This window comes from Watersipora subatra, chromosome 2, assembly GCF_963576615.1.
Source record: "Watersipora subatra chromosome 2, tzWatSuba1.1, whole genome shotgun sequence".
Taxonomy (NCBI): domain Eukaryota; kingdom Metazoa; phylum Bryozoa; class Gymnolaemata; order Cheilostomatida; family Watersiporidae; genus Watersipora; species Watersipora subatra.
Genome location: NC_088709.1, coordinates 6,633,363 through 6,705,451, shown reverse-complemented (window position 1 = coordinate 6,705,451; position 72,089 = coordinate 6,633,363). Strand labels below are relative to the sequence as shown.

Here is a 72,089-nt window from a genome sequence, read left to right as displayed (position 1 = left end):
CTGAAAGAGATATTCCAATCTGATAGCAGTGACAAATTTTATGCATTATTAAATGCATCCAAAGTTTGCCAACCTAAGAAAAACGGCCATGAATCTACCTGTTGTTTGGGCCCGCATACATTTGTGAACAAACATGTTTGACCATGAGCATAAAACAAGTTTAAGCTACGTTTCAATCCAACTCATGCTCACCCGTGGGGTTGCAGTGATAATTTCTACATTTAACATGCAGCCAGAGTTCAAGCGACTTGTTGACATTTTTGATTGACCACAAATGTCTCATTGACTTCAGTAGCTATTGATGTACGATTAATATATTATGATAAAATGATAAATCCCTTATGTACACACTGGTTTCTATTCTTCGTAAAGTTTAAAATTTTACATTAAACACAATCAATTATTTTATTCCTAGCATTAGTGAATAAATATGTGATGAAAATATTCCATGCTAGTAATATTTTCTGTCTGAATCTTCCACAATATTCTTCCTGTGCAGGCCATCGCAGGGTGGATTACCAACAGGCCATTTTTTGGAACCAACTCCCTAATACTATAAAAAGCAGAGAAGGTGGCCAGTTTCAAAAAAAATAAATTACATCTTTTAACAAGTGAATAATACCTAAATACTCATAAAAATTGATCTCGATTACACGATGACGACAAGCCCGACGCCACGACTAGCTATGCCAATGCGCATTAGTCTTCATTACTCTGCCAGCTTTTTCTTTTGCTTAATTACTATTGTTGATGAAATAAATCAAAAATCAAAATAGTCATGTAATAATCCGGCCAACCAAGGACTTCATTTTTCCACATTGATATGCCAACTGGAGAGGTTGCCCTTCCCTACATTACTTGAAGATAGAGATATATCACTGTTTCTGTACTTGCTCATAAAACAGCATTTAAAGTTATTACGTTGAATTTCATTTGAGTAAATAGAGTAAAGTGTGATAGAGCTGTTTTTGTATGAATTATAAAATAAATAAGCAGTTTGTTGTATAGAATTGAATGTGGTAATTGCGGTAGTCGCTATTAATCCTTTTGTAAAAAGTAAATATAGAAAAACTACAAATTTGAGGTAACAGTGACAGTAACGGCCTTGTTATTTATTGTAAGAGTAACGAAAAATAAAATGCCTGTCTGAAGCATCCATATTTGAATCTATATTACAGCAATCTATTACACAGACAATAAAGAGGGAATGAATGACAATAGAAGAGCCGTTGTTGTGTTAACTAAACTTGGGAGTTCTGGAGGTGGACGAGGAGGTATTTGTAGAATTCCATACTCAAGGATTTCAGTTGCAAGCAGAAAGTGAGTAGTCATGACCTTGATTTATCATGAAAACATGAATAATGATAATTAATAAGTAGTATAAGAAGCTGAATAAAGACATGAGTAATTGTCATTCAATATTTGGATGACAAACTGAGCAGGTGGATAGTGTCAGATTCTCTAGCTAGAGATTATATCTAAAGGATATATTTTAGCTTCAAGCCACTTGCTTTCCCCTCTGGAATAGTTTGTTTCCCCTTGTTACCTTTTTATATATTGCATATTTTATATTTCAAATAAGGTTTTAATGTGAGTTTGCTGCATGCTCCATACGAGTAGCTTACTCTAACGTTAGAAGAAAAGGTTCTGACTTCATGTAGCAAACTAACTTTATTAACACTTTATTTAACACTTTTAAAAGTAATAATGATAACACTATGAAGGACAGATCTACATCTTGATGTGCAAACAATCTATGAAGACTGTTTGAAAAACTTCAGCGACAAAAGGTCACCTACTGTAGGAGTGATACATTGGAGGGCTAAGATTTGGTGGAATCATAAACTGTTTGAAGCATTCATATTCCTATTTATGTTATAGCGATCTACTGCACAAACATACAATAGAGTTACCATGAGTGACACTACGAGAACTCCTGCTACGTTTAGTCAACTCAGATGTTCAGGAGATGGACGATGTAGTGTCTATAGAATTCCAGGGTCAAGGATTCTAGTTGCTAGGAGAAAGTGAGTAGCCATGACTTTATTTTATGATGAAAATATGAATAATGATAATTACTAAATAGTATAAGAAGCTGAGTAAAGACATGAGTAATTGTCATTCAATATTGTGATGACAATCACAGCAGGTGGATAGTGTCTATATTTTTAGGTAGCGTCTACATCTAAAAGACATGCACGTATTTTGGCATCAAAAAGCCTTCATTTAACTTTATCTCCAGTGTTCGAAATAGGAAGTACGCAGGGATACGGTGTATCACTAAGCAGAAATTATGGGGTACTCTCTGGAAAGCGTATCCCTTAACATTAGTTTGCTCATATACTATTAAAATGCGATAACATCACTGTGAAGTCAACAAATATGCACATTACTTTTTTCGCAATCTTCCTCAATCTTTTAGCCCGAGTGTCTCTTAAACCGGAAACAGTAAGCACTATCGGAGGGGTGACACCGTGTCCGCACTACCAATCATTGAGCAAGTTCCTCGCATCAACAGATCGACTATGCCACTTTGTGAAAAGCTTGAATTCCTTTAATTTTTCTTCAAGCAACACAATCGACAGGCGTCTTTGTCACTTGTCCAAAAACATCACCAAATAGCTTGAGATTATTCCATGTGCAGGGATTTTTGTGGTCTTTTGCTAATCGAAGTAAACTTTCTTAGAAAACTTATCTAATTCAAGTCCTAAAGCAAATTGTTTCTTCATTATCAATCTTATTCTTATTTGATTAATGATGAAACGTCATGGACCAATTGATAGTTACTTCAAAGGTGAGTAAGAGTATATGGTGATTGATTTCGAGTGAGTGAGCAAGAATTTCCACTGGTGGAAATTCTTGGAGTGAGTGAACAATGATATACCATTGGAATGATTGAGTGAGTGAGCTTACCTACCATTCAGTGTGACATTATCACATTAGGGGGGTTTGGCTGCATAAAGCATGGTGGCTGTGTAGGATGACTCTCTCTCACACACCCTGGAATTTCCTCAATCAGACAACACCCAGGTGTCTACTTGAATCTCTTACACCTGTGTGTCTGTGTGACTTTTGGCTCAACTGTAGTCACTAGCAAGTTACTAATCATCAATTAACATTTGACCATAAAAAAATATTGAGCAGCCACCTCATTTTGCATGTCAAAATCATTACTAGCTGACTAGCAAAGACCACCATCAAGGGAATTTTACAATTTAATCATATATTACAGTAAAAAAGACCAGCAACCCTGATGAATCACAAGCTGGATCAAGCAACTCACAAAATGACTCAGACTCAGTGGTTGTGGCAACACTAAAGACTCTGACTACCCATGAAGATGGTAAGTTGTTTGCTAATATGATAACAACAAAGCCCTCATTGCATAAATAAAGAAGTTTCTGTTTATTCAAACTTGCTATAGGGTGAAACTGTAATATTCTTTTTGCAGTATCAAGTATAACTGATGAGGTTGAGGATAGAGAAGGTGGTTTCAGTGACCCTATAGTTGTTGGTAAGTTGCCCAGTTTAACTTTTGGTGCCAACTGAATTATGAGCTTGTAGGATCGCACATGTAACCGCATAGTGTCCTTAATCATTTCATTCTCCATTATGTGTAGAACTGGTAGAAGGTGATGAACCAGAGAACACCTGTATCAACAATATAGATGGTGAGTTGCAAACATCATATTGTTGATAAGATCTAAAAACATTGTCCGCTCTATTTAAATTAAAAAAAACATATTTGTTAATGGATTTATTCAATTCAAAGAAACCTAGGATAGCTTCTTCGATGTCAAGATAAGTATTTTTGGGCTAACAAATGTGTTGCTAGCATAGCATAACCAATCTGTTTTCTCAGCTTATAACAGTCTGTAGTGTCCGCAATGTCTTCTTTCTTCTAAAACCCCTCTCCATATATATAATTTAATGGTGTGATGGGCATTATTCTGTTGATTAGCACTTATTATAGGTTTCTCCTAAATGGTCTGTGAAAAAACTCTTCCTTAATATCCAACTTCCACTAGGTGATTGAGACGTGTTGGCTAAAACTGTGTGTGACTGAATGTTTCGTTATATTTTGTTGTGTTTCATGGTTTGTTTTTTTTTGTATCTTTTATTAGATTGGCCTGACGTGTGACAAAAGAACCCTAAAACACTTGCTGAGGTAAGGAATAAGCACCCATGGCTAATCTCCCAAAATAATCACATTGGCTGTCTGTGGTGCAGGGATCATTCTGTACTACAAATGGAGAAACCACAGGTGTAGGTCAATCATCAGAGTGGACAAAGTGCATGGTATGATTCGATCCAATAAAGTCTGATGGTAATTATAAAGAATTAAGTGTAGACTTACAATGTTAAGGAATAAGATTAGGAAGCATGTACAATCAAAAGCACATACAGCCTCACAGAAGTTTTCAAGAACCTAATCAAACAGTAGAGTTGCTTGCCAAACAAAGTGTCAAACATCAATCATCTACTGAGAAGGTGTTCAGGTTGACTTACAATATAGCTAAAATGAACAAACCGTATTCTGACTTACCCCAACACATATTGTGCAACCATCAGAATGGCATGGATATGGGACGGATTTTACACTCAGACAAATCATGTGCTGCTATTATCGACAGCATATCCAAAAATATGAAACAAGCGCGTATGGGTCATATCATAGAAACTGACTCAAAGTTTTCAGTTATGGTTGATGAAAGTAGCACCATAAGTCATGAGGAAGGATTAGTCATTCATATTTGTGCAGTCATCAACAACAAACCTTTTATTGTATTTCTTGACTTGGTGCATCTTAAATTTGCTGATGCAAAGTCCATTGAAGACAGCATTCAAAAAACTCTTAGCAACCACGGTCTTGACGAGTCATGTCTAAAGCGTAACTTCATTTGCTTTGCTTCTGATGGTGCCTCAGTTATGACTGGTCAGGATTCTGGGGTTGGTGCTTTACTACTCAAGCAATATCCAGATCTTGTTCTATGGCACTGTGCTAATCACAGGCTCGAGCTAGCTGTTAGTGATGCAGTGGATGAGGTTGGTGGTGGTGTAAATTGTTTCAAAAGTTTCTTGACCAGTCTTTACTATCTGTATAATCAATCTCCGAAGCTTCAACAGGAACTGAAGGACTATGCGGAGCTTCTAGATCAGGGGTGGGCAACGTGCGGCCCGCGGACCACGTGTGGCCCGCGACCTCATTATATGTGGCCCACTTGACCTTTCAGGATATCTGGAAATTTTTGCATATTATTTCACATTGTGCTCAACATACCAGCATAGAGCAAATAAATGTTTCATTTAATTACCGTTAGTGATTCAATTATCTCAGTGAGACGTCTTTATCTTCTATCACTATCGATGAAGCCAGTAGTACTGAAGGCTCACTTGCCACAGATGACGAGGACAGGCTAAATACCGATAAGCCACTGAGGTTAATTTATGCGATACAAACGATACATCATATAGTCAGGATCAAGAGACAGATAGATAACTTTATGGGTTTATGCATTGGCTGCTGAAATTACTTTCGTAATGCTAGTAAATAGAAACATTACACCGCATTCATGTTTCTCATGATTGTTCTTTTGTTCGTGATTGGCTGCAATGAATCATATCGCTGTAATTGGGAAATACCGCACTTTGTGATTACGTCCTGACTAATTCCGATATTAGAATCGGGGCAACTCTAGCAATAATTATAATCATTCTGGTTCATAATACTTACTATGACACACGTACAGCCAGAGGTCAAAAAAAGGAAAGTAGATTTACAGAACAGACAGTTCAATCCAGACCGGGAATGAAAATATTTTGTGGCTGATGTAAGCGATAATGTCATTTGCTTGATATGTAAAGACAAGATAAGTGTGAAGAAGGAATGTAATGTCCGAAGACACTACAACAGCCGCCACAATGACTATGATTGAATGCAAATGCCAGAGGAGAGAAAAACTAAAGCAAAAACTCTTAAAAGCTCTCTTTTTCAACAACAGCAATTCTTTACCAAGCCTAATTTGGAAGCAAAGGCAGCTACCCTGGCTAGCATTTCAGTATGCAACATCATGGCAAAACGTGAAAAGCCATATCTTGATGGTGAAATGGTTAAGGAAGCTATTCTTGCTGCTGTTGAAAATATATGTCCAGACAAAGTTAGCCAGTTTCAATCAATCTGCCTTTCAAGAAGAACTGTAACACGACGCATAGAACAGATCTCAGACGACTTACATGCACAACTAATGAAAGAGCTTACAAAAGCAAGCTATTTTTCACTAGAGCTTGACGAATCGACTGACTCAGCTGACACAGCACAGCTTGCTGTATTTATTCGGGCTTACACTGAAGATGGTTCTATAATAGAAAAACTTGCAAAGCTCTGCTCCATGCATGGCACTACTACCGAAAAGGATATATTTGAAGAAGTTGAAAAATGTATTACAGAACTGCACTTACCATGGAAAAAGTTAGTAAGTGCAACTACTGATGGTGCACCCTCCATGACTGGGCATAGGCATGGGTTCTGTGGCTTACTCAAGGAAAAGATGCAGGAAGAAGGATTGCCCATGCCAATGACTTTCCACTGCATTATACACCTGCAGAATTTATGTGCCAAAACACTGCAGATGGCTGATGTTATGGCTACTATAAAAAAAGCAGTGAATTTCATTAGATCTAAGGAGCTCAAACATCGCCAGTTTCAAAGCTTCCTGGCATCAATTAACAGTGAACATGAAGACATACCCTACTTCACTGAGGTCAGATGGTTAAGCAGTGGTGAAATGCTGAGAAAAGCTTATGCATTACAAACGGAGATGAAGATATTTCTATTGGAAAAGAATTACCCAATAGACCACTTTGGCGATCACGATTTCATAAATGATTTCGCATTTTTTGTTGACATGACTGATAAGCTTAATACACTCAACATGAAGCTTCAAGGGCAAGATATGTTAATTTCTGATCAGTACCATTGTGTTGCAACCTTCCAAACCGATCTTGAACTGATCATGCAGCAGATGGAAAAAGGAGAGACCCCTCACTTTCCAACATTGTCCAAAAGAGTTGGTATTGATCACAGTAGGTACCTGGAAAAGTTGGAAAATTTGAATATAGAATTCCTTGACAGGTTTGGTGAATTCAAAAAGTACGCGGATGAAGTTGTATTGTTTAGCCACCCTCGACTTGCCGAACCTATTGATATGCCAATTCCTTTGCAGAGAGAACTTATTTCATTGAAAACAAATCCGATAACAATGAAATGTTTCATAATAGAATCTGGCTTATCCATTTTACAGAGCTACACACGTCTGCCAAAGACCACCTACCCTAACCTCAAAGAACATGGAATGAAATTTCTGTCAATGTTTGGTAGCACCTACCTCTGTGAGTCCTTATTTAGCCAAATGACATACATCAAAAATAAATACCGGACCAGGCTGACAGACAGTCATCTATGTGATATCCTACGCACATCCGTAACAAACCTCAGGCCAAGATTGAAAGAAATAGCTGCCAAAAGCCAATGCCAGATTTCCCACTGAACATTAACTCATTAAGCATATTATTACTCATTCTTGTATGTTTTTCGTTCACATATTGTATTAAAATATTAAACATTAAGTAATAAAATATAGTATTAAATACAAATATTCTGTCATAGTATTCTGGTATTTATGGTAATTACAGCGCATGTGTGCTTTGGCAACAATAATAATTGGCCTTATCATATCATTGCAAGATGTGGCCCACAACATATTTCTTATGTTGAATGTGGCCCACAGCCGAAAAAGGTTGCCCACCCCTGTTCTAGATGCTGAGCTCAAGAAGATTGGTAGAGTTCTTGATACACGTTTGTGTGCTTCATCGTTAAGAACTGTACGAGCTGTATATGTATCTTTTGAGAGCCTTGTTGCTCATTTTAAATCCCATCTTAATGTACTTAAATTAAAAGGCTTTGCAGATACTATTACTAGCCCCAACTTCATTGTGAATCTTGGAGTTATGCTAGATGCACTAGAGGTGTCTAGGCTTTTTTTACTTTTACAGGCTAGAGATGACACTGGTCACCGCTCATGCTCTGATGGACCAGACCATCAATGTGATGAGTAGTTATGCCTCTGAGCCAGGTAAGTATCATTCTGAGACCTTAAATGCTGTGGAAGAGGAGGAATTCAAAAGAATTGAGTTGTCTGTCAAGAATGTTGTTTTAATCAAATCAGGCCAGTTCTTCCAGTCCCTTGCAGCTTCTTTGACTTCAAGGATGCTGATAGTAAGCTATCGTAAAGGTGAGAAGCCAACACTTACAGAGAAGCATTCACAAGAGTACTTAAATCTGTTGAGACAGTTATCATTGTTGGACCACCTTGATTGGCCAGCTAATTACAGCGAGATGCGCGGGTATGGTGAGGATGACATAGGAAGAATGTGTGACAGATTTAGGATTGATGTAGATGTTCAGAATGAGATGATCAATGCTTTCAGGCTACTCGAGGCTGTCAGAGGTAAGAACTCCAATCCTGCCCTGGACATGCTTAAATCTATTGTTAGCTGTATCCCAGTCAGTACGGCTGAATGTCACCGTGGGTTCAGCCTTATGAGCAATATCCATCATCAAAGAGAAATAGACTGGATATAACTGCTGCATCAAGCCTTATGTTTATTAGCATTGTAGGGCCTCCTATTCATCAGTTTGAGCCTGCAAATTATGTCTTATAACAACCCTTACAATTCAAACACTGTTTATTTCTATGTTTTTTCCTCGGTAAACTTTTATTTATGACGTACTCTGTAATCTAAACAAAGTTTTGGTTGCATCTGCCGCATGCTCCCCACTATTAGCTTGCTCTATTCTTAATGGAGGTGTTGGCTTTATAAAGTACACAGACTATTCTTCCTACGTGTTGACCTGGCCTTACTTTCAGAGTTTCAATAAAATTAACTGATGGACCAGTGAGGTTGACAACTGGAGCAACAAAAGGCTATTCAAGAACTCTTGCCTGGCTCCAAAAAATTTTGAGAAGAATATTCAAAACATTTAACCAAGACCAATTGCAAGGATCCCAGACTCAAACATTCCACTCAAGAGTGGATGAAAGGTTGTTATTAACTACTCCCTAGACACCAAGAGCCCTTTTGGTAGAAAATTTCCCAGTTATAACTGGGGAGTAAAGATTGTCAATTAAAACAATTCGAAAATGAGCATCTGTATAGCCAGAATCTAGTCAAGAAATGGATTATTTTTAGATGACTTCTTATTAAAATAGATTTGATATCCTTATTGATCTGCTAGCCACGGAATACAGAGTAACATATTATAAAAACCAGTCACTGTTTTGTTGAATCATGTTCTTTTACTAGACATAACCACATTAGACTTGTTCCTTGTAGTTAACTTTAGAATAATCTTGTTGTAGAAATGATATACATGTATATGTATTTGTATATTTAAACTAGTAAGATGAAAATCTGATAAGAATTATAGTTTTTCATTAAAACTGTTAAGTGTAAAAAAAGAAACTGAAGATTTCGGTGAAGAGAAAACAGTCTGAAGTTGCCAGACTTTTATCTGATAATAAAATGAAGAACAGGCTGACTACCATAGCAGAAAAAACCAAGAAAAGAAACCCTATAACATCTACTCATCTCTAATTGCGAGGATTCCAGACTCAGAGTACCATCGGAAACAGAGTAATTTAATAATGTAGTAGAACAACTACTTAGTAGGCTACCGCTTACAAGGGTAGGTGAATATAAAGCTTAGGCTATTTTATTTCCGGTTGGATGTAGTTATCAGCTCTTTTCAAAGAAGCAGGACAACTCTGAGCTTGACAAGTTGGCAAGTGACAGGATACAATCTACTCATCAGCCAAGGCGATTTGACCCCTTTAACTACAAAATGATTTAAAGGCCTGGTTGGGCCTTGTTGAGGTGAAACCACATGTTAAAAGCGTATTAATAAGCAGAGTTTGTGGTAGAGAATCATCAAATTTCATGTCATTCGAAACATCAGCTAACCTCCAATTGGCTAAAATGTACATGCATACTTGACCATAGTTCAAAATACAACTACAGCATCCACTAGTCATTTGATGATCTATTTAAAAAATTGCATGTTGTTTATAAAATTCTAGTCCAACTAACTAAATGCTTCAACCTATTACGATCTGTTTTCAAGTAGGACTTTTTTGTTAGCAGCATATAGAGAAAATTTCAGTGGTACAGGACAGTTGGCAGAAAAAAAAGTCAAAAATCCTTATACTTGAACCACATCGCAAAAATGTAAAAGGGAGATTACCATTGTCGCAGAAAATCAAGAAAAGAAACTATAATATCTACTGAATTTCACTTGTAAGGATCTCAGGCTCAAAGATTCCTATCAAAAACAGTAAATTGTTATTACCTATTATCAACTCGACACTCACAGTACGAATCACAGACGAATGGCACAAGACATAAAGACATAAACTATGTCAATATCACTCAGCTACAACTTGTGACTCAGAGACAGGTAGTTAGCAACGGCAAATAAGGACACACCTGTAGAGCGGATAGACAGCGACATATGCGGACCCCGGTGTCCAGCATCATGCGAAGGTTACAAATACATCATTAATCTCGTAAATGAGTTTTCGAGCATGCTGTTTGTTTACTCTCTTCGCAACAAGGATGATGCTGCCACAGCACTCAAATGGTTCGCAGCTCAAATTATTCTCAGACAGTTCTAGGTGAACTGCTCAAAAAAATAAGCTAATCTATGAATGAAATCAGCTTTTTTAAGGAGATGGGCAACTACATGTTTTTTGCGTTCCCGTTGATAAGGTGTAGCTTACCGCTTAGCCTAAACAATTTAAAACCATTAACATCATACATCTACTCCAACGCAGCAGGAACAGGTACCTGCTAGCCATATGCTCAGGCTACAGGCATATACAATGAGTATTGAATAGCCTCAATGATAGCTGATTTATCAAGCTGCATGTGTACTCCGGTGTGTATAGGTGTTGGTTGATGCTTGCAATGAGCCACTCGCATGGTTTGGCAACACAGGTTCGATTGCAAGTCTAACAAAATGGGAGGAAATGGGAAAAAATATGCTGTAGCATGTATTCAAATACGTGTAGCTTGGAATGCAATTAACTAGATTAAAGACTTACAATGTTTTTGTGGTTGCTGTACCAGCAGAGCTTTATGTTATAGCTAAAAAGAAAAAGGATTGCATTTACATAGGTGTGCACCACGTAACAAGGTGGGCCCACCATATTTTCCCAATTTATGAATGAAATAATGAATGAAATGAACTTAAATGAATGAAAAATATTCAAAATTTAAATCACAGCAGTGTGACACCCTAAAATTTGTAGCAAGTACATTCACTACTTGACAGTACCTGTCTTTGGTAATTGTACATGTCATGTACAATTGGTAATTGGTAATGTACATTGTCTTTGGCAATTTGCAAATAACAGCCTCATTTTTATTCAGATGCAAATCAACATTGTCCATGTCATCAGGTAATGTCTGAGCCACAGAGTCAGTCGCAAGCCAAGCTACCTTATAATAATTATACTTGTTTCGTAAACAGCCCCGTGATGCTTGTTCATCTGGTAAGATTGTTGCAATTTTCATGTATAGAACTCTTCCAAGTTGAATGTGATGTAAGAGAGCAGGCCACCAGAAGAGCTGAAAAAATTCACAAATATTTCAAAAAGGCACGGAAACAAAATTAACTGCATAAATCTTAGCACCATACGAACTGAAAGCGCCATACATCTCTAAAGAACTTGCTGAGAATTGAAAGGAAATGAAAGAACGAACTTTTTATTCTGCTTATTTATGCATTGTTTGTTCTTCCTGTTCGCTGTCTTCTATAGAGTCTTCTCGACAAGGACTTTGGGATCTCGGCAACCCCTTTTGGGCTGACTGGTTATCTACAGAAATGGTTACTAAAGTCGCCTTATTTTTCCATGTCACTTTAACTTGAGGTTTGTCTTTCCTTCGCACATTTTTCAGAGAGTTGATGTTAAGACTGACTCTTATGCAAGAATTGTCTTAATTATATTTTAACAGTGAATCATGCCACAATCATGTAAGACAACATTGTCTATCGTAGTGACCAATTAACAGTGTCTTCTACTCTAACTAGATTTTATAATCATTTTCATAATAAGATTATCAGGATTTTAATTCAAAATTATCTCTATTTTTTGGAAGTAATGCGAGCTGGTTGTTGCTGAGTTACTAGAAAATTAAAAAAGATTGAAATACTCATCATATGAGGCAATTATTTATTCGCTGATTAACTGTGATTTTAAGTGCTTGGTTGGGTGACTAACACAAGTGGCTTGTAAAATTTAAAAAAAATGACAGCATAAAACAGAAATAACTGGTGTAGAAGAGAAGGCTGCTTAGAATGTGAGCTAAGTTTCGACTCTTTTTTGATTGGTTGAAAAAGTTAATCTCTGCTAATCTCTCCTTATATCTCATCTCGTAAATATTGTTTTGTGTAGTGGGACGATAGATTGTTATTAGTCAGTAAAACATTGGTCATTAAGCAAATTAAACAAAGCCATTAAACTGGCTTGAGGTAATGGAAAAGTCTTTTCTATAAAAAAACAAGGAGTTGGTAAATGGAGGCTTTCACTTGGCTCTGTATTAATCATCTCACTGTGGCTCCTAATTATTGTGATGTTACAAGGGGGATAACACAACATACATCTACTTGCCTTTATGTAGGTGCTCCAACTACGTAGGTTCAAATGTTTAACGCTTGTTTATGATTCAGTTTGCTCACTGAAAAGTAGGTTTGTCCGCAATATCTGTCTACCAAGAAACACCAATTTCTTTTCAAGGCATGACAACTTCTCTCATAAGAAAATACAACATCAACAAGAGAAGCAACTTATCTTTAAGGAAAGACAACCTAACAAAAATTCTGATTTATATTATAGCCGCAGTCAAAAGCAGATCAGTTGTGTGAATATGAAATCATAATTAGTTGCAACATTCAATTCTCAGCTGAAATAAATTATTACCTTCTTTGCAGATAAAACCTGTTTTTAATGTTCGTACTATTTTGGAAATGTCATGCAAATTTCGTTACCAGGGTGAGTTCTGGAGATATGGGTATGACTACGAAGCACTATGCTCCCTCAAAGAGGGCCAAAGTTAATAGTTGTTTTAAAAATATTTTGTTGTCAGACTCAAAAACGTTGTTAGGAACGCAGCTTCTTGAAACTTAAACTTAAAGAATTTCATTTGATTGCTTTAAAAGCTGCTTTTTCTGACTGAGCAAATTGACTTTTAATGAAATAGATAAATGCATGTTACACAATGTGGTCTCATAAGCATGGTTAAGTTGTTCCTTTGCAAAAATCGGCTTAATTTTAAATATTTTTGAGTAAAATTCTACAATTTGATCATGTAAAACTTCCAAGCTATTCTTTTAGGTCCAGCAAAAAAACTAGCAGCATTTCTTACGATAACCTAAAAAAAATTAATGATCGAGTCAATCAAGCATGAGAGTGAGCATCTAAAGGTTATGCTGAGACACTCAGAACCTTCCAAGGGTAGATAAGTCCAACAACTTTAACTCCTATGATCCATACAAAATAGCCTGCCATTTAACAACTGGGGCAAGAACTCATGGTCTACAACTATTAACCTGGTGGATGCCCATAACACAGTTAACCTGCTATCCGCTGACTTGCCTGTCAGCAGCATGCATGTCGTGTGACTGATTATGATAAAAAAGTAAGATAGGACTTCAAAATCGGCTGACCAGATGCTATGTCTAATAACTATGAGTCAGTGTTATTAGGACTCCAGCCTAATAACACCGACTCTAAAAGATTGAGGCACTAAAATATTGACAGAAAACTTTTAGAGAGACTGATAATTAGAAGAAATCAGTTCAGTTCTATTTACAGCTGTGTTCATATTTTGCCTTGCAACATTTGTTGTTCCAAACTATCTCAATTCCATTCAATTGATATTGGAAATTCCAGTAAATTAGTTTTTTTCATGCTAGCTGATTTGATTTTGAGGTTGATTTCAAAGATGGATATTAGCACAGCCATCTAAAGCAGCCATCTTGGATCTCTCTTTGCAAATGACAAGCATCGAAATTGATGAATCGTATATTTCAAGTCATCGTCACCTGCGGCAATAAAATATGAGAATATGGTTTCATCTGCGATTGCAACGCTGAATACAATGAAAAACCCGATGCAAAAGTCTCATCTCTCATGTCCATTAGTACACGGGCTGTTGCTGAAGAGAATGTTGCTATGGACATATCATGTGCATATAACAAAGGACTGGTGCAATATTAGCAATTCTACCAGACCAGACTTGTGGAGAAGATAGCAAAGATTGGTAGCCCAATACCGCAACTAAAACTTAAGGAAATGTCAAGTACAAAGAAGGGTGCAAGCAATGCTACAAAACCGAAACTAAAGAACCAATCAGCACTAGCAGATCGAAATCTATACAGCAGACTATTGATTGAAAGCCAAGTAAGGTCAGTAGACTTGAAACTTGTGATTTGTTACTCCCTTACCCTGATGTCCATGGTGATAGCTACAGCAGATGGTTGCATGCAGAAATGTATAAAAGCTCCCATCTTACATGACTTGGAAAAGGGAACAGATTCTCCAAGCAAATGTTCAATGGTAGATGTTGAGAAAAAGGCTGTAATTGTGGACAGTATGGTGATAATCCAATCTCTCAGTATTAGTAGCCTACTAAAAATATTTGGGGAACTAGTTAATCTAGTATTTAAGAAACTCATGAGCATGGCAAATAGTCACGGTGCCTCGCGCATACATTGCAATTTTGATCAGTACCTTACTAGTAATACCAACAATGATGAAAGAAGCAGACGAAGCAGTGCTGGGCACCAAAGAATAAGGATAAGACAATCAACACAACAACTTCCTCGGCAATGAAAGAAATATCTAAGCTACGGTGAAAACAAAACTGAGCTTTTTGACTTCATATACGATGGCATGAGGACAAAATAATTGGACTCACTGAAAATGTTCATAGCTAATGCAACAGAGTGCACGCTTCTTGCTACCAAGAACTCAGCTGCTAGTGTAATCTAATAATTAAAGTCTCGACATGAAGAGGCTGATACTCGTATGCTTTATCATGACATACAAGCTACTACTTCGGGCATAAAATATGTAGTCCTTGAAACTCCTAACACGAATGTCTTGATTATAGGCCTGGGTGCCATAGCGAGAGCACATATACCGCCGGATACAAAGCTGGTGATGGCCTCGGAAAGAGGGAATAACCACAGCCTATTAGACATGACAGCGATGAGTGTAAGCCTCAGCGAACCTGTTTTATCATGTTTACCTTTGATCCACTCATTCATCGATTGCGATTCTGTCAGCTTTTTCCGTGGCAAGGTAAGAAGAAAGCGCTGAATCTATTATCTAAGAATTCTACATATCAAAATACCTTCATCAATATTCACCTATCTATGGATCCTTCAGCTGCAACAATGTAAATGGTAGAAAGATTTGTATGTGAACTTCATGGATTTAATCGCACCTCAGTGAATGAAGCAAGGTATGAGCTATAAGCTATATGGGCCTCACTCTCGATGTTACCGCCCACTGATGATGCATTCCTTCTTCAAACAAAAAGAGCCATGTTTCAAGCAGCTATATGGTCTGATGTCACCACATGTGGAGATCATCCCGGTCTAGATGATCATGGCCGGAAAATTGAAAGTGATGGCAGTATCAGTATAGTCTGGAATGGTAAAGAAATAGCTCCAGCTGATGTTCTCAAGGTATGTAAACAGTAGTTCTCAAAAGCAGCCAAATTTAACAAATTTCTTCTCCTCTCCTGATCCTTTCTGCCGGGACATGTGTCAAGAATAGATCATAAGCACGCCAATGACTTCAATAATCACAGCTTAGAACAGTTATTTTATAGCGATTTCTCAAAAGGCATGTTTCATGTTCACTGGCACCATATACATTATAATGAGGAAAGTTCTTAAATGAATATGAATGTGTTGAAAGGAACAATTTATTATTGGTGTAGTTCAGTTGCAGGTTTTGACTTTGTTACAAATCTTAACCCCAAACCCCCCAACACAGTAAAAGGGAGGCTGAAACATTATAGATTGGTTAAATTTGCTCCAAGTTGTAAGGCCTTATTTAGTGTTATTTTAGACAGTGTTCTACCAATTCAAGACTTCATGTGTTAGGATATGCTCTTCCCAGAAGCAAGGATTATCTTGCACTGACTTTTGCGCCTGCTCTATGGATAGCAGTTTAAACCGGAATGTCGAAGATGACACTGAAGGTTAGTGTGCTTGTCTGGCAGATTATAAATTATGCATCATAATAGTAGTAGAGAATAGCATAGCCAGGTGTGTGTGCATGTGTCTGGTGTGACCCATCAGGCAAAAGGACATCTAGTTCCTATACTGTATGTTGTAATAAAGCAATAATGCTAACCTCAGTGTATCCATAATATGCTTAACCAAGCATTGAAAAAAATTTCGCCAATGCCCCAAACACTAGCTTTTTCTGTGTTGTGACACCCATAGCTCATCACTGTTGATATTTAGGTTTACGATTCTCAAAACATGAATTGTCAGCAAAATGAAATTGTTATCAGGAAAGATCGTGCTATTATGCATATTATTTTATTTGCAGATGAAACGGGTTGATGATGAAGCATCAACCGAGTGAGAGTGTATGTTTCCATTGGAGTTATCTCAGGAGATGTAAAACAACTGTAATTATTCAATAAAAAAACATCAAATGTTTTAACCCAAGTTCATTTGTTACAACATTGTTTTCTGAACAGTTTTCTCCCCTGAACATTTTCCCTGAACTGGTCTTGGTTCTTTTCAACATGCAAGCTCAATGGCAAAAGATGGTAACACAATTCCATAAAGGTAACACAACTCCGATTAAATTTTCACATGCTGTCGACAGCAGCAGAATGGTTGTGCAGGATGCAAGGCTTAATTTTATCACCACTAGGGCTCAAACTACTGATTCAATTTAAAAAATTGCACAAGTTGACAAAGAGAATAGAAATTATTTTTATGACAGATAGGGTTATCCTGCTCTCTGACTGTCGGTAGAAAACCTGTGCTAGGTGACATGGAAAAAGAACTTGTTAGTCATGTACTAGATATGCAGAAGACATTGTTTGGAATCACAACAAGAGACCTAAGAAAGCTGGCATATCAAGTAAATAGCTAAAACTATGATTTTAGGATCCTGCCAACTTTTTAAATCAATCTTGTTCTGCAATGCCTAAAAATACTGAAGATTATAAGAATCTTCATCAAATGATTTTACCTTTTTCTTACTTATTACAGCTTGCAGAGAGGAAGGGCATCCCACATAAATTCAACAAGGAGTCACAAATGGCTGGGAAATAATGGTTTACAGCATTTATTAGACGCCATCCATAGCTTGCTGTTCAACTTCCTGAAGGCACATCAATGAACAGAGCAAAGGCAATTAACAATGATGCTATTTCAAAATTCTATGACTATTTGGAGTCCTCTCTAGGATTGATACTGCTCGCATTTACAATGTTGATGGGACCAGAGTATCTGCTGTAACCAAACCTGTGAAGATCTTAGCCGCGCGAAGAAAAGGATAGGAGCAATAACAAGTGGGGAAAGAGGGAAAAACACAACAGTAATATGTTGCATGAGTGCAACGGCACATTTGTACCACCAATGTTCATATTTAAGAGAATAAGAATGGCTCCCCATCTTATGGCTTGAGCATCAGTAGGATCTGTCAGAGAATGTTCACAAAGTGGCTGGGTGAATAAAAAATTGTTTCTCAAGTGGTTGCAACACTTTCAAAGGTTCACCAATTGCTCTTTAGAAAATCTTGTATTTCTTATCGCTGACAATTATAGCAGCTATCTTTCGCTAAAGATTTGGCAGTTCTTACGTGACCATGGCATAAACTTTGTAACGATTCCCCCACATACGGGGAATCATTAAGAGCAGCACTCTGAGGCAGATAGGCGGGATCTTTTTTCTGACCTCAAATCGACCTTCCATTTCATTGGTCTACAGCATTTTCAGGAATCACGCTGACAAATTTTTATGATTGGCCCATTTGTGGCGGGTGAAATTAAAGACAACAATTATTCACGTGATGACTGATATACAAGGTAATTACTATTGGTGGAGTTGTAATTAGTTATGCTGCCTATACGATGCCATTATTATGTGGGGTGGGAAAATGAAGAGAAAGTTCGGTTCACCTGAAGAGACATTAAATTTTTTTTTTAGGCAACGTTGAATATGAACTGAAATCAAAGTTTATACACCAGAGGTTCTCAACAGTGCTATCCAGGCCATTATTTGTAGATGGTGAGTCAACTCTATTTTAGTAATGGAATAGATGAACTACAGTAAAGGAACTTGTAGTTCATTCATGGCCCACTCATTCATTCATGATCCTTATATGATGATGATTCAGTTCATTTTTCTTTGAATATTACTGCCAAAAATATATAATGAGGTGAAATGTAAGGATGTAGATGATGGGGAGATGACTGATTAATGAGATCTTGGAGGAACGAGAAGACTTTTTTCCTCCAAGATGAGATAGATAGATCAGTATGAGTCTGTCCTATCTCATACGTCAATCCAATCAAGGAGATAACTCCTTGATCCAATCAATAAATTCATCCATGACCCACATAATGAAAAATGATCTAAAAGTCTAGCCTGCGCCCAGGCTACTAAAAGTCAGCAGGACAATGGAAAGAATAGCCAAGCTGTTTGATCAGTAGCCAATTTGTAGTAAGAATGTATGGTTTGCCAGGGTTTGCACAAGTTAGGGGAATAATATGTCATTATCGGTATCAATGCAAACCATGGAAATTAAAATGTGAATTGCCCACTTATCCACACTCTCTCAATTTAGAGCCCTTCAGCTTCAACAAGAGGATTCAATTCGAGAACCATTTGCCGTATATTGTGGTAGGAAGCTGTCATATGTACTTTCAGAATGGCAGGGACTTCCATGTTAAATCTAAGAGGAAACATAAAGAACGGTCTGAGGTAGGCAGGCATGAGCTACTTATGTCTTGTTCTGTTGAATCAACTCATTTGAACCAATTTCTTTTTGGGGCAATCAATGATTTATGAATCAATAATATATACATTGTGATTTAAAAGAAATGAAAAAATTCCTAGAGGAGAGCTTGGAAAGTAAATAAGATTTGTTAAGGATATTATAGATGAAATGAGTTTGAATTTATCAAAATATGAATAAATAGGGAGTCTGGTAATGAGATGATAGGATTTTCAGCTGCTAAGACAACAGCATGATTCCTTCAGATGCATTGTGTATCCCCCATTATATATTTACAGGCTGCCACCAATAAAGACCACAGCGCTGCTGTCAGACACAGGATGCTCATTCAAAACACCTATAAGTTAGATTGTCCAGCTTGCGTTGATATTAAAAAAACCATTATATATCCTGACTTCAAAGTAAGCATTCAGAAGGTCTTCTCAAGTTATTTCTCCTATTCCATATTGTTGTTTGTCCTTTTTGGCTGTTATCAACTATCATATCACTCGAGTCATATTTTTAGAGATGTGTTGCCTCACTGTCCAACATTGATTTTTTAGCTGAAGAAAGACAAAACATTGCAGACCTCACAGCTGTTAACGAAGAGTGGAGACACAGTCCGATTCCACAAAGAGTTTCATATGATTCCATTGGCAACTGAACATAAGAATCACAACACTGGTCAGGTAGGATAAGTGCTGTTATACCTTTCCTTTGAGTTTACTTTACCATGAATCCATTTCCTTCATCTAAAAAATCAAAACTATATCACTATAAATTATTCTTTGGCGGAGTTGTTTGTTCACATTGTTGGTGAGTCAACTACCTTTCTCTTATAGTAGTAACATGGTTCAGGTACCTGGTCCTGGTACCTATGTCAAGACGACCTTCAAGTTAACTGATTTTGGTCACAAGACATGAGTACATGGCATAGATTGTTCAATTTCTTTAATAACATTATTAGCATTATTAGCATAATTGAACAGTGTTCTATGTGTAAGGTAACCTGTGTCGATTGATGGCTGTGATAACACTCAATTATTCTATTGTTGCAGACGGGTTCACGCCACTAGAAATGCTCCCCGAGTATTTGCAAAGCTGAAGCAACTCATCAAAGAGAGCCCACACACTGATCCATCAAAAATGGTAGGATTGCTGAAACAATATGTTCACGATGTGCTATTCATGGGCCAAAGCCCACCTGAACAAAATTATGCAAGGTTCTTTCCAGACCACAAAACTATTTACAATCACATACAACACACAAGCTGAAATGCTGTAAGTATAAAAATCTATGGGTTTACTTTGAATATTGTGTGCTGATATGTGTAGTACATGTAGACGGTGAACTGCATTTGAACCTAGGTATAAATCAATACACCGACATGATGTTTCTTGCTGGGCCAAGTCATACAAAATACTGACTATACGCACATGTATGTCATGAACATGAAATGCTCTCAACAGTTACATACTATCATGATTAACAGTGAAAAAAATCTAAAACCTTGTTATTTCTTCCAAGCCGTGGCTCGTGCATTACTGCGTGGTCACTGGGTGCAAGCACTGAAAATGTTAGCCTTGCAGATATCCAAATGAAAGCAAGTTTTGTCCCCAGTTATGCACCCCCCCCCCCCCCTTCGGACTTGGACAGACAGATTAGAGGGGGAATGGAAATCCGAAGCATTTGTTGTTCGTTCCTTATTTAATTCAAAATCGTAGACTACTAGATCACAAAATCACCCTATTCCTGTCAATCAATAAACAAATATGTGGTATTATATTACAGATACTCTGCTAATGACCAAGAGAACCTTGCTATTTTCTGATGAAGCAGAAGGAGACTGATAAATCCTTCCTGCGGAAGATTGTCAACGAAGAGGATAGAAACTTTTTATTTGTACACAAACAACGGACCAAAGACGTCTCATAAAGCTTAATGGCAATGAGATCTACCTTTTCGATGCCACCCACAAAATGACAAAATATGCACTGCCATCGTTTTTTGTAGTGATCCCTGTGAATACAGGCTATCAAGTAGTAACAACATTTATAGTAAGTACAGAAACAGAAACTGCCATAACCGAAGCGCTTGAGGTACTAAAGTCATAGAATTGTAATTGGCATCCCAGATATTGGATATCGGACTGTTGCCTTGTGGAGATAAACTCCCTGGGGAAATTGTCTAAGGGTAAGTGCAATATATCATTATTCTAACACATGAAGGATTATCACATTATATATTGTCAAGTTATGGTTCACAACAAACATAAAATGAGATACTCGTGCAATGCAATGACATTTATAACTGTTCCAAAATATTATATTTTGGAAAATCGGTGTAGAGCTGGTCTCTCTCATCAGATGGAGTTAACTCCTCGGTTAAATTTCCTTGCTTATTTTGCTGCATGTAGTGTGAGGATGTTTCATTTTGTTAGTCATTTGCAGATAGCTCTGTACTTCTGTGTGACTTCCACAGACTTCAAGCTTGGCATACGTTTCTGGTTAAGACTGAGAATGGTGTATCCGTTGAACATCAATCAACATTAAAAGATGTCTATCTAAGCAGACTAGCTGATAGCAGGTCTGAAGATGAGTTCAGGGTAAAATAGGCGCAACTAAAGGCTAGCATTGAATGGCTGAGTAATAAGAAATCCCAAGACTACATGCTCCAACAATGGCTCTGTGATAATATGTACAAAGTAAGTCATCACTGGATGAATGTATGTAGACTACACAGCTTTCATCCGTATTTGCCAAAGAGGTTTTTCTCTTCTTTTCTTCAAACTGAACATAATTGCAAGCGAAATAATCCTATTATTGTGGTTGCACAAGCAAAGTTTCCGGATAGCTGCCTCACCACTACCAGTAACTTGAAGTACATCACATGACATGTGACGACACCAATGAATACAAAATGAGTACGCAGTTCTTAATACTCACTTTTTATTTTAGAGATGGGTGAGTGGCTTCAGATCAGCCAAGCTTCTAAGAGCTGCAAGAACGAATAATGGTATAGAAAGTATCAACAATGCTGTGAAAAGATTTACAGCAGGGCCTCGATGGCCAACACTCTCAAAGCTTATCCTATGTTTATTGGCCTGGCATAAAGATAGATACACTAGGTAAAGGTTATTATAATTGGTGTTCAGTGTTTAATAATGCTTCACCCCTTGTGCTCTCCTTACATTGATGAGATTTCACAATGATGTGCAACCAGGAAAATCTTGAAATGAGGCTACACAAATGAAATGACTCCTTTTATTATAAAATGGTTAGTTTTTTTAGTATTATAGCGAGTCATCTAACATAAATTTGTATTTAACTAATATGTTTTACCTTTCCATAGATATCTAAAAAAGAATACCAAACTGGCTAGTAGCTCCAAGAAATATAATAGTGATATCCCTGCTTCACTTCATAGCAGACCACATGCATTCATAAGACATGTGTGTGAAAGACTAGGAGATGCAAAGACACTTGGTGAGTATGAATATACCATAACACTCGGCAAGAACCCAAGCTGCTCATGTGAGGATTTATTGAGGCATAGCCACCCCTGCAAACATTTGCTTGCCAAATGGTTCCATAAGAGCTCATAATTCCGCCAACTAATTCTGATCCATGGTGGACTATTGATCCTGCTGCTAATGCTCCAACCGCCCATCAATCCGAGTCCAATGACATCTTTGATAATGATATCCCGATCGAACTCAAGGCCACAGGTTCATCACAAGAAACTTCAGTAGAAGACCACCCGAAACAGAATCCAGTAACCAGACCAGCAATAGAAGATTTATCTTATGAAATAAGAGATTTTGCTCCAGCTAAAAGACATGACATATAAATAAGGACGAAACATGCGCATCAGTCCTTCTTTCTCAGTTAAAGGAAAGCAGGGACCTGCTCCATTCAAAACTGCCAAAGCGTGACATGCTGGTATTACTCCCACATCAAAAATCTAAAAAAAAGAAACCTAACTACAAGACCGAATCCAGCACTGAAAGTCAGAAAAGCAAAGTTCCATCACTAGACAGGAAGAGTGGGGAATAAAACTAACTCAGTGGTGAAAGATCTAAAAGGATGTCTGAAAACTACAGTAAAGGAAGAGGGACAGAGACTGCCCATCACATCACAGAATGGTCTACCTAACGCCTAGAGTTGATAAACCCTCCTTCAACAAGATCACAGGTCAACATAAATATAAGCAGGCAAGACTACCAGCTAACTGAAATTGACTTGGGTTTAGCTCTTATTCAAGAGCAGTGGAAGGATGTGAAAACACCGAGTTGTTTGAATATTCAGCGGCCAAAGAAGTTTGATCAAGTGGTCTACACTAACCATGGCTCATATGCACAGATTATCCATATGAAAGAGACTCAACATTGGATAGCAGTAACAAATGTTGGAGCCCCATTCAGATCTGTCAAGGTATTTGACATTTTATGGTTGAAGCTAACTCATGAGGTCAAGGGGGCCATAGCAAGTAAGTTTAATTGATTATATTGAAAACCGAGTTTGCCATTGATACTATATGTATTTTTATGAGTGTCCTGCTTTATCTGCTGCCCACTCTGCACTGATATTTTGCTGCACCTATATTTTACTTTTGATTCTGTTTAGTTAATCAGCTACTATTTTTGTTGGCCCAGGTCAGAAAAACTAAGCTATCCTCAATATTTCTACATACTGTATAATATCATTCTATGTTGAGATGTTTAAATTTGTATAATTATCCATTTGTTGTTTACAAAGACTTGAAGATGACGTCTGGTAATTCAGTTGAGTTGAAGATTGAGGGTGTACAGTCACATAGAGGGTCAGATGATTGTGGAGTGTTTGCTTGGGCGTTCCGTATTGAGGCTCTAACAGGAAGTAACCCACGTAATGTCAGATTTAATCAAGACCAGATGAGATGTCATTTGTATAAGTGTTTAGTCAACAAGCAGTGGGAGGCTTTTCCGAGGAAGAAGACTAAACAGCCAAAGGTCAAAAGCAAAACACAAACAAACTTTCAAGGTAAATTAGGAACTCAATACAAGGATAAACATCCAAACAACAAGGCCAGCAAAGACAGAATCTACCATGTTTGGATGTCTCTGTTATCTCAAATTGACAGTTCCGAAACCCAAAAAATGGTTGCCCCCTCATTCCCCATTTTCAATGCATTTTTGCACATAATATCTTTTTATTTTAGGTATACTGCCATTGTCGTATGCCGTATAAAAGGCTCAACTCGGATGAATTCATGGTGGAATGTGGGAAGTGTTTGAGATGGTATCACCGCAAATGTGAGAGAATTTCTCCAAATGTAATCTGCCCATTGACTGGCAATGTGGAATTCTTTCATTGTAGCCAGTGCAAAAAACAGGGAATAGCTTTTAACATCTCTTTATGATGGTTCTCTTTATGGTTTGTTGTGAAATTCTCCAGTTTTTAGTATATTTTAGTAGCATTATTTTTCATTTTGCTACCATTATTGTTTGTGAACATGGGAAAATTCTATTATATTTTAAGAAATATGTACCGTTTCCCCTTATGATGGTGTTATTTAAGGAAGTTTTTCCATGCTATTATACCTTTGATCACACACAACTGAAATCCGCTAGATGCGCCTGAGATAAGATGTGGCTGGAAATCAAATGCAGACAACACAGCACCAATAATATTATTTATGTCGGAATATGTCTATATGATGGTATGAACTTTTCCAGTTTATATTTGCAATTTTGGGTAGCTTAGATACAAAGGTAGTGTTTCATAATAAAGGGAAATTCGTTCAAGACAATATAATGTAATTGTTGATCCATATAATTCTGTATGTTCATTCATCAAACCATTGTCAAAGCAATTATATGATTCGTCTGTAATTCAATTGAACCAACAAGTATCTCAATCTGTAGGATCAATGATATATCATTGGTAAGATCATTGATATACATATATACCTTGGATCTTGAAATAAAGAGGATGGACAAACACTTTTCTGTTGTTATATCATGGTAATATCATGATAGGAGTTCATGATTGTGTATCATGATTGGGAGTTGCGTTGGGCGCAACGTCACGACAGGCGACAAAATTTGTGCTCTCTCTGTTGCTTTTTTGTAAATTTGAAATCATTCTGAAAAGCAATGGGTAATAAATCAAAAAAGAGGAAAAAACCGTCTTCTGAAACTAATAAAGAAGGGCAGATAGACGAACTGGACAGTCAGACTTCTGGAGAAGAAACAAGTGGAGTAATGAAATCCAATCAGCTACCATACATCTTGTCCAGGGTCAAATCTTTTCACAAGAAAATAGATCACGCCGAAAGGACTAAAACTACCTACGACATTCTGGGTATGCCTGAAAACCCACAGATAGTAATAAATTGTACTGCTGCCGATTATGAGGTTTTCAAACGTAGTTTCGTGGTTCACCTATCATCTAACTATAAAGTGGAATCAATCAAGGAGAATATAGACCATTCTGGTCTAGTCGTGCAATCGAGTGTTTCAGCCTTGTATACTGTAAATTTTTACAACACTACGAGTAGAATACTTGTGAACAAGCTTACATATCTTGACATCTTCTTTTCACACTATGAACAGATATTTACCACCTTCACAGAAGATCAAGAGAAGGCTCTTAATGCACAAATAAAAGCAAAGTGCATTGATGAGCTTTCAACGCTGTCTTCATCATTCTCCATCATATATTCAATCAGTACCTTTGTGTCTGTCTACAGTTAATCATGAAGCCTCAACAAGTGCTTCATACACTACCTCCGAAAAAGCTACGGAAACATGTAAAAACTGCTCAAAATTGAGTACTACAGTAGAATTCTTAACCACCAGTGTTGCGAATTTGGAAACAAAAATTGACAAGTTACTATCAACATCTATTTCTACAGAAAATTTTAAGGATGAATTCGTCAGGTATTCATCATGGTCATCCAATCAGTTTGATAACAAATTTTTAGCTATGCAAAAATCATTATCTGATGAGCTCAAGGAACAACAGAGTTCTTATGCTGAGACAACAAAGCGAAATATTTATTTTCAAGATCGACCACTAAGGAAACATTTAGCTAATGCTACAATGTGTTCTAACCCAGAAAGTAAATCATGCAACAAACAAAATATGCCTTCAACTTCAAATCTTACCCTAATGGATGTTGATCAGTGTATTCCAGCAACAGCTGTCAAGCAACCAGCTCAATCTAAACAACAGAAGACTGTTTTTGTTGGAAACAACAACATTGTGGTTTCAATTCGACCAAACTCTTTTCTCCATAAATCATTTAATCAAAACACGGTACAGAAAGGTATAAACAGTCAGTCCGGGCCAACTAACATTGAACTCGTTACAACTTCAAATCAAACAATCCTATAATTATGATTCAGTTCCGATCCCGGGACATCGCTAAAGGAGTTACAGATTGCTGGAAATCTGATCTGTTTGATGGATCATCCTGCAGACTGTACATTGATCAAGATTCTTTCAAAGAGAATGTAGTTATTGTTAAAGGTGTCCTCGGTGTTATGGTTAAAGTGTTATGGTTAAAGGTGTTAAAGGCTGCAATTGCAGCCAGGATTAGTTGTTTCTAATCCTTGTTGTTAAATTAGTTGGCCAGGATTAGTTGTTAGAAACTAATCCTGACTGCAATTGCAGAAATAAGAACACCTGCCCATTACCAGACAATTTCCTAGCAAAATCAGAGATATACCAGGCAAGCCTAACAACCACCGATAACAAAAAACCTTTAGCCACAATATATGTAGGGCTAACCGAAAACAGCTTCAAAACTAGATATAACCTTCACAAATCGACATTCAAGGACATATCTAAACGCCACTCTACCGAGCTAAGCAGCTACATATGGGACCTCAAAGAAAGCAGCACTGACTACCACATAACCTGGAAGATTTTATCACACGCCAAACCTTACTCTAAAAACAGCGGAAATTGCAAATTATGAACTTTGGAAAAATATTTCATCATTTACAGACCTGAGAAGGCAACTTTAAACAAACGTAGTGAACTAATATCTACGTGTAGACTTTTTAAGAAACATCTTTTACGAAATAGCATTACATAATAGACCCTATACATCTAGTTAAAATAGTTAAAATCCATAGTTAAACCCCATCCATCTAGCTTTTAATACCTGAGCTTTTATTTCAGTTTACCAGCTAATGCAGAATTTTGTGTATAGTCCTCACTAAGCATTTTATCTGATGAGTGTTACACACATTTGTGTAATATGAAACTTAATAATTTTTATGCTTAGTCAAATTTTAATAAATTTCTTACCAAATTTTTATATATATGTTTATTTATATAGGCATGAGTTTATAGTTTTATAAGTTTACAATGAGGCTATGCAATTATATAGAACCTAGATAGAGGCTTATATACTATACGCAATGAACCAATGAACTTTGTTATGAGCTATGCCATTGACTAGCATGGAAAACGTCACACGTGCCCATACACCCGCGTTAATAATTTAAAACTCAATGGAAGCTAATTAGATGTAAGTATCAGCCAATGCCATAGCGACCAATCACGGAGCAGTGTCTCATCACGTGGTACCTGCCTCGGAGTGCTGCTCTTAATGAATTCCTCACATACAACACATAGAGTCCAACCACTAGATGGTAGTTTCTTTAAACCACTAAAAACTATCTACGCAGAGTGTACCTTTGTGGCTCTTGAAAAATCCTGAAAAGGTTGTTACGCCTGCCGATATAGCTGGGATTTTCAACAAAGCTTATTCATCTACATGAATGTACATGAAAATAGAGCATGAATTCGTCTACATGTCGAATGGACCTATCACTTTCTGGGTTTCTAGCTACAGGCATATCGCCATTTGCAAGAAGCGTGTTTAGCGATGAAGACTTCAGTATTTTTAATGATGCTTTAGGAGCTGAAAATTCAAAAGTACAGAGACCGCATCGTGACAATATAACAAAGGCCATGGAAACATGTCATTCAACAAGTCAGACAAACAAGAACAGAGAAGCTTCTAATGTCTAATCTCTTGCAGCTGATAGCTCGAACACTGACTATGAAATTCCTACTTCAAGCTCAGCTTCTGCTCATGATTATAAAATATCTGTGGTTATTTTTAGAAGTACATGTGTCAGATCATTAGTTGGCGAGATTTTTCAAAACCAATTATGAACTCTAGTAAAACCAAAGACAAATCACGCTCTGAAAGTAGTACGGTCTTAAACACAACACCAGTGAAAGTCACCTTGTTAGAAAAGGCTGCAAAAAAAGGCAGCTAAAAAATCTTCTAGCGAGCCTGCTTCAACCTCAAAAGGTTATGATGGTCCCGCTGTACCCAGGGAGTCAGCGAAAGGCATAGAAAAAAGAAAAAGCAATCTTCATTTTACTCTGATGACGAGTACATTTGTATTGAGTGCTTTGAACACTTCGGTAACAGCACATTAAAAGAGCCATGAGTTCAAAGCAGTGACTGTAAACACTAGGCTCATGAAGCCTGCACTTCTGGTTACCACTTGTATACATGCCATAACTGCAAATCAGATTAATTCATAGACTGAAGGCTGTTTGGCAAGCAATGTGTTTTACTGTCACTGTTCTTTTACACATTGTGTTCGCTTTAAAAAGATAGCAAAAATAATGTGGTGGTAGGGTCAAATACATACATAGACATTTTGTTTCTTTAAAAACATGTTGTAACTGTTACTCCAATAAATATTTAGATATGTATTATTTATTATTATATTATTTATATTTTTATTACTGCTTTCTTTCACATATATTTTAAACTTTTGTCAGTAGCAATAATGGTAGTGGTGGGGTACAATACAAGTTTTTATCAGTTTAAATAATTGTCCCATATCAACCATAAGCCCATCAAAATCACGAATGTTATGGGAGACAAAAAAAGAATTATGGCCAAACTAATTTCCACAGACGGCTAAAATTTAATAGCATGGCAAGATAGTCAAGCCATTGAACACAAAGGTGAGATTTCAGTTGAATTATTTGCCAGGTTTTTTGGAAACTTAAATGTCCCATATCACCTAATTTTCCCCTACAGATTTCTGATATAATGATGATCATACACAATTTCTCTGCCAAAGTTTTTAAATTAGATATTTCACCTTGGTTCAAGTTTCTACTTCTTTGCATGTTTTTTTTCCTCCTTTTGGCATTTCTTTCAATGTGCTAGTCACAAGATGTGAAACCTATGGGAAAAACATTAGGAGACGAGAGAGGGTCCTTAAAAGCAACTCCATAATTGTGTTGTAATTGAATGAAAACTCTTTTCACATTTTTATTTGTGTAAAATCTGCTAAAGAGTTTTTTTGGACACATGACAAAGCACAGCTAGTCAAAGTATTTCAGAATAGCGCTTACAATCTTATTTTCAGTCAAACAGTCTTTTATAGACTTCTAGCATCATTCCTAGTTTTGTTAACCCTGTGGTGCCTGATGCGCCATATTTGGCACATCAACTTTGAACCGAGGCTAAGCCCATCAGCATGTGAATTGAGCCTTGCTTCTTTGTTGCATGGCTAGGTGGGTCTTCTTTGTTATGGCAATACACTTTATAATAATCGGTTACCATACTAAGGCTCTTTGTTTAGTCCTTGAAGTTGGCCATTCTTTCAAAAGAATTGTACCTGTGAACACCTTGATATTCTTCTCTTCCATTCACCAGTTTCAAGGTATGTGTTACAACAATTGTGGTTTATTACATTAAATTATGCGTTAGTTTTTTCAGTCTATCATAAATTTATCTCAGAAATAATATATTTAATTTGTTTAACAATTAGGGAAATATCGATGTGCCAAAAGTAGCACATTGGGAATTACAAGTCACTCATTGTTCTAATGTGAGGTGACTTGGTGAATGATTAAAACAGCCATTCATTACTAGAGTATTAGTGATGATTGAAAAGTAGATACCATAGTCCTTGAAAAGCTGTTGCGCAACCATTTACAAGACAGTGTAATGTTAATTTCACACTTTTTATCTGATATTTAGATAATAATGAAAGACAAACAAAAGCATTTCACTGTTCAGAATGTGCTGGTATTATTTGATAGGGATGAAAGTGACTGTGGAGTTTGAAAAAGTGATGATTAAGATTATTTACCTGTACAAGAACATCCTAACGTACCTGTAAGTGTCTGTTTGGAATGATGCTAATGAGATGTGCGTACATGTATCCCAAACCCACATGTAGGCTGTATGTACACATAAAGAATGGCTTTCAATTGTACTGCAGATCAAAAGTTGGTTTCAATGATATTGCGAATCGGATTTGTAGTGTAAAAAATACTTTTTCCATATTTGCTAATGCAAACGATGCTGTCATCAACAAATTGTAGGATGACAACTCGAGTGATGAGGAAGAAAACGATCTCCCATTGACTGAATCGGCAGTACGGGTAACCAGGGCACCGTGGGCCCAGGGATACGGCAGACCACCTCCCATTTCACTGAGAAAAATTATTTTTAGAATTTTCTTCTCTTAATTATTGAATAGGATATGTCATCTTTCAGCCATATTGTTTTAAAAACTGTGCATGTGATATTCAGCTACTGGTAAGGAAATAATTGATTTCAAGACCTAAAAGTAAATCTTAACACATTTGATGTTCATGTTACTTGACAGAAAACTTGTACATATTTTTTGTTGCTATTGCAACAAATAATACAACTAACCTTGTTCTTTGGTATGGTGGAACTTAGTCTTCACTGATATAAGTTTTTAAAAAATTTTATAAATAACTTTTGCTTCTTATACCGTGGCATCGCGGACCATGGTCCACGGTGGCCAGTAAAAACTAATGTTGCTTTTGAGTTAGTATTTTTAAGTTTTAATAGTATTTTAATATAAAGAGTGGAGTCTCAAAACCAGTTAAATCCATTTTTGAAAAAAATGAGTTAGGCCCACTAGGCTCTTTGCTTGGTCAATATCTATCATCTGTGAAAACATCAACTTCCAATTCAATTCACAGATAAAGTCATCCACATTAGAAAATCGAATTTCATATATATTCATATAGCAGACATATTTCGTTTATGGCCTATATCTTTGTTCCGCTAAAATGAATTTAACTGGTTTTGAAACTCCACTCTTCATATGTACTTAGGACTGTAACTGTTAATCATGTTTGTTAACTGAAGTTCTTTTAACGGTGTTACTTAATTGTAAAGAAAATCATGGTTTGTAACCCCATCTCAAAAGCTCCCCCTAGAACTGATGCGACGTTAATGCGAACTGCAGTCAAAAGTGTGATAGAAGATGGCATATCTGCTAGGCAAGTGTCGCGACACCTAAAGATTCCCCGAACCCCTCTGAAGCATTATCTAGAGGTTGTTAGAAACCATGGCATTGAGAACGCTTGCTTTCAGAAAACGAAAGCTACAAGGTTGGTGTTTTTTGCAGAGCAAAAGACGATGCTACAAAACTATTATTGACTGCCTCCGAACATCCTCTTGGGCTTACACCAAAAGAAGCGCGCAACCTGGCTTTGGAATTTGCAAAGAAAAATCAACAAAGTTATCTCAAAACATGGGACACAACTGAATGTGCCGGTGAAGATTTGCTCTCTGGTTTCAACAAATGCCACACTCGTCTTTCTTGCAGAAAACCTGAAGCAACCAGCTTGAGTCACAGAACAAGCTTTAAAAGAAAAAATGTCAATGATTTCTATGACAACCTGCAAAATGTCTCAACTAGACACAACTTCCCAGCGAAAGATATTTGGAACATTGACAAGACCAGTTTAACCACTGATCATAAGTCGCCCAAAGTCTTAGCTGATAAAAAAGCTCGCCAGGTTGGACAAGTCACTTCAGCGGAGAGAGGTGTGTTATGCACTATGGTTGGTTGCGTCAACGCTTCGGGAGCAGCCATTCCACCGATGCTGATTTTCCTCAGGGTGAATTTCAAACTGCACATGCTGACAGGTGCTCCTCCTGGTACTTTAGGGGTAGCAAATCCATCTGGATGAATATCCGCTGACCTGTTCGTCACGTGGTTAAAATATTTTATTGAACACAGTTGCCCAACTGTCGACAAACCCGTGTTATTGCTCATGGACAACCATGATAGTCCCCTCAGCATTGCTGCCATAGATCTCGCTAAAGAAAGCAGAGTTGTTTTCCTGACCTTTCCTCCCCATTGCAGTCACAAACTGCAATCACTCGACATATCTGTCCACAGCCTTCTCAAGAGGTATTTTAACGATGCTACAAATTCTTGGCATCTGGAACATGCAGGCAACACCGTGTCCATATATCATATCGTAGGTTTACTTGGGAAAGCTTTTCCTATGGCAATGACCATGTCAAACATCATGTCTGGCTTTCGAAAACCTGTAATTGCCCCATTTGACCGGCATGCTTTTGGCGATGATGAATTTTTAGGGTCCTACATAACAGATCGCCCTAATCCTGAAGAAACACCTCCTGTGCCAATAGCTCCTATTGAAAATGCTTCTGGCGTTCGTACAGTGATATTGAAATTACACGTCACACCATCACACCCAAGCAAGTTCACCCCTATCCTAAAGCGGGACCACGTAAAACTGTGGGTGCAAAAAGAAAAAGTCAACAGTCATGCTAACAGACACGCCTGTTAAGCTTCAATTAGAAAAGGAGGCTGAAGAGAGGGAGAATCGAAATAAAAAACCTGGTGAACGCAAGGTTAGTTTTTTATTGACTGTTGCATAACACACTCCGATCACATCGATGTAAAATATTGTATTCTAGTACAAATTTATTAATAATAGCAGCTATTTTTATACAGGCTACGGCACCTATCGAGTCCAGCAACGAAAAGGAGGCAGAGCTAGCAGTTGCATTGTTGCAGTTGCATGGATAACGAGGCACCAACCAGCGAACCTGAAGACCTACCCACCTCAGCTAATAGGCCTATAGTTATTGGGGACCTTAAAGTCTCCAATCATGTTCTAGTAGTAGTTAGAGGAAAGAGAACTGTGAAGCACTTCGTGGCAGTGATACTTGACATGTGTAACACTGATGACACCATCGATGTATCATTCTTCATACAGCGCGAATCCAACTTTACACTCCCGGAGAAAGAAGACATTGCAACAGTTGACATCAATGACGTTGTGATGTTGCTTCCAAACCCTTCTGTTATTGGTGACACCCAAAGAACGTGCAAGCAATTTTGCTTTGATATTGACTTATCCCCTCTGCTTTAATAAGCAATTTTCTTCGCCAGACTGTGTCAGAACTATTTTTTAGATTTTGCACACTCCATTGCCGAAACTTTTAGAAATATGTTTTTACATGGTTTTAAATAATACATATTGTAAGCTTTACCAAATTATTTCAATAAATGGTCTAAAGCGCTTTCGTGGCAAAGTTTTATGTGTATGTCCATGGTACCCCGGGGTGCGGTCCACAGTACCCCGGGTCCTAGGTACCGTGAACCACTTGTAGAGGGTGCAGGGGAAGTATCCCATGGCTTGTGTTACCATTTAACAGTGTTTTCAGTGAATTCATAGCATAGCCTACAAATCAAGGTATAATATAGCCAAGTTTGAGGGCTGTGTCTGAAAAACTGTTGCATTGAGATGAAATCTTGTGATTTCGGGCCAGCGGTGTCGCGGTTACCCCTACCAGAAGCCAGCAAACAAGGCGAAAGTGTTCAACAAAGCCGACCCACTTACAGGTGGAGGAAAAAGATTTTGCTGTGCCTATGCATGTCTAACACAGCACCACCTATAGACATTGTCAATCCCCTACTTTACTTCCAAAAATTCATTAGTATTAGCATGATAGCAGACATTGCTGAACAAACAAACTTGTACAGTGTGCAAAAAAATGGGAAGTCAATCGATACAAGTAGCAAAGAGATCGAGCAAGTGGTTGGGATGTTTCTGCACAGGGCCTGGTGCGAATGAGCAGCATTCGTCAATACTGAGAAAGTGAGTCGTCGTATGGGCCAGTCAGTGACATAATGAGTCGAAATCGGTTTGAAGCTTTACTCTTTTCACAACACTTCGTTGATAACATGGCCATGTCAGAAGAAGTAAGGCAGAAGGATAAACTTTGAAAGATTTGGCCGATTCTTGACAACTTGCAACAAAGATGTCTAGCTGTTTCACCAAGTCAACATTGCTCGACTGACGAGATGATGGTCGCATATAATGTGAAAAGGAGCCCGATACGACAGTAAATCAAAGGGAAGCCACATCCTTGGGGATTTAAGATACGGGGCAAAGCACTAATTGACGGCTTACTCCATGATTTCCATGTGTATCAAGGAGGCGACGGACAACCGACTGAGCTTAGACTAGGAACTGATGTAGTTCTCAAGGTCACTTCAACACTAGCACTCGGAAAGAATCAAAAAGTTTTTGCAGATAACCTCTCACTAGTCTTTCCCTGATTGCAATACAGAAAGAAAGAGGAATATTGTATACAGGTACAGTGAGACCGACTGGGCTGAAATAATGCCCTCTAAGTGATGAGAAAGCTTTGAAGAAGAAAGGCAGAGGACCCTTTGACTAGAGTTGAAGACATTCATAATGTGGCAAAAGTCAGATGGTACGACAACCGTGCAGTCACTCTTCTATCTACTGAGGCTGCTATCGAAGCTATTGGAGAAGCCTGGCGCTGGAATGAAAAGCAAAAGCAGCAAGTGACAACTCTTATGCCAGTTTTTATTTGCAACTATAACAGTTACATAAGAGGGATTGACTTGCTGGACTCATACTTGGCCAAGTATCGATTTCTAATGCGATCCAGAAGATGGTACACCTACCTATTTTGGCAATGTATCATGATTGGTGTAGTCAACGCTTGGCTGCTGTATCATCGTGACTGCCAATCATTGGAACTGCCTGCAAAGGAGGTGCTACGTAGACGGAAGTTTCAGGCGATTTTTGCTAGCACTCTGACGCAAGTCAACGCCGTCAAAAGAGGTACAAAGTTGGCATTTGTTCAAGCCAGGCAGTCAGCTCCAAAGCGTCCAAGAGTTAGGCCTTGCAATGATGTGCGAAGAGACAGTTTTGGGCACTGGCCAGAGTTGATTGGCGGAAGAGGGAGGTGCAAGCATTGCACAGACGACAAGAGCACTGTACAGTGGCCAGAAGTGCAATGTTCGGCTGTCTAAACAAAGACAGAAACTGCTTCTAGGCCTATCATTTTTAGTTAGCGTTTATCTATATTTTTTATTACATGTGCTACTTATCATTAGATTATTACTTTGCGATTATTGTCATGTATGTCCTCATTCACAGTACAACTGGTTTTTAATTTGGTTATTGTGTATTCGGCTATTGAGAACAATTATTATTATTGTTGTAAATGCTATTATTACATGTATATTATCTTATTGTATTAATATAATTTTAATTTAATTTTAATTAATTTGTATTGAAAATGTTTATAACATATTATCTGTGTTTATCTTGCATATCTGATTAGTTGTACATATTACCCAATGTGCCAATTTTGGCACATTGAAAAAATGCAAAAAAAATAACTCTTTTGTTATAATGACATGTAAAATGGTTAAAGGGGGTCTAAATAGCCTTGAAGGCTAACAGAAAAATATTTTATGGCATTATTTCTAGGTCTGGGTACCACAGGGTATACATGACAAAGCACAGCTAGTCAAAGTATTTCATAATGGTGCTTACAATCGGATAAGGTCAAGGTTGTGCAATATGGCGGCTCTTTCTAGATCTCGGTAATGGAAACAAAATAAATTGTGTTTATACTGAGGTAGAACTTTTTTCTTGTCCTAGTAACTTACGAAAATATTTCAATTAAAAGCTTATAGATCTGGGTCTTATACCATTCATGGTCAAAATTTAATCAGAAGGAACCAAATCAAGTGTGCCACAGGCGACCTTCCAGCTGAGTCAGTGTAGTAGTAGTATAGATGAAATTGGAATACTAGTTCGGCTGGACATCACAACACAGATAAGTTATTAGAATAATATTATTACTATTACTCTATCATGGCTGCAAAAAAAGACCAAGTATTACGCTGTAACTAAAGGGCGATGTCCGGGCATACATGATAACTGGCACAATGCTAAAGAAACCACAAACGGCTTTAGTGGCAACATTTATCAAGGTTTTCAATCAAAGAAGAAAGCTGAGTCTGTCATGAAAACTGGGGGTATTACTAAACCAACATACTATTTGGCGACTCCGAAGATATCTGACTCTCATTCACAAGAGGATCTAACTGAAAACATTGAATCGTTCAACGAAACAGTTCTTAGTGCAAGCTGTAACCTCAGCAGTACGCCCACAGTTACATCACAGCACAGAGACACTCTGCAGCGAGTACCAACGCACAAATGTCATGGGTGTAGTAAGTTAAAAGATACAGTAAATCAGCTCACAACTTGCTTACTAGCCATTAAACAATGCCAAGAGTCTAATGTCTGCACCCCAACAACTGATGTCTCAGTAGCAATTAAGTTGCTTTCTGATAGACTCACTAGATTAGAATAAAGAATCAATTCTGGCAGTCAAACTACCTCCACCTTCAACAAAGATAGCCGCCTGCTGAGTATAGCAGGCCTCAGCCTATTAACAATCCTCCTACAATCAACCAAATCAAGCACAATCAAATTTGAACCAAAAATGTGCATAGTGGTAGATGGGATACCTAAAGAAACCTTTCTAAAACTAAACCAAGACATCATTCGTTGTGACCTGTCTGCCGAGTTTGGACCAATGATTAGTGATATGATAAATAGATACAAACCTCAGAGCTTGAAACCAAAATACATGGTACAGCTAGCTAAAGAAGAACTGGTAGAAAAAATTATTAAAAACTGGAAGGCAGCACTCTTTGGTGGTTCTTTTGTTCGTAGAACAATTAAGCCTAACACCAATGTGGCCATACTTAAGGGAGTGCCTCTAGATGTCACGGAAGAACAACTTAGATTTACTACCAACGGAATCTGCGACTTGTTCAGGATGAAGACTTGTGAGGGCACCATTCTTCGTACTGTTAAAGGTTGACTTGCAACAAAATTCAAATTACAGTTATTTGATATCAAAAGATTCACCATGTCTTACTCTGTTGTGTTGTAGGTGCTTAATATGTGGGAATGTGATTACAAGCTCTTAAAAGCTCAAAAACGAACAGTTAATCGCAGCCACACGAGACCGCCGTAGTTTGGATTCTCTTTTCAAAACGGCTCAAATGTGACGTAGCTGTGGTAGATGGTTTCTGTTTATACTTTCATGCAACCTTATTTGTCGAAATATTTTCACAAATATACTTTACGCATTCAATAAAACTGAGAATTGAATAAATATGAGAAACTTCAACATGGTGTGATAGTAAATTGATTACTGTGTTTATGGAAATCTACACGAACTTGGAATTGCTTTGACATAAACTCTCTAACACATTAAAATTAACACAAACATGAGCATGGTTAGTCACATTAAAGATGCAAAAAATCTCACAATTCACAAATGTGGAGATTGATTTGGTACAGCATGGCTTCCCCGACTCTACATGACAAAGACCTAAACTTTTACCAGACTCAGAATATTATGCATAGGCAAAATTATTTTAATCAAATGAAGCAGCTGCATTCTATGAATATTGGCCATCCTATTCACGCTGAACACTACCACAGAGCAGAGCTTTACTTGAAGGATTCAAACATTTTCAACAGATCACAACAACCTGTCTGTCAATGCAATCATTTGTCAAACAAGACTTCTGACAACCAGGTTACCACAACTTTGTGAAACAACAACCTATTGTCTACCAGAGAATGTAGAATGTCACTTACATTAGTATAAACTTACATGGTATTGCATCTTACACAAACATCTGTATAGCGTTGAGCCATACATTGGATACAAAAGAATATTAGAGATGAGCACTTTAACCAATATGCTGCCATACTGATGCTCTTTCACATGGCGAGTACTGCATCCAATACTTTCCATGTGTGAGCTTCAAATGTCATATTCATTAGATGGTGTTGAAATCTTAGCCTTTACAACTTAGGTACTTCAAAATCATGACAAAAGTGCTCACGGGATAGAGGTGAACATAGATGTAGGTGTAAACAGAAGTCTACTGACAAAGTTAAAATCTAATTGCAAGTTATATTCCTATTACGGCTTGCATCAATTTAAATATTTCATGCAGGCTATATGCGAGCACATTTACCCGACTTTTTTTACTATTATCCTCTATTATTTGCCTTGCTTGTCATCATGGAAAATTATTTAATAGCGCACCAAAGAAAGATTCCACACAAGAAATGTTCATGTGACACATGAAGATCAGGGCTTCTACTTGGGTGACCAGTGTCTTTTAAATGCTCTTCGAGGCGGATCATAAGGCCATACTTATCTATGAAATTATAGATAATAGGAGTCCATTCAAGTTAACACATACGTTTTTATATTACTCGCTTCACTACTATGAGACAATGTAGAAAAATGGAAACGGTATAATCCCATAACTGATGTACAATAGTGATACGACTATTTTCAGCATCATTAAAGAAAATAGCCAAACAGAGTATAAGTTGTAATACCACAGGGTCAGAGCTTTCCTTCAAATTTATGTATTTTATATACACTGTTTAAGATGTCCTTACTCAAAACATGGGAGAAATTGGCAATATTACTGCTATAATTGTTGAGGACATGTAGTCATCTTAGATTATCGCCCATTATCGCTATCCACCTTGCCCTATAGTTTGCATGGTCAAAGAACCTCAGAGTACCAGTTGGCTGGGTAGTACTGAATAGAACTATTATCTGAATCATGGTTTCTTTTTTTTCAGTTAGGGGAGGGTGAGGCTGGTTGAAACAGGGGGCTGGTTGAAACACTCATAATAAGTACACTTGTACCTTGCCCTTTTAATCTGTCCTTTTACACAAAAGAGCTTTCTAGGTCAATCTGTCAGCCATATTTGTTTCAGCTAGTAAAAGAAACACAAAAGATTTGATGAGTGAATTCTATAATTTTTTGATGATTTTTCTTACAAACTAAGTTTCTTACTATCATGAATTATTGAAATTTTCTACCATAATTATCAACAGCTGCAAGCAGCCTTTGGATGTCAAGTGTAGGCATACATGTCCTGCAAATTACTCCTGAGACTCACTGTGCTATTATTTTATCTCATGCAAAAAAGGTGAAGTCAATCAATTAAGCCAATACGGGGCTGGTTGAAACAAACTTATTGTGGGGGTTGGTGGGAACAGCCTTTTGCCGTTTCAACCAACCCCACATTGCAGAATCATTTGTAACAACAAAATTGAGCATAAAATTGAGCTTTTGGATAAAAATTGTGTCCTAATATTGTTTAATGTCTATTATTTCTACAATGTTATTGCAGTCATGGTACGAAAATTTCAAAGAAAGACTGAAAGAGGCGTTTCTGAAGATGTGGTACAGGCGGCCGTGAAGCTTGTAAAAGAAGGTCTCTCGATCAGAAAAGCTGCAGCCCAAACCAAGATGAGTCATGTGACCCTCTCAAGAGCACTCAAAGGCGCCAAGACGGGTTACCAAAAGAACAGAATGGTGTTCTCGGAAGACCAAAAACTAGAGCTGAGTGAATATACCCTAACCTGTACCAGAATGAATCATGGTATGACTACATTCGATCAAAGAAACCTCGCACACAGATTTGCAAAAGCGAACAACATAGCCTATCCAAAGGTAAAAAATGATTATTATTATTTGTAATGCTAATATTGATATCTATTGGATGTGATAGAACATAACCTTTGAAAAAGTAGAGTAGGGTCCCAACAATAGGCCTATTAATTTTATTATCTTCTCTCAACATCTGGAGAAAAGTTTAATGAAACAATAGCCGATAAAGAATTTTTTTATGTTACTCAACAGCGTTATAAATATTTACATGTTTCGTAGCAATGGGATACACACAAGGCTGCAGGCCGGGACTGGATCCAAGCATTCCTAAAACACCAGAAAAACTTATCAATCCGCAAACCAGAAGCGACTAGCCTTAGCCGGGCCACTAGCTTCAATCGGCACACCGCAGGAGAGTTTTTCAAAACACTAAAAGGTGCTATTTCATGTGCGTACGAAGCTGCCACATAAAAAATGGACTGAGTTTATGATCAGTGTTTGAAGCATGTATGTCAAGTCTAAAAGGAACGTGGAGCAGATTAAACTATCATTTGAGAAGCTGGGAAGAATAGACTAAGATACTTAGTATAGGTATATCAACGAGATAAACTTGCCCCAGGTTTTGTTTGACAGATTCGGATACATTGTTGTAGGCCTACTATCTTTGTCTTTGATTTTACTGAGAGAATTTGGAAATAACCGGTCTCACATTTGAGTTTATTTTTGCCTATGCAGGGTTGATGCAAAAACACAAATTCCCTGTGGCTCACATCTACAACATGGATGAGACGGGCATCACTACTGTACAAGTACCACCGAAGATAATCGCGGAGAAAGGTGTGAAGCAGGTGTGCCAAACAACCTCTGCGAAGCGAGGTATTCTGACCACTTGCATCTGTTGTATCAGTGGAAGCGGTAACAGTATTCCTCCGACATATGTGTCGCCACGGAAGACCAACCGAAACATTGAGACATACGCGCGTGGTACAATACCAGGTTCCCTCGGCTTGTTTCACGACTCAGGATGGATGACCGATGCCAACTTTGATCGATGGATGGGCCACTTCATTAGTCACACAAAACCCTCTCAGAAAGATCCAGTGCTACTCCTGATGGACAATCATAGCAGCCATCTGTCCATCCTCGCTATAAATATGGCAAAGGATAGCGATGTAATCCTCCTGACGTTTCCGCCCCATACAACCCACAAACTACAGCCATTAGATGTTGCTGTATATGGCCCATTCCAAACTTACTACAATCACGCCCTAAACAACTGGCAACTGTCTAACCCCAGAAAAACTATATCCATCTATCAGGTTGAAGAGCTCTCCGCAACAGCGATCACACGGGCCGTTAATCCCGAAAACATTCGCGCAGGGTTTAACAAAACAGGACTGTGCCCACTGAACGATGATGAATTTTCTGACAATGATTTCTTACCATCGTACGTGACAGACCGACCAATCGCTGCGACATTGGATCAAGCTCCCAACTCTTGTGATGCCCAATCTTGCACCCTGCCAGCTACCGCTGCTCCACTTTGCTCTGTCGATGCCACCAATGCTGCAGTTGCCACTGCTCATGCCGCTGCTGCAACTGCTCAAGCTGCGGCTGCCACTGCACAGGCAGCAGCTGCCACTACTCAAGCTGCACAAAATATACCACTACCTCTTCAATCTATCACTCCTCAGTCAAAGGCTATTCAACTGGTAACAAGCACTAATTCAAGCCTGTCTACATCAAGGGTGCAGATCTTTCCCAAGTCAAAACAAACTACTCCGCCATCTGCCTTACGCCCTTATCCAAAGGCAGATGCATGAAAGCAAACCAGCAAGGGAAGGAAAAAAGGACAGAGCTTAGTGTTGACAGATACCCCAGTTAAGAATCATATTGAAGAGGAGAAAAACAAATCTGCAGTGAAGAAGAAGCTAAAAAAAAACGAAAGATCCAGGTAGATTCAGATGACAGCGATGCTGAGAAACAAGAAATGGCAGTACCAGTGGAATCAGATGAGAGTGCCGGGGAGGACGAAATACACAAACATGAGCAGATTGTAAAGGGCGGATATGTCATTGTGAAGTACATTAAAAAGACCAGATCCAACTTTTTCGTCGCAAGGGTTGATGATATAGGCGAGAGTGGCAGTATTATGGTGACATACTAAAAAAGAAGTGAAGAAGGCTTCATTCTTCCAGAGGAGGAGTCCGACATTGTCAAGCAGGACGATATTTCCAGATGTCTTCCCGGCCCCATAATGGCGGGTGAAACCGCCAGATCAGCGCTCAAGCTAAGGTTCCCAACAGATCTTAGTGAGGTTTCTTGGTGAACCAGGAGTTTTCTGCGCCTTGATGGACTGTGAATTGAAAACTGCTATTCTGTTTCAAAAACAATGGTTTTTGTAATGACTTTTGTTTATTTTAATACATGTTTCATCTTACTTAGAACTTACTGGTAGTTTAGTAAAATAAGATTATTTAGATGTGTTTATAAAAATGTAATCATTTAGTTACTATTAGATGGACTCATTATCTTTCAAAAAGCTGATTTACTAGTTTTTCAAGACACCAATTTCTCTCTGAAAGTGTTATGACCCTTAATACCCATCCACACATGTCGTTTCAACCTACCCCTAACCATGTTTCAACCTACCCCGTACCTGGGGCAGGTTGACACAAATTTATTTCTTGTGGAATTTTGGTGCAGTCTAGAAAATAACTACGACACACTCTTGGTACAATATAGAGCTGATCATAACACATTCAGCTTCATGCCTGGCAAATATCAAGCAGCTACATACAACACACCAAGAGTAATGCAGAAAAAAATCATTTTTTGTTTCAACCAGTCCCACCCTCCCCTAGCGTATAGTCTTGGTATCTGTTAGGTGTTGCATATGCTCTTAGTGGTATTTGTAGCACATAGTCTTAGTAGCATTGTATTATTGTATTGTTGCATTGAGTTGTATTGTAGCATGGTATTATTGTATTGTTTTGACAATTACGTTGACTGTATGTTTCGTAACATATCTTTCAGTATTGTGTTTTTTGTGAGGACAAAAAGTTATTTATTCTGTAAGAGTTTATATACTTGGTTTGCAATCATCAATAAATATTCATAATAATATTAAGCAGTGCTATCTTATTTTCAGTCAAACAGTCTTTTATAGAATTCCAGCATCAGCCCTAGTTTTGTTAATAACGTTCTATATAATTTTGTAATGTCTATGCATATTGACTCTTATATTACATTTGTTTAAAAAAATCAATGGCAAAGAAGAATAGTGAGTAGTGAAGTGACGCTATCAAACTATGCCCACGAGGAAAAATGACCACCTGCTAGGTTCACTGATTAGTTATTGTTGAAAACAGCGGTTTCAATAGTGTAAGGTCTTGTAAGCCTTACAAAAATCAATGTGGCCTAGCGCATGTCTCAATACTCTAGCGAGCCTTATTAGCTTAACTATGAGATGGAACAGCTGTGCGCCGAGCGATGTGCGTCTACGTTATCCGTTTATTAATTGGCTAGCTTACTGCAACTAGCGAGTCACGAAAGATATCATCTCGATGATGATTGGTTCCTAATGACAACAAACATATTCAAGATGGTGGTGGGTGAAAGAGAAAAAGGATACGGCTTGTCAGCAAAGAAAAGAAACCCAACATGTGGAAGGAAGATTTCATCAAAATCATTAATTCAATTGTAAGCACTGTTATATTTTGTTATTTTTCAGAAATAAACAATGACATATCTTTCTTTATTTGATAATGTTGTGTTACTTACTATGTGTTCATTCACTACTTTTCTAAGATCATCGTGTATTTACAGATTCAGAAAGTAATGTAGGTAGTAATCAAGATGATGTGGTTGAGATAAGACTTTTTTTCTGACTAAAGTATAATTTTAATACATGTGTTGATATATAATATATGGTTATTGATTGTTGTAGAAGTACGCATGCTGTAGTTGATAACATTCACCAGCTTCTTGGATGTATTCCTGCGCTTCCACGAAACCTGAAGGCCAGAATTCTGTACCTGATGAGCAAACGAAGTAATTTGCTCAATGATGACACGCTCAATGTGGTAATTACAAATTTTAAAATTTTATAAATCATTTTTAAGTAAAAATGGTATTTAGTGCCAGTGGCTTGTAAACTAAATTTATACTGGAATGTTGTTCAATGTCATAAGCACTTGAGTGTCCATGTCCAGACAACAGATTTTTAATTTTTTTATATTAATTACAAATCTTTTTGATTTAAAAATATTTTAGGCAAACTTATAAGTTAATGAAGCGTAATTTGTTTAATTTTGCCATCTACTGACAGTAATCAGTGCCATGAGCATAAGTTACTTTGATCATAAAAACAAATTCATTCTATTATAGTTACTGTAACTCGATACTCAGTAATACAGTATACTGAGCATAACCGACTACTTTGTCATTTGAGCTTTGGTTAAGCATAAAAAGGATGTGTTATAGATTTCTAGGAACCTGTACTTTTGATTAGCTAGGTCTGTTTACAACGCAGTATATGTAATGTCTTTATTAAATTAAATCAGTTATATATAATTAATTATTTCTTGTTCATGCATATTATTTTGTAAGTGATAGTTATGTTAGGGCTATGTCAATCCCTTAAAATAGGCAAATCTATACCAAAAAGCTCTGACAAACATTGGGAAGTCCCTCAATATTGTTGACAAACTGTCATTGCAATTCTGCAAACCTACTATTTATTGATTGATTTTTGTGATTTTACAGCATATTACACTGTTGTTTTGAAGGTTAGAAACTAGAAATTTTTACGGAATATTTTAAACAGCGGATCAAAATTAGGTAACATTGCATTGATGGTCCAATAAGCTTCAACCTATGTTTAGTTTAATTTATAGGAGCTAATGAAAGTGTGTGTAAACAGAAACAGCAAATAATATGTATGGTATGGTATGTTACTATAGCAAGAGCTGTGTAAATGTTTTCTCTGATTAAACTGAAATAAAACAAATGAGTTGTATACAAATCCAATAAACCAACAGTTTTAGGTGACACTTTTGTAACAAGTCATAAGCATGTAAAAGACTAATAGGAACATAAAGTTAGTATGGCATCTATCACATCTAATGCCGCGTTTAGCAGTTTCATGGATTGTATCCTCATGGTTTCATTCATTTCATGATATTTTTATTTGGCTTACATATGTATACATTGCATAAGTTAGACAGCTCCGTTAAGACACAGCCAATGCACGTAATAAGATAATGAATGAGTCATAATGATGCATCCCACTGAGCCATTTTCATACACTTAGCCTTTCATGATAATATTTCAACTATTCTAAGATGCACCGGCTATACATAGTGTTTTGTTTCTATTTATAGTAGAGACAGTACAAGAGATAAGCGCTAATACGGGCAAACCAAATTAGAATAGCGGAGTTGTCATTTCATACAAGCTGTTTCTTTTCCACAGGTTTGCTCCGATGCTGTACACGAGCTAGATTTTACAAACACAGCTATGATATCTGACAGAGGACTCATGGAGTTGCCCAATCTTTCTAATCTTTATAAAATAGACTTGAATGATACAAGGACTGGCACGAGAGACAGCGTGACGTCGTTAGCCCTGCGTCACATCGCATCATGCTGTCCTAACCTAAGGATAGCTTACTTCAGGAGATGTATTAATATCTCTGATGAAGGTACAGTAAACAAAATTAATGGTTTGTCATGGAAAATGCTGCATGACATGAGTGGTAGTGCTGAGGAAGATGAAAGTACAAGTGATGATAGGTAGATTATGTCTCGAATTTATCTATTTGTGAAAGTAACTTTTCTGTATTTGCACGATAGTTCTTTATAAGCAATCCTTTCGAAATCTGCTAAACAGGATAGTCTGATGCACATCTTATTGAAACAATATAACAAGTGATGTAGCTTGATTTGTTCAATGTTTAGTTTCCACGGTTAAATGGTTATGTTATGCATTATATGGTGTATTTCTATTCATATTGGTTTAAAAGCATTGTCACTTTTAACACAGATTGTCAAAGGTTCTCAGTCCCAGTTATTGCTTCTTAGTTGGTGTACTAGAAACTGTCCATTGATGCTACTCGGCACTGCCTGCAATTCGTACTGAACCCTATATCTATTTGACCACTTGTAAAAGTCTTTTACATACAAATGGTGGTTGTCTTTCCTTGGAACCAAATGAATGCTTCCTTACCCATATACATGTACTTTGATAAAATTGCAAAAGAATTTACAAGTAATGCTGACAGGGATTAATAAATTTTTCTTTCACATGCTCAATTATGTTATTAATTATTTTAGTTCATCATTATTAACTCATTTCCAACAAGTAATGACAGCATTTTCCTATGAATCATATTTTTCAGATCAATGAAAGGGTCATTCAACTAAGTATGAAGTTATTTCTTGCCACCACGAGTATACAACTCCAACTATGGCTATTAGCTTGTGTGAATCTGTTTTACAGAAAGAGTCAGAATGTTTTCTAAAAGTATTTACTTTGTAGATTTGTTTTAATTCAAATATAGTAATAAAAGTAGGTAGGGTTATTGAATTATTAAAAATAAACAAGTTAATATATAAGCCAAAAATTCACCATTGTTGTAGTCTCATTTTTTGTTTTGGGCAGGTGTTGAAGCATTGGCTAAGGAGTGCAACAGACTCATAGAACTCAATCTTAGCGGATGCACTAATATTACAGACACATCAACCCGTGCTATATCAAAATTTTGCTCTCACCTGCAGAGCCTAAACCTAGCTTATACCAGCATCACTGATGAGAGTGCATATAACTTAGCCCAAGGAGTTTGTTCTGAAAATTTAAAGGTAAGCATGTACAAATGCCTAAAACAATATGGTTATAAAGAATAAGGAGAAGTCATAGTTTTTTTCTTGTAAGATTGCTCAAATAAGCCATTCAAAAAAGACCGCTTGAAATGTAAGTGTAATTATGTTTAACTGTCGAGCACTTCCAAAGCTGTACAGGCTCTTTATTTTCATTCACTAGTGACACTTTGTGACACATAAGAGCGAGTGATTTTCTACCAACCTGGCATAAACTTTTTAGGTTTTTAACAACTTGTAAGAAAACAAACCAATTATATAACAAGCAAGAAAAGTATACAAAAGCATATGCGATGCACAAATACCATTACGTATTTTAGCATGGGCAGCCGCGTTTATGAATTCCAGATCTGAGATCTTTAGCCAACCAATGATATTTCAAAGCTAATGTTTGTCACATTTTCTTTTCATCAACATTAAAAGAAAACTGTTGAAATTTTTTGTAAGTTGGTCATATATTGGATGCTTACAAGCATTAATTAATATCTCATTAACACTATTTTACGCTTTACCTTGTAATACCCAGAATGCTTTAGTAGTTTGTTAAATATGTGATGCAGGAAGTACACATTTCTCACTGCGCTTATGTGACAGATGATGGGGTAGAGGCTTTGCTCCATGGCACTAAAAATGTGTCCTATCTTGAGATTCAGGGTTGCCCTCTTCTCACACGTAAGTCTATCTTTAAAAACATTGATCTCAAAAATATTAAAGCAAGCTCAGCATGACATCTACTTGACCGACGCAAGTGCAACATGACATCTACTCGACCATGAAAGGTGATACTTCCAAGGTTGTAATTTCTTGGATGGCAACTAATTTCCTGTTCTAAGTGTTGTTGTTAATATCTAATATAGATGACAGCAACAAGGTTGTTGCTTTCATGCCTGTCTTCTGTAAAAATCAATAACACGAATACAAAAATTGTAGATCGCATATCAATACTAGATATGACTGCTTTAACCACAAATTATATATTTACAAGTTGCAATTTCAGCTCACAGATGAGCACCTAAATCCTGTTCTGTGGTTCAATGCTTCGTCAGTGTATCCTGATGTTGTTTCTATCTCAAAGAAATGTGCTTTCAGCTGATCATGTTGGGTGTTTTAATAAATTTATCTTTTGTATCTGTATAATGTATAATTTATCTTTGTAAACTTTGTTTGCTCCGACCTAATGCACCATCTTGTCGCCTTGAAATGGCCTACTAGTCTAAATCGCTTGTCAACGCCTGTGCGAGAGTTCAGGCTACTAAGCCGAATGTCATGAGTTCAAATCTAATGCGAAGTGATCTTTTATCCCAGCCTTTTAACTTTTAACTATGGCTTAATCCTTTAACTATGACTTCGGACAAACAGACATGTCCCTTATTATAGTAAAGCTTTAGAGTTTATACAAGATATATACGTAGATTTATGTACATCAGTCAGTCGAAGGGACTATCCATTGTTATTTGTTAGGTTGGAACATATCGCTAAGTTAAAGCTCTTATTATTTACTTTCAGATGACAGCATTGACGCTCTTGGTCGTCAAAGGGAAAGCTTCAACTTCAAACAATTCAATTTCACGATTCCCTTTTAATGCACCCACAGAAACCATCCTAGACGCACTATAAGGTGGTATTAATGGAACTATCAAAGAATATAAATTCAAGGAACGTAGTGATTTTAATAGATTAGGAGAGAATCTACCTACTAGATTCTTATTTGTATGCGACAGTGGCAGCACTTCTGCTTATTATTGGTAAAAAGTATAAGTTAATGTTATGCCCTTTATTAATTTTATTCTTGCAAGCGACGATTGCCCTGGTCTTTAGACTGCTTAGCTGATTTATATTATAAAATTGTTTGGCTTTTTATGTTGTCATATTTTAATGCAAACCCTTCATATAAGGTTTAAGCTTACCGCTTCCGTCCAAGCTTAACATCCAGATATACTCTTAGCTCTATACTCTTAGCTCACAAATCATATGTTATATATTTCTAGATATATATTGAAGGCTGAAATATTGAATAAATTGCATTATTTTAAACTGAATTTTAAAGCCATAATGACTATTGCAAGGGTTTGATGAGAAGATGAGCTAGTGAGGGTGACCGAAAAAGCTGGATAAACTGGTGAGGTTTAGGACCAACAAGAGAGCACAACTTTTTATGCCTAGCGCTTTTCGAGTTGGGCTAAAAAACTAAATTGCTAAGACTATCTCTATCAGTTCATCTATCAATGAAAATGTGAAACTGGAAAAATGTCTTTAAAAAGCAAACTAAATTATATTTGTTTTTAAAAAAGAATATCACATTCAACAAAAAGATGTTTTATAGTCCTCAATTTGCAGACGCTAGCTGAATACCTTCATTTCTCTACCAAATGTACTCCTTTAAACCCTTCACCACGCTGCCGTTAGTGAATGGCAGCATGATCAATCAGCATCATAAATAATAATTACAATATTTTAGTAATGTGCACTGGTGCATAACAGCATAAGCGTGTAAAATAATAAATATAACATATATTACTCAAAACAGTGAAAAATAGAGAGCAAGAAATGAAAACATAGTTGCAAGACACTATAAAGCGTTGTGCTGCTATACTTATACACACGGGTCTTTCAAGTAATGCATAAATGACAGAATAATGTCCAGTATTCTAAGCTGCTTGCAGCTGGAGGAGTTGGTTTACTACATTATTCAAACTTTCTGGTTGTTCTCTATTTCCGGAACTGCTGGTATACTTGTCAAGGTTGAGGCCCATAGCGAAGGCCAACATCTTTACCTGCAGTGCAAACAAACAGCAGCTAGAGTGACCAAGCTAGACATGTAATAAAAGGAGGGGCAGGTATGTATCAAAATGGCATCAGCAAATTAGTATCAAGTTGGCCAAGGGAAATGTTCAGGGCTGACATCATCAAGAAACCAGTTAGTGCAACAACTCATGCAGGCCCCGCCATGTATGTATGCATGTATGCATACATGAATGTATGTATGCATGTACGCATGCATGTACATATGTATGCATGTATGCATGCACGTATGTGTGTAAGCATGTATGTAAGTATGTATAACCATATTCGCTATGTAGATGCAGTATACAATTATAAAAAATGTGCTTCATAAGTCCCTCCTACCTCCGCATTGTTTGACATGAAGTTCCACAAAGTCTTCAAGGCAAGCTCGACTGCAACACAAAAACAATTAGTTACAATGAAAGAACTGTTAGTTGACAATGCAAGAACTGCGGGCCTTTAATGTGCATCTAAAACGATAACTTCAAAACAAAATGACAAGACAATCTTGTTGGTGATCTCCTAAAGTAACTATTTGGTGGCAGAGTACTCCAAAATCCTGTTGTATCACAACTTTTTTATACAACATGGCATGCCTGCATTTAGAGAATGCTGGATACACAGTATGACATCCATTTATAGATGTAAGATATGAAAAACTGCTACTTGTTGTCAAATGTTCCGAAGAATCTAAAATTAGGCAATGAAACTAATAAAAAGTCAGCTTGCAAATTATCATCATTCGTAGAGTTGCTCGGCAGCTTTGGATGTAAACAAGATGTAATGTTTTGACCAGCAGCGACATTGGTAAGGAATGTACTGAGCGCTATAAAACGTCCTGCATGAAAAATATGAATCAGATGCTGCTTTGCTTTTTAGTATAACAACTAGCTGTGCCACCCGGCGTTGCCCGTGTACTAGAAGATTCTTTGGACAGAAAATTGATTTGTATTCAACATACAACAACATTTGCCATTCTAACTTTCAAAGTTCATATCATGAGAGAAGTGTTTTGTGTAGTTGAAATAAATTAAGAGAAAAATAAAAACAACTGTAAAGGTTTTAAAACTTTGTCAAACAACTGTAACTTTCAAGCTGTTAGCCTGGCACATTGCCAATGGAAAATTCCACTAAGCTAGTTGATAAGGCTAGGCTTCCAATGACGGTAAGCCATGACTTTGAGTCTGTATTGTTGTCCAGCTATGCTGTTCTAATAATAGCTATAGCCGGATTTCCAACAGACGGAATTCCAACACACGGACTTTGAGAAATATATATATAAGATAGAAGATAGATACAATAGATATCTCGAAAGCAGATACTATTGGAAGCATGCGTCCCTGTGCATAAGGTCTTGCATGAGATCCTACATAGTATATAGCAAGTTGCAATGGAGAACAAATGTGAGATGTGCTAAGAAGTATTTTAATAAATATGTTAACACATATTAACATGTTGAGTTAACAAATATGCTTTATCGGTGGCAATAGCTAAATGACAACATACCAGTCTTCCAGTCTGCCTCTGAGTTAGTATTGAGATACTCAACGATAGCACACGTAAACTGAATGTCAAGGTCATCCGCCAGTTTCTATAAGCATTGCATATACAACTGTTGTGACCAAAAGCTTGGCATCAAATAAAACTAGTTAATCACTAATTTTCACCTTCCATGTACATGTACGTAATCCCCATGTCTAGCCTTACTTCCATGTACATGTACGTAATCCCCATGTCTAGCCTTACTTCCATGTACATGTACGTAATCCCCATGTCTAGCCTTACTTCCATGTACATGTACGTAATCCCCATGTCTAGCCTTACTTCCATGTACATGTACGTAATCCCCATGTCTAGCCTTACTTCCATGTACATGTACGTAATCCTCATGTCTAGCCTTACTTCCATGTACATGTACGTAATCCCCATGTCTAGCCTTACTTCCATGTACATGTACGTAATCCCCATGTCTAGCCTTACTTCCATGTACATGTACGTAATCCCCATGTCTAGCCTTACTTCCATGTACATGTACGTAATCCCCATGTCTAGCCTTACTTCCATGTACATGTACGTAATCCCCATGTCTAGCCTTACTTCCATGTACATGTACGTAATCCCCATGTCTAGCCTTACTTCCATGTACATGTACGTAATCCCCATGTCTAGCCTTACTTCCATGTACATGTACGTAATCCCCATGTCTAGCCTTACTGGATCACTTGTATGAGCTTTGAAAGGGCATAAAACGAAAAGGACACCAGATTATCATTGCCATATCTTGAGCACTTACGACTATACTGGCTTTATGGTAATGCCACGTTCATTAGTTGTATATCTAGACAACCAGGTCAATCAGCAGAACAACGCGGTTATAGAGACAACAAATTTTATTATCACTAAAACACAGTTGATCAACAAATTGATAAAACTATAATGGTACATAACATAAGAAATGCAACAAAATTAATCGTTGAAACTCCAAAATGCTTGGCCTGGAAAAATTATCACATAATATAATCATTAATACAGTTTTTACTTCATGTAGAAAACAACTGCAGTATGTAACGGAAAATCACAAAGTGAAATCCACAACACATGATTTACATCGCATTTGGTAGCTAACAACTAAACAGAGATAAAATATTGAAGAACAGAAAATCAGCACAGACCACTTGTAGACCCCGCCTTACTCTAGCCATACATTTCACGCATTGCTATGGTATAGAATTCTATTCAATTAGTCACTAGACGAAACCCTCGCGAGTCCTTTGGTGATCATGTCCTTTATCTTGGCACGGTAACCTTGGCTCATCAGTCCGTATGTCACAACATTCATGATGCTGTACAAACTCATGGGAATGTGGCAGAACGTTCTCACAAAATCTCTCACGGTTTCATTAGCGATGTTCTTCGAGAGATTCCAGCTGAAAAGAGGCGCTATGACGAGACAGGTGTAGTAGATGACCGCCAATGTGATGACAGTCCTCGTAGCCGTTTTTAAATCTTTATCCTCTCTATTCAAAGTCTTCTTGCTCATCTTCCAGAGCTCAAAGATGAGCAAACCCATAAAAACTGAATCGATGAGAAGGTTGATGGTGAAATACAGCTGACAGCAAATTCGAGGAATCAGATCTTCACCGCAATTGGTGATGCCATACACCTCATCCATACAGATGCTGTCCGGCAGCAACAAGTCTCTTACGAGCACGAGCAGGATAGTAGTCGCACAGGGAATCGACAGCCACACCCAAAAGAATCTGTTGAAGAGACCCTCCGCATACTCGAAAGGTCGTGCTAGAGCCATCCATCGATCAATGAATGCAACGGTGAGGATAACAAATCGGTTGTAGTTAATCGTGTCGGAAAAGAGAATGAGGGCAACAGCAGCAACATGATTTGTTCGAACGGAAGTTCGAACTGAGCAACTCGTTTTTAGCATTACTCGAACCGCATTGCAGATCTCAGATACAGTAAGCATAATCATGATGTTGAAGTAGGTCTTGAACTTGCTCTTCTCGAAGCACGATAACACAAAAATGTGAAAAAGGTTCAACGGAATGGCGATGATATTTATAGCGTATATCATATAGAACAGCGGGTCATCACGAATGCACACTTGATTGCTATCAGCACAGAATGGCTTTATACCTCTAGCCGAACCACTGAGATTGCCAAAACCTGTGACAGCCTCGGCGAGAGACGAATTCATCTGCGTAGAGAACATGCCTACTCGGAGAGTGAATGCGCAGTGTGGTGTAACGAACTGAATCTGCAGACGATACTGAAGTGTTAAAAACATATTATAGCTTATATACTAACGGCTTGTAATTAAGAAATGTGTCAGATGTCCAAAGAACCTCTTCAAGAGATAATCAACTCGAAAGACAGGTCAATCAATGCCATACCATGTGATAGCTGTAATCGAGGCAAGAAAATAGATTGTCATGTTCAATTCTGAAATGTCAATTCCAACTCACAAATGTCCATCACAGATATGATTGGAGCTGCTGCTCTAAATTACCATTAGTTTTACAAGACTGCCAGAGCGTAAAAATGGCTTAGCAAAGACCATCAATAATGTCACCCTAATAACTGTTTGAATACAGCAGCAAAGATGTAAGCTAAAGCAAGCTTTGACAATAAAAATATCTGAACTGATAGTTAAAATGTATCAACTCTTTAAAGTCGAGTTAAGGCAAGTCACAAACCGTTCCCAGCGGCTCTCTGACACTGCGCTGTGCATTTCCTTGTTACATGGCAACCACTAACAGTAGCTGCCATGGTTACATGGCAACTACTAACAGTAGCTACCATGGTTACATGGCAACCACTAACAATAGCTGCCATGGTTACATGGCAACCACTAACAGTAGCTGCCATGGTTACATGGCAACCACTAACAGTAGCTACCATGGTTACATGGCAACCACTAACAGTAGCTACCATGGTTACATGGCAACCACTAACAGTAGCTACCATGGTTACATGGCAACCACTAACAGTAGCTACCATGGTTACATGGCAACCACTAACAGTAGCTACCATGTAAGTAGCAAAGTAATCTTTTTAGCTGTGTTCTCCCAAAAATTACTCTGCAAGATGCAACCTATTCGAAATCTTATATTGGCAAACTAAGTGGTTTTATTATTTTCCCAAAATCGGCAATAAAAAAGGAAGGCTAAATTGCCAAAGCCAAGTAACAAGTTCAATCTTTTTTATTGCTATGAAATGAGTCACACAATCAATGTGATTTTTTTATGTGAAATCTTCAGGAGTTTCTGATTGTGCTATAACCAATCAAAAGTGTTTTAGCAGAGTTTTTGATCAACTGATCTTATTGGCAAGTTACCCGTATCCCACTATCATTTGTTCCAAGATTTTTTGGTTTCCAACATTTCTCGGTATGTATTGAGCCTAGAAGCGACTTTTTTGAAATAGCTTACAAATAGCCCCAAATCGATGATTTTATACTGTATAAACTTTTCAAGAACCTCCCGACTCTAAGCTTCAACGAATAAAAATGAGCATTGATCATACAGCTTCTACATGTGCTCTGTAGTGCAAAATAATAAACCTGCTAAGATGACAAGGTTTCAGTGCTCACTATGATGTTCATGGCTAACATAAGAGGTCACAAAACTGGTGTAACATTTTTTTATAGTTAATAATCTCTTGTATTTTAGAGACAATTTAGAAATTATTTCTCAAAACCATTTTTCCCATTATTATGTAATGGTAGGATTTAGTGTAGCTTGCTATTTTATATATCGTTAGAAAGGAGATTTTGTGCTGAATAAGACGCTATCTTTAGTTTAATGAAATACCAATTGCTTCTCAAGTTATAAAAAACTCTCTAGACGATCATGTTGACTTTTGAAATTTTTGTAAAAATGAATTCCGACTTTAAAGAGTCATCAGAAAGTTACCCAATGTCTGTATAAGATCTTAAAGAATGCAACAAACCAAAATGGCCTATCCAAAAAAATTGTAGTCAACCTTGCCCATCCTCCATAAATTGGCTTACAAAAGCATTGCCTAGGAAGAAAATGAAGAAGTTTTATCAGTGTTTTCAGATAATTTTTGCGCACATGGAAGATCCTTGCCAATGATCTATATCATGTCCATTAGACAATTAAAACTTCTAAAATAAAATGAATAGGTTCAGATCATAACTGAAGGTGTGTGTCCATCATGTATTACATTAAGGCACTACGTCACTCTGGCCTGACTTGGCAATGCACAAAGATATGAGCACATAGAAGCTGGTACGTGAGCGTTGAGTTGTACGAAACTGATAAGTTTTCTAAAATCGCTAACATCTTCCTATTACTGGTTTCCTACTACTTGCCACTAAGACGAACAACTCGAGTCACTAAGCAGCAAACCTCTTGAAACTCACATGATGGACAGCAACATTGAGCATGGCTGAAAGGAAACTGTCTATTTCCTCAGCCTGGTTGCAGGTGTTCAATGATTGAGGAAGCTTCTCTAGAATGTTCCGCCTAGTAAGGAGACAGTGTCTGTAGCCTTCTGCTGTACTGCATAAGTTGCAGAGCTAAAAGAAGTTACAGGATTGTCTAATCAATTCGAGTAAGCTCTAAGGACCTGTTCAGATTCCCTATATGAAACCTGAAGGTGTGAAACGTGTGACAAATTGTCAGACAATATCTATAATGGAATGGGTACGAGAGAAACATTAATTTAGTTCTAGTGTAACTATACGCTTGGAGTTATCTTCCACGTGCCATTTTCAACGATGTATGATTGAATAGCAATTACATTATCAAAAAATTCTCAAACAAATTCAACAAAAGTTCTTAGCAAACGCCGAACGCATTTGTTGTAAGGCAAGCGTTCAGTTCTCACAGCCTGAAAACATCATAATATTGATATAAAACTCTGGACATGGCTTTTAATCGTACATCACCATGCATGTACTTTTCTACTGCCAATGGACTACTCTACTCTACTCGGTAATACTGCACCATCATGTACAACGAGCAAGGCTGAAACTACCATATTTCTCCAAAGTTGTGAGAGGTGTGTGATTAGAATTCGAACTCTTTATTCCTAACCAAGTGCACACACCCTAGGAGTAGGTAATCCTGAAGAACCATGAGAATCTTGATTTTGTCTGAATTAATTTTCCAAAGTAAAATTGCAGAAATAACAGGTGTCTGGCTAGCATGAACCAGGCCAAAATTACATTCGGTAAAACCTCTATTTGAAAGCCATGGCACTCTGTTTTTCAAACGTTCCCTTAGACTAGCACTTTATTAGAGGGTGATATTGAAATAAAGGGAGGCGTCGTATTTTTCAATCACCTTTACCGAATGCTGAGAACATAAATTTAAGCCTTTCATGGGCAAATCGAATGTCGCCTTCATTTTGCATTTTCCTTTAGGTGGTGTGACATTAACCCTTTTGGAGGCAAGAAATTCACTAAATTACCTCCAACCTTTAAATAACATACATGAAGAAGCTGATACATGTCTCTACCAGTTGATATCTATTGCTTACAATTAACCTACGACAATCTTATAGCCTGTGTTGCAATTTGTTGGAGCTTTGAAGTGTTTTATTTTAAATTTGAAGGCATATTTTCATTTTACCGGTATAACTTTGCACTAAAGCTCATTGCACTCGTCAGTATGTTTGTTACAGTTAGCAGCCAAAACTAGCCTCTTATGGGCGATAGAGCAGGAGTTACGAGCGTTGATCCATTGTAAGCTGAGTTCAGTTTACCGCAATCATGCTATCAAATAATATGTCATAAATCTGCAAATTTATAAGTTTTACAACAATAATAATTTATCAAATGCTATAACTATATATTGAAGAACGAGTCACCTAAACAAACCATAGTTATAATACACGCAGCAACAAAAATTAACACTTTAAAAGAAGAATTCACATTTTAAAAATAATAATATTAGCATCGTTTGCTTGACTAGTTGCGTTCTGATTGTTGCTTCTTTTAGGAACCATTTCATGTTCTTCTGACTGTTCAATACCTTCCAGAATGTCTTCTGACCCCAAATCTTCTTCTGTACTGCTGAACTCGTCGATATTAGCGTCCAAACAATTGTTTTAGCTGAGCAAACTGTTGCGCAATGCAGTTCACACAAATATTGATAATTTTTTAGCTGCATGAGCACTAAGCACAGCTTTTAGAGCAAAAATTGTCATTAATATACCATCATAAATGTAAACTGTTTTCTCACATACGTCGAAATATCAAGACTCTGTTAAACTAGGAACTACTATTAGCCTAATACATGGTGTTTACAAATAATAATGTTGCTCCACCCAAAGGAGAGTGCAAAATACAGGCGACATTCATTTCGCCTGTAAAAAGTTTCAATTTATTTTCTCAAAATTCTGACGAGCTACTTAAAAAATACAATTTCAGCCTCTATTTGAACGCCACCTCTATTTGACTGCCACTATAGGGGAAGGGTTGAAAAATAGAGCGCCATGGCGTTCATATAGCGCTTTGACGATAGCCTGATACAGTTAGAAATTATTTTTATGGCAGTGCATTCAAACTTTTAATGAAAAACAAAAAACTATGGAGTTGGAAAAACACACTTCGATACAAACAAAAACAACGAAATAATTCATTGTTATTGATGAAACCGAGTCATCATTAGTACGATTTTGTGGACATTTTTCTACTTACCACTCACTATTATGGTTTCATAAAAGTCAAAGAATGTCAAAGTGGCACTCAAATAGATGTGGCATTCAATTTAAGGGTGGTGCTCTATTTTTCAACTGTTCTATAGTGTCGGTCAAATAGAGGTGGAATTCAAAAAAAGGTGGCGTTCAAATAGAGGTTTTACGGTAGCTATACATAAAATTGGTGCTGAAGACAAATAGATATAGCTTCGCCATACTTGTCCTTGCACTTGGTGGCACAGACATACAGATATAGCTTAGCTATACTTGTATTTGGTGTTGAAGACAAGTAGATACAGCTTACCTATACTTGTATTTGGTGGTATTTGACCACAAGAAATAAGCAACATTCACTCACTGTTTGAACACTGGCCATGTTATCCAAGGACAACTGTTCCAAAAGGGTTGTACTGTCACATCTCTTTATTATAGCTACAGCATCAGTTTTAGTTAATAACTTCTGGAACATTCTCAAAATATGAGACTGTCTCTCAGGGAAACCATTTGATGACGACAGAAGTGAACCTGCAATCAGTGATATTTTAACACCCGAAAGCATCAAAATCTTTAGCTAACAAGGCAGACTGCAGAATAGAGCCTTCATACAGCTAGAATCATCCTGCCAACAACTGTCACATGATTTTTTGGTACTTTGCACAAACACTTAAAAAACAAAACACAGTGATCTGAGAAGAAATTATCGTAAAACCTCTAATTGAATGCCATGGCGCTCTATTTTTAAACCCTTTCTCTATAGTGGCGGTCATATAGAGGTGACCTTCCTATAGAGGCTGGCGTAGAAAAAACGATAAGCCTTGGAGTTGGACAACGGGAGAATTAATTGTTATTGATGTAAACAATTCATTACAAATACGATTTTGGGGATACTTTTTAACTGATTATGTACTTGCTATTATGGGTTTGCGAAGATCAAAGAATGTCAAAGTGGTGGTCAAATGGAGGCGGCGTTCAAGTAAAGGGTGGCGATTTATTTTTTAACCCTTCACCCATAGTGGCGGTCAAATAGAGGTGGTGTTCAAATAGAGATGGTGTTCAAATAGAAGTGGTGTTTAAAGAGAGGTGGCATTCAATTAGAGGTTTTACGGTAACTTACCCAAGAGTTTAACGTGTGCAGGACTAACACTCCAAGATGGACTTTCAGTATCGAGGTATTCCATAAGTTCAACTAACAGGGAGACTTCCTGGGAGGTCCTAGATACTTCATCGCAGATGTCAGCCACTACTGGAACCTACAAGTATCCAGTAGTCCATCAAAACTTTGAGTACAACGAGCTGTTGCATTCAAAACTTTCCAAGTGATGTTAATTAATAAAGTGATGTCTATTAATAAAGTGATGTTTATTAATGAATATCACTTGTGAAGGTACATCTATTGTAACAACCGCTCCAATGCGGAGGAACTCCTAGTGTGGTGGAGGCACGTCTATTGTGGAGGCCCTCCTACTGTGAAGGTACGTCTATTGTAAAAACAGCTCTAATGTGGAGGAACTCCTATTGTGGAAGCACTACTATTGTGGAGACACTCCTATTGTGGAAGCACATCTATAATTGTGGAGGCACATCTATAATTGTGGAGGCACATCTATAATTGTGGAGGCACATCTATAATTGTGGAGGCACATCTATAATTGTGGAGGCACTCCTATTGTGGAGGCACATCTATTGTGGAGGCGCTCCTATTGTTGAGGCACTCCTATTGTTGAGGCACTCCTATTGTTGAGGCACTCCTATTGTTGAGGCACATCTATTGTGAAGGCAGTCCTATTGTTGAGGCACATACATTCTGAAGGCACTCCTATTGTGGAGGCACTCCTATAATGTAGAGGCACTCCTATTGTGGAGGTACTCTTATTGTGGAGGCACTCCTATTGTTGAGGCACTCCTATTGTTGAGGCACTCCTATTGTTGAGGCACATCTATTGTGAAGGCAGTCCTATTGTCGAGGCAATCCTATCGTAGAGGTTCTCTTATTGTAGAGATACTCCTATTGTGGAGGCACATTTATTGTGGAGGCACTCTTATCGTGGAGGCGGCTCTAATGTGGAGGCACATCTATTGTGGAGGCACATCTATTGTGGAGGCACATCTATTGTGGAGGCACTACTATTGTGGAGGCACATCTATTGTTGAGGCACTACTATTGTGGAGGCACTACTATTGTGGAGGCACTACTATTGTGGAGGCACTACTATTGTGGAGACACTACTATTGTGGAGGCACTACTATTGTGGAGGCACTACTATTGTGGAGACACTACTATTGTGGAGGCACTACTATTGTGGAGGCATTCCTATTGTCGAGGCAACCCTATTGTGGAGGTTCTCTTATTGTAGAGATACTCCTATTGTGGAGGCACTACTATTGTGGAGGCACATCTATTGTGGAGGCACTACTATTGTGGAGGCACATCTATTGTGGAGGCACTACTATTGTGGAGGCACTCCTATTGTGGAGGCAGCTTTAATAAGAACCTATAGTAGTCATCTAATACAACTCCCGGTAAAATAACACCAGAATTTTACATACCTACTGTACATACTAAAAATTTATTCATAAAATAGTATAATAACTTTAGTAACTATAGTTACCTATTTAGTGATTATGATCTGCAATAAAATCTAACACTACTATATGCAGTACACCGTATGGAGTTTTTCCCTTCGAGACAGACATAGTGACTAATTACCGGTGTGAGAGAGACTTGATAGCAATGCGTACAGTACACTAGATTTTTGTGACACTACGTAACATAAACTTTAAATTTAACTTAAATAAATTTAGCTAAAAAACACACATACTTGAAGCTAAGCTTGAATCTATTACTAAACTTACCATAAAAGGTTGACTTGCAACAAAAGATTCACCATGTCTTACTCTGTTGTGTTGTAGGTAGAAAATATGTGGGAATGTGATTAAAAGCTCTTAAAAGCTAAAAAACAAACAGTTAATCGCAGCCACATGAAACCGCCGTAGTTTGGATTCTCTTTCCAAAATGGCTCAAATGTGACGTAGTTGTGGGAGATGGTTTCTGTTTACACTTTCATGCAACTTTATTCGTCCAAATATCTTCGCAAATATACTTCACGCGTTCAATAAAACCATGTCTATTGTTCTTACGCGTCTGTTTTATCGCCATTGTAATACTGCCACTTTCAGCACTGATATCTTATAACTTACGTAAAAAATTCATTTAATTTCTTAACCTTACCTCAAAGGAGTACATATCATTGTCTGATAATCATGACGAGCCTGTTGGTCACTTGTGATAATCGAAAAGTGGTGCAAAAATTATTTGCGATGTATTGGGTCACATGATCAGATTACGACTTGACGATTACATCAAGACAAAACAAAACTGTAAAGTAGCGAGCATCTATATTTGATGCGGGGTCTTTGGTAAAACCCGAAGTGTTTGTCATAAACTAGTGCTACAAGAAGTTTATATTGAGCTTTTTATTGGCCTTTCAATTCACGTGAGAATATCACGTGACAAGACAATAACCAAACTGTCATGACTACGTCATCGAAATCAAGAGATTCCAATCTACGGCGGCTTTTCGTTTTTGAGCTTTTAAAAGTTTGTAATCACATTTCCACATATTTTCCACCTACAACACAGCAGAGTAAAACATGGTGAATCTTTTGATACCAAATAACTGTCATGTGAATGCTGTTGCAAGTCAACCTTTAAATTTTGCCGTCATTTTAATTCTTTATTACCTGTCTGTTTCCGGCTTGGCCCTTCTTCCTTCCCTTTTACTATAACTTTTAGCCGACCTAATCAAAACTTTTTTCAAACTAACTTGAAACAAAGACTGAGCGATGCTGTTCAAATTTGAATATTGAAGAGAATATTGTTGATGCTGCATGGTGGAGAAAATTTCGTAACGATGGGCCGGAAAACTTCGTATTCCATTTCATAGGGCGAAAACACTCAAGGCAGGAATGTCGCAACTCAGGGCCCACTGTATTCAGCCAACCCATTTTGTCACAGGAACATTAACTCGTAAGGAAGCGTCTCCTATACCCTCCAGCAGTCTTCCAACTAACTGGACAGTATTGTAGACATTTGAGTTGTCAAAATATGCTTTGAAAATACCTGTTTTGGATTAAAAGTAATGCAGTCCACTTTCTTGGGCTGATCACGGGATGCTGTCCCAGAAGGATATTGTGATGGTGCTGACTGCGAGACAGCAGGAACAACAACTCTGTGAGAGGGTTGACTCTCTCCAAACACTTTCTGAGATCCTCCTCCAGGGTTAACAGACATAGAATTCAACATGGGTAGTATCATTTGTCCGAATGGTCTACAACAGTGGTTATGAAATGGAGCCATAACCATTGAAAAATAAGATGTTCTCATAGTTCCGGAATGAACCATTGGCCTAACCAGTAAGCAGTATAACTAAACATAGGAAGCCATATAAAAACAGCAAACTCCTAAAACAATAAGCATTAACAAACCTAACCAGCCTATCTACTGGAGTTGCTTGCCCACAACATTATGGAAAGACAAATCTCATAAGTTACTCAACATAATTATCCACTCTTTTCACTCTTATACATTGACTGGGTAGTGATTTAAAGCACCATCTACGGTATCTCTGCAATGATTAATTAGTAACAACAGCCAAGATGGATCAGAGATTCATAATACCCACGTGTTCATCACCTCATCTGGCAAGCCTGTTATATGCGATGGTATGTCTTTTCCTGTGAGAAACTGGGCTACCTCAGAGCTGAAGTTGTTACAATTTCTATGTAATAGGTGATAGTCACAGGCTCTGTGAATGAATAAACAGAGTTGTTTCAAACTGGCGGAGAATGCGACCTCAAGATTTAAATCCGCGCTCTCTACCACTGAGTTATACAAGGGGTATTGATCAAATATGTTATTAAGCATGTCTTAGCAAACCAACCGGACATAGTGGTGGTGGGCAAGGAGAACAAGAGAGCTACTATAATAGCTACAGCAGTACCCAATGACTACAATATAGCCAGCAAAGAAAAAGTGGAGAAATTTCTCACTCTTGGAGAAGAGATTGAAAAATGCTGGGATGTAAGAACAACTGTAATTCCAGTAGTCATTGGGGCACTGGGCGCAATAACACCTGTGCTTAAAATGTGGCTTGCCCAAATACCGACAGCAATCAACTGCCAGATACCGGTATCTATAACCGACAAGAAGAGCGTTGCGGTGTTACTTTGCTGCAGAGGCACCATGACAGACGCGTAGATGTGATGACAGACACATATTTTCCCTCTAGCTATGAATGCATACATTCATAGCTAGAAGGAAAATAAAGATACAAGGAATACCTTACATCAACAAGAACAAAGTAAAATCTAAGTTGAAACCTAGTTGTACTACCCGGCGTTGCCCGGGTAATAAAAAAGTCTCTGAACAGAAAATTTATTTATATTGAACATACCATAATACAACATTTACCATTCTAACTTTTAAACTTCATATCATGAGAAAATATTTTTGTGCAGTTCAAATGAATTATGAGATAAAAGAAAACAACTGTAAAGGTTTTTAAGCTATTTTAAACAACTAGAACTTTCAAATTTCATATCATGAAAGAAGTGTTTTGCTGAAATAAATTAGGAGGATAAAAAAACTGTAGGCCTAAATGTTTTTAAACGTAAATGTGAAACCAATAGCAAGTAACAGCTAAAGATAGTCTGTTTAGTTATGACTACAATGAAAAATTACTTGGTATACTATTACATGATTTTCGTTCTTTCGGTGTTGGCATCATAAGATGAAAATATCGTAGAGACATATAGAGTAGTATAGAAACCTATAATAATTATCTAATACAATCACTGCCTGTTGGAAATCAGCAAAATCATCATCATTACAAAATAGAAATTGACAGAAGAGTATGGACAGCCACAATGGGCGATTAATTACGGGTTAATTACGTAGCAGTCATACAGTCACTCATTCACACCAAACAAGTAGGTACAAATTCACTTCCTAACCTCAGACATCACAACAATCGGGTCCCCGCAAAATATGCAAAATATCAGCCTTTGGCATGCTAGCAACATGCTGACTATGGATTATAATATAAAAGTATGTCAGCCTTTGGCATGCTAGCAACATGCTGACAATGGATTATAATATCAAAGTATGTCAGCCTTTGGCATGCTATTAACACGCTGACAATGGATTATAATATCAAAGTAAAAGAATATGTTTTCATGATAGACTAAGTCTTACTTATGGGAGAACATTGTGAACCATTTACAGCAAAATAGTGTTCAGACTACAAAGCTGAACGCAATGATTTGTAAGCAATAAGGGCTCGTCCCAAGCAAGGAAAAGGAAAACCAAGAAATTAGACCAACAGGCCTTTTCACCAGCAGAATGCTTCTTGTTTGTGCATCACGTCAAGCGAGCATTCAAGAAAGAAAAAGGGGCTCAATCATTGACTACAGTTCACAGCCATAGAAATGCAAGTGTGACTAGTGATGGGTATCATCCTCATTACTACCTACTAACAAGGGTCCCACGATCCGAGTTCTGCTGTTCAGCAAGTCTTTTCAGCAATTGAATAATTGTTGAACAATATCTTCTACTTTCATATAGCAAGGCTTATGATCTGATGCACGCCGAGCCCACTCAGTATAGGTAATAACTACACAATCTTTAGGAGTCACCTGAACGATGTCTGAGACAACTCCCTCAAATGCTCATGGAATATATCATAAGGAATTTCAGTTGTGCCAAGGTTCACCTTAGAATCAGGCTGTCCCAAAACTGTCCCACCCTGTAAAAGGGTAAGATAATTTCACTTTTCATCCGGAGAGAAACCCGGAGCCGGAGCGAAATATTGGTGGCTTCTCTGAATTACAAGGAAGATTTTAACATGGGAATTGTGGCCAATCAAGTTTATCCATTAACATATCTGTTATACTCTTTTAGACATGATGCAAGTGGATCTATCTAAGACAACAGCGGAATAAAAATGCAGTAAAAACTACCCTCTTGTTTGCAAATAAGTCATAATAGTATAACCTTTCAAATCGAACTCAATATGAGGTACCTGGCAGCACTAATGTAATAGATATTTACTATTACAGCGATGGGGATGAAGAAATAAAAAGTAGATACTTTATCAGGAATTCATCTGTTAACTTACTGGCGAGCAGCATTCAATACTGTCTCCTCCAAAGAAATATTCTTTTCCATAAGCTACTATTCCTGTGTGCCAAATTCCATCGATCTGCTTGCCTAATAACATACCGATTGATGTACATACAGTCAAGCCTGGCATACAGTCAAACCTCGCATACAGTCAAACCTGGCATACAGTCAAACCTCGCATACAGTCAAGCCTCGCATACAGTCAAACCTCGCATACAGTCAAACCTCGCATACAGTCAAACCTCGCATACAGTCAAACCTCGCATACAGTCGAACCTCGCATACAGTCAAGCCTGGCGTACAGTCGAGCCTCGCACACAGTCAAGCCTCGCATACAGTCAAGCCTGGCGTACAGTCAAGCCTGGCGTACAGTCAAGCCTCGCATACAGTTAAGCCTCTTGAGATATAACAAAGCTCGTGGGATGCTGAAAACTACCCTACAGAGATACTGAAGCACTGCTACCTTTACGAAGAATAAAATGCAAGGCTACAAATGCTGGTAATGCCAACTCAACATTAATCATGACTCTGGAAAAGAAAAAAAAAGATCATACCAAGGCACCCAATGACATATTCCATGGTCTAAAGAAAAAAAAGGCAGCAAACTTGCCAATGACTTTGCTATGGACAATGAACTGAGCAGTACACCACTGTCCTGGAAAAAAACAAATTGGCAGATAATTATATGTTGGGTGATATTGAAAATTGCATGCCTACACTGATGAGTGATGAGGTTGCGCCAAAACGTTCCCACTATTTTTTGTTCTTTGTGATTTGTTTTGCTTTTGCAATATCAGCTTATAACAAATTGATGAAACAGTTTGAAAAACAAAATAGTTTTCTTTATTATTTTTAGCCGAAGTATCAATTTATCATAGCCTAATGTCAATGAGTGTGTAGGCTATCATTGCAAGTTATATCATAACACTCCGTCGCAATCCATTAAGTACTTAAAGCATTGTGCGCTCTATCTGATCAAGTATCTGATCATGTTCAACCATGAAGATTATACCTGCGAGGATTATATTAAAAAAACTCACATATCACGTCTGGTATTTAGGTCAGAAATTTTTTCTGACTAGTTCTGAAACTATTCAAACGATGACTATACTGTAATTTTTTTTACAATAGCTAGCTCTGACTTTAATACCCAGCCGGCCCCCAATTTGCCTAAAGAATTGAGCATTTACTTTTTTGTTTTCAGAATTTTTGTACAAAACCTAGTTTAGCTTTTTAGGTACTGTTACGTTATGCAACAATTAACATTGGTTTATATTTTGGTTAAAAGCAAACTCAACAATATATTTCGGCCTCATTAGTTTCCATGCTCTTTCAGAACCACCCAAAATGAGACTCATAGCGAGTCAACCAAAAACTATAATAAACAACATCCGGTTTGTACAAATACATAACATCTCCCTTTCTGAAAAGATTGTCAAAACAAAGAGTATCTATTTAATTAGAGTTCAGATAGTTAATATTAGCTTTGTCTATTATCCACTAGTATCATAGTCTTCCATACCCATGGTGTAAATCAGTATGCCTGGCTACAAGGCCCTCTGCAACATCTGACTTGGATCCCCAGCACTCACTAGGACTGACGTGTAGACTGTACCAAGTTGTCCTGCCCTCTGCGTCACCAGTGGTGTCAGGAGAGCGAGGAACTCGACTAGCCTTTGGAGTGGTCTGACATTGACCATGGCCTTCTGCGAAGAGTTCCTCACCCCAGTTCTGTTGTGGAGTCTTGGCGTCTGGTTGTACATCTATCAAGGCACTTCTGTTGCATCTTATAGCCCCATTTTCAGTTTGAATTGAGTAAGACCTTGGTGCTACCATTTTTATCACAGTACTTTCTCTCTGCATATCTCTAATATATACATTGTCTCGTGAATATAATTCTGGTAGCTCCTTGACTCGATTCTGATCATGGATGCCTTTTGCATACTGTCTCTCCTTTTCAGAATCCTCAATTTGGCTTCTCGCAGTAACTTTCCGCAGCAAGTTATCAGTAATAGTTGGTAGTGTAGTTTGGATAAGTCTTCTCATCAAAAGTTCAGAAGGAGTATACCCATTCCCAAAGGGAGTAGCTTTATATGTCAGTAAGCTTAAATGAGAATCTGATGTTTCCTAGTGTACATTCGTTTGATAGTTCCCACCGCTCTCTCCGCTTCTCCATTAGCTGTTGGGTAACGTGGAGAACTAGTAATATGTATAGATCCATAGTCTTGTACAAACTTCTGAAATTCTCCAGATGAGAATTGTGGGCCATTGTTCGATATCAACAGTTCACCAATACCATGTGTAGCTAAACCCAGATTTGAATGCCGCAATAGTGTCAATTGAGGTAAGTGAAGGCAGTTTTTTAACTTCAATCCATCTGCTGTAATAATCAACAATAAGTAGATAGTGAGACTTGGAATTCAAACAGGTCGGCTCCAAGCCTTTCCCATGGTCTCTCAGGCAAGGTGGAGGGACACAAAGGTTCTATGGGTGTATCAGAGTTGAGTTTGCAAACACGGCAACTCTGAACCATCTCCTGAATTTGTGTGGACATTCTAGGCCACCATACAGATCTCCTAGCTCTCAGTCTACATTTTACAATGCCTTGATGAGCCCGGTGAATTCTGTCTAAGATATTTTGTCTCTCGCTGGTAGGTACAACTATCCTGCTGTCATACAGAAGGACTCCATTTGTCACTGTGAGATGTTCCTTTACTTCCCAGTAAGGATGTATAGCTGTGTATGCATCTGTTTTATATGTAGGCCAACCCTCCTGGCAACATCGAACAACCTCTCTACATATCTTATCTTTTTCCTGAGCTAACTTCAGCACCTCTACTGCCTGGTTGGTTGGTAAGCTGTCCCTTTTGGCAATCTTCATTTCCTCAACCAATAGAATGTCTCCACTTTTGTAAGTGTCTACCGGTGCTCTTGAAAGAGCATCCGCTAGACGATGACCTTTCCCTGGTACATATTCCACCTTGGGAGCATAACGCATCAGCCAAAGCCTCATACGCAGAATTCTAGGTGGTACCTGGTCGAGGTCTTTAGTTGTCATGATAGGGACCAGTAGTTTATGATCAGTTTTCAAGATGAATGTCATCCCTCGAACAAACTGGTCAAATCTGTTACATGCCAATACCACTTCTAATGCCTCTTTCTCAATGGTAGCATACCATTTCTCTGTGTCTGATAGTGAGCGAGAAGCATAAATAACTGAACGTCTTGTACCATCAGCCTGAATCTGATACAAGGTAGCTCCCAGTCCCACATTGCTAGCGTCTGTACCTATAATCGTAGGCAGCTTGAGACTGTAATGAGCCATCGTCTTAGACGAAGCGAGCGTTTCCTTAATCTCGGTGAATGCCCTCTCCTGGTCGGGACCCCATAACCAATCTCGATTCTCCTTTAACAACTCTCTCATAGGTGCATTGAGAGTTGCTAGTTGAGGTACAAACTTAACCATTTGGTTCAACATGCCATTCAATCTGCGCAACTCTGTCTTGTTGGTTGGTGCAGGATATTCTGTAATAACAGTAACTTTAGCTGGGTCTGGCTCAACACGGTGGCTGTCAATAATGTGTCCCAGAAAATTCAACGAATCTTTTCTGAATTAACATTTCTTGATATTCAGTGTGAGTCCTGATGCTAGTAGTCTTTTTAGAACTTCATATAGCACCTTATCATGATTTTTAAGGTCAACCCCGTGTATCAGGACGTCATCCATGTGGCAAATCACTTCTGGTATTACCTTTAAAACTCTTGACATCGCTCTCTGGAATATCTCAGGAGCACTGGCCACTCCAAATGGTAGTCTATTAAATCTGTATCTGCCAAAGAGTGACAAGAATGTTGTGAGTTTCCATGATTCTTCATCCAACTTAACTTGCCAAAACCCGCTATTGGCATCTAGTTTGCTAAATATCTTACTGTCCCCAAGCTGACTCAAGCTCTTATCCACGGTAGCCATTGGATGGATCTCTCTTCGTACTGCTTCGTTTAACCCAGTGAGATCTACACAGAATTTCACCCTTCCAGACGGTTTAACGACAGTGACCAATCCACTACACCATTCCGTAGCCTCAGTTACTGGTGATATCACACCTTGGTTGACCATCTCCTGTAACTGTGTTTTAGATTTCTGTCGCAAAGGATGTGGAATATTTCTAGGTGTGTATATACAAGTGGATTTGCTACCATCTTCAAGAGAAATTTTATATGTATAACCTTTCAGTAAACCCAGTCCCGAAAACAATTTAGGAAACTCGTTAACAATTGGGCTGGCCTCTCTCAAGTTTGAAAGCTTGGCAGCTTCATTCACGTGAAAAGTAACAAGTCCTAGTTTTGAGCATGCATTTCTACTGAGTAGTGAGGCTGCCTGATTCTTCAGTACATAAGCAGTCTCCATATGTATCTTACTCTGGTAAGACATCTTAGCTTCAAAGGTTCCTAATATTTTTAACCGGTTACCTCCAGGTCTATGTAGAACAACATCAGTTTCCCATAGCTCGATATGCTTGATCCATGGCTCTGTGTGACTTACTATAGCGCCATCAGCACCTGTGTCTAACTTGAACAATGTTTCATATCCATTTATCCCAACCCGTGCATTCCAACAATCCACCTATCCAATAGTTAGTTCACCGGTAAACAGGAAGTCGTCCTCACTTTCGGTGACCTCTCTCTCTCTCTCTCTCTGATATCACTTCCTGTACCGTCCTAGACCTGCATTGTCTAGCATAGTGACCAATCTTTTTGCAATTTCTGTACTCTACAGCTCTAACTGGACATTGTGACAGTGAGTACGGTTTTCTGCCACATCTACTGCATACTCTATCGATTGGAGAGCTCTGTGTAGCCTTTTTAAAGATGGCAGAAGTTGTCTTATTAGGCTCATATCGTCTTGGTGTAGCTTTCACCGCATTAACAGAAGGTGAACAATTACTGGCCCCTATTGCTCTCATTGCATTTGATGTAACCTCTTGGCTTCGACACAACCTAACTGCCAGCTATAAAGTAAGAGTATTATCCATAGATATTAATTTCTTTCTCATGGTATCATCTCGAATGCCCATTACTACTCTCCCCCCGAAGCATTTCATCTAGGGGTGTCTCCTGTGCAAGTTCTGCAGCCAGATACATCAAGCTGCATTTACCTGCAAATGCTCTCAACTCAGCATAATATGAATCAAAAGTCTCTCCCGGTAATTGTGCTCTAGTGTTGAACTTGTAGCGTTCATGTATAATGTTGCGTTCACCTACACAAAATTGCTCTAAAATCTTCAGAATTGCTTCACATCTTTGATCTGTGGCATACAAAGCAAAAGATTCGATAACACGAGCTGCTTATGAGCCGACTGTGTATATCAACAAAGCTTGTTGATACAGCAGTTTCTTCATTTCACCTAGTTAACACTCTAAAAGTGTTCATCTGCTCTTGAATGTTTTGTGATGGATTTACTGAGCTGAGCTTTCTCTAATTATCCTAAGTGTTCAACTATTCTTGAATTAGCCCAAAAGCCGGCTTGCGCAGAAAGCCCATAGATTAACACCCAGCCCTTGCTATATAAGCAAAGGTGCTCCAGTGTAAAGCAGGAGGGGTAAGGATATGCAACAGAGAAGATACCCTAGTGAGGGGGAAAGAGCACAGAGCTAGTGATACAGACTATGAATGACAGAACTAAGGACTGAGAGTTACGTTCTGAATCTTCATTAAGAACAGCGTGGTAACATTAACCTACCTTTGTGCAGCTTTGTATATCTTTGTAATATACATACCTATATCTTAACATTCTTACATTTACAAGTGTAACCGTTTGAGTATTTGTTATTTGTAACTCATTTCAGCATTACGCTTGGTTGTAGTGAATTGTATTTAGTTGTTTTATCTTTTCATGCTTATAGAGCTTGTGTAAATAAAGAGCCATTATTCACCAGACACCTTGCTTGCGACAATTACAGTTGTGCATGAGAGCTATTACTCATTCGGCGTAAGACAACTTGTACGCAAAACCCACTTGCAAGTGGCTAGTCAGCGCCGACTTCCACAACAGTTTTAAAGTTTGATTCACGATCACCACTTAATACTAGCTCGGCAGGTGGATCTACCCTGGGAATAGGTCTAGATAGCATTATTTACAGGATTTTGTACTACAACTGGTTGTTGAGGCGCTTCTGCTGGCTCTACTGGATCAACCACTGCTACATTTATCTGTAAACCACCGCAGCCACCATGTGATGTTATGCAACAATTAACATCAGTTTATATTTTAGTTAAAAGCAAACTCAACAATATATTTCGGTCTCGTTAGTTTCCATGCTTTTCCAGAACAACCCAAAACGAGACTCATAGCAAGTCAACCAAAAATTATAATAAACAACATCCAGTTTATACAAATACATAACAAGTACTAATACATTTATATTTTCAAAACATTATTTGCCTATATACATACATACATACATGTAGTAACGAGTAAGAAGAATGACAAAGAAATATATCAAAGAAAATGATCATTGGCTGGAAAAGAGAAAAGCAAGTTTACCAACCAAGCAGTGGCATAGACATTGATCGAGCCAATCCTTTCGACAGATCATAAATCCAAACTTCAACATTATTGCTATTCATCGAAGAAGAATCCATTGAGCGTGATTAAAGAAAATTCAACTCACTGGGCTTAGATATTAATCGCGTTACTATCGTTTTGCTACTACATGTTGGGACAATTCGTCAAACGTCAAGCATTACATCCGAAACGGCTCTTTTTTGTCAAATAATGTTGTCGCCAAACATGTTATCGTACATCATGTATACGTTTCGTGCAGCACGTTTCGGGTAAGATACCGGTATGTACATGTACATGGACATATCATATACAGTACTACATGTATTTTGACCGAATAAGAAGCTTCGGTTATTTAACCCGACGGCGAAATTTTTTGTCCGATTTTTTATTATTATTATTCGTCGATGCAGTATTGTTGTTGCAGAGCCGTGTAGCGCTTAACCACGTAACCAAAACCGGAAACAAAAACGCTAGTTTCCAAACAAACTGACCGTTTGATATGATATCTAATGAGGTGACCACGACATTAACGAACAAAAACAACTTTCATTTCTAGTAGCTCTAAAATAGGTAGCTGCATTGTATACCATTTAGAAGAGGACAGCATTTTCTACAAGGTCGTGGCAATAACTTTGAAATTTAAAACAGGATAACCCTTTTTAGGCTCAAGTCAAAGCACAAGTCTTACCCAAATTGGAATGCAGTGTTGTATGGAAATACTGCGAGAACAGCATACCGACGCCCAAAGACATCAAAAAATCCAATAATTTCAAAAGCAA

The 72,089-nt window shown here is 37.8% G+C and overlaps 2 protein-coding genes across 2 annotated transcripts; one reads left to right on the top strand and one right to left on the bottom strand.

Annotated features, from left to right (window-relative positions):
- Nucleotides 1–43,322: 43,322 nt before the first annotated feature.
- On the top strand, nt 43,323–48,613 carry LOC137387901 (protein AMN1 homolog). Its single transcript, XM_068074414.1, has 6 exons — nt 43,323–43,420; nt 43,668–43,803; nt 45,194–45,422; nt 46,382–46,578; nt 47,157–47,268; nt 48,103–48,613. Exons 1-6 carry the CDS (start codon nt 43,323–43,325, stop codon nt 48,177–48,179), a joined length of 849 nt encoding a protein of 282 aa, XP_067930515.1. The 3' UTR covers nt 48,180–48,613.
- A 242-nt stretch (nt 48,614–48,855) lies between these two features.
- On the bottom strand, nt 48,856–71,430 carry LOC137387725 (uncharacterized). Its single transcript, XM_068074225.1, has 11 exons — nt 71,294–71,430; nt 64,740–64,831; nt 64,258–64,367; nt 62,247–62,369; nt 61,685–61,892; nt 58,679–58,814; nt 57,923–58,089; nt 55,283–55,438; nt 50,887–50,971; nt 49,723–49,772; nt 48,856–49,370 (listed from the first exon to the last, which is right to left on the bottom strand). The coding sequence occupies exons 1-11, from the start codon at nt 71,385–71,387 to the stop codon at nt 49,245–49,247; spliced, it is 1,347 nt and encodes a 448-aa protein (XP_067930326.1). The 5' UTR covers nt 71,388–71,430; the 3' UTR covers nt 48,856–49,244.
- Nucleotides 71,431–72,089: the final 659 nt, after the last annotated feature.

Bases quoted from the DNA above. Each gene is read 5' to 3' on its own strand.
- LOC137387901 (XM_068074414.1), top strand. From the start codon at position 43,323: ATGGTGGTGGGTGAAAGAGAAAAAGGATACGGCTTGTCAGCAAAGAAA. The intron at 43,421-43,667 runs GTAAGCACTGTT...TGATTGTTGTAG, and splicing joins TCAAAATCATTAATTCAATT to AAGTACGCATGCTGTAGTTG. The intron at 43,804-45,193 runs GTAATTACAAAT...TCTTTTCCACAG, and splicing joins ATGATGACACGCTCAATGTG to GTTTGCTCCGATGCTGTACA.
- LOC137387725 (XM_068074225.1), bottom strand. From the start codon at position 71,387: ATGGATTCTTCTTCGATGAATAGCAATAATGTTGAAGTTTGGATTTAT. The intron at 64,832-71,293 runs GTTGGTAAACTT...GTATGTTATTAG, and splicing joins AATGTCTATGCCACTGCTTG to GCAAGCAGATCGATGGAATT. The intron at 58,815-61,684 runs GTATTTTCAAAG...GGATACTTGTAG, and splicing joins TTACTTTTAATCCAAAACAG to GTTCCAGTAGTGGCTGACAT.